The sequence below is a fragment of the Pyrgilauda ruficollis genome, unplaced genomic scaffold (genome assembly GCF_017590135.1).
Source record: "Pyrgilauda ruficollis isolate IOZ18807 unplaced genomic scaffold, ASM1759013v1 scaffold355, whole genome shotgun sequence".
Taxonomy (NCBI): Eukaryota; Metazoa; Chordata; class Aves; order Passeriformes; family Passeridae; genus Pyrgilauda; species Pyrgilauda ruficollis.
In genome coordinates, this window is record NW_024524990.1 from 52186 (window position 1) to 123496 (window position 71311).

Consider the following 71311-nt stretch of genomic DNA (forward strand, 5'->3'; position numbering starts at 1 on the left):
GGCTGGGCTGGAATTCCCAAAGAATCCCTGCATCCCTGGCAGTGTTCCAGGAAAGCTTGGAGCACCCTGGGATCGGAGAAGGTTTCAGGATTGGACTGGGACGGGATTTGAGGTCCCTTCCCACCCAAACCATTCCAGAATTCCATGGAAAATCAGGCCCCAGTAACCAGAGCAGTTGGAATGAGGAATTGTGACTCTTTCCTGTTCCAGAGGCTGGAACCGAGCAGGCATCCAGAGCCTGGATCCAATTCAACCTGGACTTTTCCAGAACCAATCTGCAAAGTGGAAGATCCTGGCTGGGAGCCGACATTCCCAATCCCTCTCCTGGACATTCCGGATGGGCTCCCACCACCTCCTCTGCCTGTTTTAAATTTGGATTATTTCACCTTCAGGGCACCTTCCCATTTTTCCACCCCAATCCCTGTTTTCCCCTCGTGTGGGATCCGGTGTCCCGAGTGTCCAGTGCCACCATCTGCTTCCCACAGATAAGGGACTGATAAGGAGTTTTTTCCCGGGAGATAACGGCATTAGGGAGCCTGCCGGGAATTAGGGAAGCATTCACAGGATTTATTACGGAGCTTAATCCAATTCCAGCCGCAGGAGAGTTTGAGCTCTGCATCCACAGCCCTTGGAGCAGAACAGGCAAATCCAATTCCAGTCCCCCTGGAAAACCTCGGCACGGGGTGAGGGCGGCGCCGCCGGGATGCTCCACAGCCGCGTTTCACCTGGAGCAGGAATCCTTGGAGCTGGAGCGGCAGGAAAATCCGCAGGGCTGGGATCCAAACTGGGAACGGGCTGCCCAGGGCAGCCAGCCTCAACATTCCCGATCCATGTCACCAACCTGAACATTCCCAATCCATGTCGCCCAGCCTCAACATTCCCGATCCATGTCACCAACCTGAACATTCCCAATCCATGTCGCCCAGCCTCAACATTCCCGATCCATGTCACCAACCTGAACATTCCCAATCCATGCCACCAACCCCAGCATTCCCAATCCATGCCGCCCAACCCAACATTCCCAATCCATGCCACCAACCCAAACATTCCCAATCCATGCCACCAACCCCAGCATTCCCAATCCATGCCACCAACCCCAGTATTCCCAATTCATGTCACCAACCCCAGCATTCCCAATTCATGTCACCAGCCTGGACGTTCCCAACCCATGTCACCCACAGGGGAAGAATTCCTTCCCAAGATCCCACCATCCCAAGCTCCCCTTTCCCACTGGAAGCCATTCCCTGGCTCCTGGCCCTCCAGCCCTTTCCCAAATTCCAGCTCTCCTGGAGCCCCCTGAGGTTCAGGAAGTGGCTCCAAGGATTCCCTGGATCCTGTTTTTTTGTGCTTTGATCCCTCAGAGCTGCATCCCATAGGATTTGTCCGCTGGGAAACAAAATTCCAGCCTGGAGCCATCCTGGCAGCTCCAGAGGATCCTGGAATGGTTTGGGTGGGGAGGGACCTTCAATCCCATCCCATTCCATGGACAGCTTCCACTATCCCGGGTTGCTCCGAGCCCTCTCCAATATTTCCTTGGATGCTTCCAAGGGCAGAGCAGCCCCAGCTTCTCTGGGAATTCCAGTTAGAATTTGCTTTCCCCAAATTTTTGGGGAACCCAGGAGAAATTCACTGGAATTTCCCCTCTTGTCTTGTCTCCAAATACAAACGGAACACCCGGAAAACTCAGCTGTTTTTAAAAATCTCCTTTTCCCTTTTTATTTATCCTCTTTCCTTATTTTTTTTCCCCCTTCTTTGTAGCTCTCCCCACTCCAGGAAAACTGCGGAGCAGGAAAACCAATCCCCTAAAAATCATCCGCTTGTTTTCCAGCTGCTCCAGGATTTTCCTGCCTTTTCCCAGGAAAAGGGAACTCCACGCTCACGGTTAAATCCCGACCTTGTCCTGCCCTCGTCCCTCAAGGCAAATCCATCCTTTCCAGCAGAGACTCCTCCAGAATTTTCCAGGAAAATCCTGGGAAGGAGCTGGGCTGGGGTTGTGTGGCAAAAATTCCAAGATTTGGGATGGGTCGGTCCCAAAACTCACCTGGAGACAAAAGGGGGAGGCTTAAAGGGAGAGTGTCCATGGGGAAAAGGGAAATTGTGGGGGAAAAGGTGGAAAAAGAGGGGGAAAAGAGGTGGGAAAAGAGGGAAAAGGGGTGAAAAATAAAGGAATAAGAGGTGGAAAAAGAGGGGGGGAAAAGGTGGGAAAAGAGGGGAAAAGAGGTGGAAAAGGAGGGGAAAAGAGGTGGAAAAATAAAGGAATAAGAGGTGGAAAAGGAGGGAAAAAGAGGTGGAAAAGAGGGGAAAAGAGGTAGAAAAAGAGGGAAAAGGTAAAAAAAATAAAGGAATAAGAGGTGGAAAAAGAGGGAAAAAGATGGAAAAAGAGGTAGAAAAAGAAAAATGAAGGGTAAAAAAATAAAGGAATAAGAGGTGGAAAAATAAAGGAATAAGAGGTGGAAAAAGAGGGAAAAAGATGGAAAAAGAGGTAGAAAAAGAGGGAAAAGAGGTGGAAAAAAGAGAGGAAAAGAGGTGGGGGAAAAAAGGGAAAAGAGGTGGGGAAAAAAAGGGAAAAGAGGTGGAAAAAGAAGGGAGCAGGGGGGAAAAGGGGTGGAAAAATTTGGGGAAAGGAGGTGGAAAAAGAAGGGAAAAGAGGTGGAAAAAGAGGGAAATAAGTGGAAAATGGGGGGTGATAAAGAAATAAAATGGTGATAAAATAAATATAAAAGGAGGGTGATAAGAGAGATAAAAAGATATAAAATTATGAAAAGAGAGGAGTAAAATCAGGATAAAAGGGATTTAAATGGAGGGTGATAAGAGGTTTAAAAGGGGATTGATAAGAGATGGAAAAGGAAATAAAATGAGGTGTAAACTGAGGGTAAAAGAGGTGTAAAAGGGGGGTAAAAAGTGTAAAAAGAGTAAAAGTGGTGTAAAAAGAGAAGAAAAAGAGGTAAATTGGTAAAAGGAGGTTAAAGGTGGGTAAATTGGTTCTAAAAGGGAGGTGATAAGAGATAGAAAAAGGAATTAAAATGATGATAAAAGAGGAGGAAAAGGAATGGAAAAGAGGCTTGAAAAGAGGAGTAAAAATGGTTGAAAAGAGGGGTGATAAGAGATATAAAAGGAGGGTGATGAGAGATAAAAAAGGAAATAAAATGATGATAAAAGAGGTGTGAACTGAGGGTAAAAGAGGTGTAAAAAGAGGAGTAAAAGAGAGGTAAAAAAGGTGTAAAAATAAGAGTAAAAGAGGTGCAAAAAGAGGAGTAAAAGAGGCGTAAGAGAGGTGTAAAAAGGGGGATAAAACCGTGTAAAAATAAAAATAAAATGGTGTAAAAAGAAGAGTAAAAGAGATGTAAAAGGGGGGAAAAGGTGTAAAAATAAGAGTAAAAGAAAAAAAGGTGTAAAAATAAGAGTAAAAGAGGTGCAAAAACAGGAGTAAAAGAGGCGTATGAGAGGAAGGTAAATGGGTTCTAAAAGGGAGGTGATGAGATAGGAAAAAATAATTTCCTTTTTAAAGGAAAAATTTCCTTTTTAAAAATGAAATAAAATGCTGATAAAATAGATAAACCGAAATGGTTTTAAGGGTTCCCAAAGGCTGGAAAACGTTGATAAAAGAGCGGGAACGTGACCCCAAAATTCCCTGCGCTCCCAGGGCTGGGCAAGCCTTGGAATTGTGCCATGGAATTGTGCCCGTCTCTGGATCCCATCCCGGGCAGGGATCTGCGGCATCAAGGACAAATTAATGAGCGGCTTTAATTAATTATTCCCCCCCGCCCCCCGGATACGCGGGGGAGGGGGGAGCACAGATGTTGTCCACAGCTGGATATTTTGGGAGATCCCAATGCCAGCCCCAGGAAGGGACTGGGACAGACTGGGAATGAGGATGTGCCCGGATCCCGCCGGGAATGAGCCTGGCCTGGAGTTGGGAATGGCCGGGAAGGGTCTGGAAGCTGCCATCGGCCCGAATGTGTAATTCCAGGGATTAGAGGGATTAGGGGAAAGCAGGACACGGCAATTCCCTTAATTCCACACATTTGCACTCCCGGGGAGCATCTGGGGACAGCCTGGAATGGTTTTCCAGGGGGATCCGCCGTCCTTGATCCCAGCCCGGCCGTGGGTCAACGCAAATCCCCCGGGACACGGAGCAGGGGGATGGCTGGAGAGGAGCTCGGGGTGGGATTTGGGGAAGGAATTCCCCAAATTGGCTGGGAGGGTGGGGAGGGGCTCGGATGGAATTCCCAGAGAATTCCTGGATCCCTGAGAGTGTCCAAGGAAACCTTGGGATAGTGGGAGGTGTCCATGGGATGGGATGGGATGGGATTGGAGGTCCCTTCCCACCCAAGCCATTCCAGGATCCTGTAGAGCTGCTCCAGGCTGGAATTCTGTCCCAGCAGAGAAATATTTTGGGATGAGGCTCCAAGGGGGGAAAAAAAAAAAATAGGATCCAGGGAATCCTTGGAGCTGCTTCCCGAGCCCAAAGGGGCTCCAGGAGAGCTGGAATTTGGGAAAGGGCTGGAGGGCCAGGAGCCAGGGAATGGCTTCTAGGGGGAAAGGGGAGCTTGGGATGGTGGGATCTTGGGAAGGAATTCCTGGCTGGGCTGGAATTCCCAGAGAATCCCTGGATTCCTGTGAGTGTGCAAAGAAAAGCTGGATGAGATTTTGGGATAGTGGGAATTGTCCCTGCACTTGGAATGGTTCGGGATTTGAGTTCCCTTCCCACCCAACCCAACCCATCCCTTCATTTTGGGATCCATCCCTCCTGCTCATCCCAGGAGCATCCAAGGCCTTTGCAGAATTCCTGCCGGGATTTGCAGATCCCACAGCTCATTCTTGGCTTATTTATGATCCCCAAAAAAACCCAAGAAAACCCAAGAAAACACAAAACCCAAAAAAACAACAAACCAAAAAAAACCAAAAAATGGAATTGTTCCTCTTGAAAGGCAAAAAAAAAATGGAGCGGCCTCGTCATCCCTGCAATCAAAGAGAGCTTTTCCTTTGGATTTTTCCAGGTTTTTCCTGCTGACGTCAGCGGCATCCATCACCTGCCTGGCACTTCAAAGGAGGATGGAGAGATCCGTGAAATGGGAAACGCCATCCCGTGTCCCAAAAAACGAGTCCAGAGGGGGAATTCTGAGCTGTGCCCAAGGAACCCGAGGGTTTCGTTAAAATTCGCGGATCTGAAGAGATTCCATCAGAGTTACCCGGGAAAACCCCATGGAATCATGGAATTGTTTAGGTGGGAGAAGAGCTCTGAGAGCACCGAGTCCACGGGGAGTTTGTTCCTCTCCCTTTTCCCGGGAATGTGGATCCTGGAGAGGACAATTCCATCCTGGAGGGCCAAAAACTGGGAACAGAGCTGGGATTTGAAAATTTCATGGAATCCTGGAATGATTTGGGTGGGAAGGGACCTTCAGCCCCATTCCATTGCGACCCCGACGCTTCCACCATCCCAGGGTGCTCCAGCTTTTCCTTGGACACTCCCAGGGATTCTCTGGGAATTCCAGCCCAGCCCCTCTCCACCCTCCCAGCCAGGAATTCCTTCCCAAAATCCCAAATTTCCCATTTAAACTTCCTTCCCACGATTTCCCCACAATCCCCGCTCCATCCCGACATTCCAGCCTCGCCCTTTTCCCGGGATCTCAAATCCCACCCGGGCAGGGAATCCTGGAATGCCGGGACACCGGGAATGGCCCCCCCGTGGCAGCGAGCGGGGCCGGCCGGGATTTTGGGCAGGAATTCCTCCCCCGGGAGCTCCCAGGGATGCAATTCCCGAGCTCTTGGTGCCCTCTAAAGGACTGGGCTGGGAGGAGCTGCCGAGCGATCCCGGGAGCGGGAAAAATCCATGGAAAAGGAGGAAAATTCCTCCCTCGGAGCCTCGGGATTGAGCTGGGAGCGGGTCCAGACCCAAAGGAGGATTTGGGATCGCCCATTCCAGGCGGGAACATCCCTGAAGCCGGAGAGGAACTTCGGGATCAGACCCTGCTCCGGGGGAGCCCTGAGATTCCGCCCTTCCCATTAAAGATCCCAAAGAATTCCCGGATCCATCCTGGGTTTTCCTTCATTTTCCTCCTTTTCCCTTATTTTCCCCCAAATTTTTCTTCCTTTTTTAATTTTAATCTTCAATTTATCCCATTTTTGCCTTTTTCCCCCCCCACCTTTCCCTTCTTTTCTCCCTCTTCTCCACTTCTCCCTCTCTCTTCCCCATTTTCCTGCTTTTCCCCCCATTTTCCCCCCACATTCCCTCAGTTTTCCCATTTTTCTTCATTTTTCCCTGGCACATCCGGGGGGCTTTGGCTGGACCCCAAATTGGGGGCGATTTTGGGGGGAATTACCCTGATTTTGGGGTTTCCTTTGGCATTTGTCTTCATTTTGGGGGGACTCATCCTGGTCCTTAAAATGATCCCAAAAAATCGCCGGAATTCGGGAGCCGACGAGGCTGAGAGCCAAAAATTCGGATTTTATGGAATGGGAATGGGGGAGAGAGGGAGGGAAAAGGAAAGGAAAGAACGGGAACGGGGTTGGGGAGCGGAAAATCCGAGGAAATTTTCTCACCCCATGGATCCTCCCTGGGCGGGGATTCCCAAAAAATCCCAGATCCCAGGGATCCACAGGTGGGAATAACCAGGTGTGTCATGGGATCAGAGGGATTCCCAAAAAAAAGCTCAAATCCCATGGATTCACAGGTAGGAATGCTCAGGTGTGTCACAGGATTCCCAAAAAAAATCTCAGATCCCAGAGATTCGCAGCTGGGAATTCGGGATGGGGCAGAATTCCCAAAAAAAAAAGCTCAAATCCCATGGATTCACAGGTGAGAACGTGGGATGGGGAGGAATTCCTGAAAAATCCCATGGACTCATGGGTGGGAATGCCCAGGGATTAAAAAAAAAACCCCAAATCCCATGGATTCACAGCTGGAAATGCCCGAGGTGTCCCGGGATTCCCAAAAAATTCAAAATCCCATGGATTCATGGGTGGGAATGCCCAGGGATTCCCAAAAGAGCCCAAATCCCATGGATTCCCAGCTGGAAATGCCCGAGGTGTCCCGGGATTCCCAAACAATTCAAAATCCCATGGATTCATGGGTGGGAATGCCCAGGGATTAAAAAAAAAATCCCAAATCCCAGGGATTCACAGGTGAGGATGCGGGATGGGGCAGAATTCCCCCCCCAAAAAAAGCTCAAATCCCATGGATTCACAGCTGGGAATGCCCAGGGATTCCCAAAAGAGCCCAAATCCCATGGATTCCGAGGTGGGAATGCCCATCCCGGGATGGGGCAGGATTCCCATAAAAGCTCATGAATATGCAATAATATCCAATTACCATAAATTATAATTTCCCAGGAAGTTTCCAAAGAAAGCCAGCCAGGACCGCATCAGGTCCCGGACACTGCACCTCGGTCGGCGCCGGGCTCCCCTCCGGGACCGCCCCGGGACCGCATCAGGCACCGGGACCACCCCAGGACCACCTCGAGCTCCGCCCCGGGACCGCATCAGGCACCGGGACCACCTCGGGACCACCTCGGGCTCTGCACCGAGCCCGCCCCGGGACTGCATCAGGCACCGGGACCACCCCGGGACCACCTCGAGCTCCGCCCCGGGACCGCATAGGGGACCGGGATCACCTCGGGCTCCCCTCCGGGACCGCCCCGGGACCACCTCGGGCTCCCCGGGACCGCATAGGGGACCGGGATCACCTCGGGCTCCCCTCCGGGACCGCCTCGGGCTCTGCACCGAGCCCGCCCCGGGATCGCATCAGGCACCGGGACCACCCCGGGACCACCTCGAGCTCCGCCCCGGGACCGCATAGGGGACCGGGATCACCTCGGGCTCCCCTCCGGGACCGCCCCGGGACCACCTCGGGCTCCGCCCCGGGATCGCATCAGGCACCGGGACCACCCCGGGACCACCTCGGGCTCCGCTCCGAGCCCGCCCCGGGACCAGACCGAGCTCCGCACCCAGCACCGGCACCGCACCGGGACCGCATCAGGCACCGGCACCGCACCGAGCGCACCGAACCGCCCCGGGCTCTGCTCCGAGACAGCCCCGGGACAGCCCCGGTGGCCCCGGCTCCATCCCGAGCCCCGCACGGTCCCGCCATGGCTCTGGTGCTGCAGCTCCGCTCCGTCTCCGGCCTCCGCGGCAAAGGCGACCGCATCGCCAAGGCGGCGTTCCGGGGTACCGGGAGAGGAGCGGGAACTGGGGAGCTGGAATTGGGGGGTCGGGATTTGGGGGAGAGGGACTGGGAGGCAGGAATTGGGGGGGCGGGGATTGGGGTGCAGGATTTGGGAGCGGGAATTGAGGGGCACGAATTGGGGGGGAAGGATTTGGGAGTGGGAATTGAAGGAGAAGGATTTGGGAAGCAGGAATTGAGGGGCACGAATTGGGGGGGAAGGATTTGGGAGCGGGAATTAAGGGACAGGAATTGGGGGGGAAGGATTTGGGAAGTGGGAATTGAGGGGCAGGAATGGGGGGAGAAGGATTTGGGAAGTGGGAATTGAGGAGCAGGAATTGGGGGAGAAGGATTTGGGAAGTGGGAATTGAGGGACAGGAATTGAGGGAGAAGGATTTGGGAAGTAGGAATTAAGGGACAGGAATTGGGGGAGAAGGATTTGGGAAGTAGGAATTAAGGGACAGGAATTGGGGGGGAAGGATTTGGGAGTGGGAATTGAAGGAGAAGGATTTGGGAAGCAGGAATTGAGGGGCACGAATTGGGGGGGAAGGATTTGGGAGCGGGAATTAAGGGACAGGAATTGGGGGAGAAGGATTTGGGAAGTGGGAATTGAGGGACAGGAATTGTGGGAGAAGGATTTGGGAACTGGGAATTGAACAGGAATTGAGGGAGAAGGATTTGGGAAGCGGGAATTGAGGAGCAGGAACTGGGGGAGAAGGATTTGGGAGCGGGAATTGAGGGACAGGAATTGTGGGAGAAGGATTTGGGGAGTGGGATTTGAGGGGCAGGGTTTGGGGTGCAGGGTTTGAGGGAAAGAATTGATGGGGCAGGATCTGGGAAGCAGAAATTGGGGGAGAGGGATTGGGGATCGGGATTGGAGATCAGGATTTTGAGGGCAGGGTTTGGAGGTACAGGATTTCGGGGAGCGGGAATTGGGGGAGTGGATTGGGGAAGAAGGATTTGGGGAGTGGGATTTGAGGGGCAGGAACTGGGGATAGGATTTTGAGGAGATGGGATTTGGGGTGCAGGAATTGGGGAGAAGGATTGGGGGGACAGGATTTGGAGGATCAGGATTTGGGGGACAGGATTGGTGGAGCAGGAATTGGGAAGCGGTAACTGCTGGAATAGGGGAGAAGGATTTGGGGAGTGGGATTTGAGGAGCAGGAACTGGGGATAGGATTTTGAGGAGATGGGATTTGGGGTGCAGGAATTGGGGAGAAGGATTGGGGGGACAGGATTTGGAGGATCAGGATTTGGGGGACAGGATTGGTGGAGCAGGAATTGGGAAGCGGTAATGCAGGGTTTGAGGGAAAGAATTGATGGGGCAGGATTTGGGAAGCAGAAATTGAGGGAAAGGAATTAGGGGAGAGGGATTGGGGATCGGGATTTTGAGGGCAGGGTTTGGAGGTACAGGATTTCGGGGAGCGGGAATTGGGGACAGGATTTGGGGGACAGGAATTGGGGGAGTGGATTGGGGAAGAAGGATTTGGGGAGTGGGATTTGAGGGGCAGGGTTTGGGGGACAGGATTTTGGGGGCAGGAACTGGGGAGACAGATTTGAGGGAAAGGATTTGGAGGATCGGGATTTGGGGAGTGGGATTTGGGGGGAGGGTGGATTTTGAGGGCAGGATTTTGGGGATGAGAATAAGATTTTGGGGACAGGGTTTGATGGACAGGATTGGTGGAGCAGGAATTGGGAAGCGGTAACTGGGGGAAAGGATTTGGGGGACAGGAATTGGGGAGATGGATTTGGGGAGTGGGATTTGAGGGGCAGGAATTGGGGGACAGGATTTTGGGGGCAGGAATTGGGGAGACGGATTTGGGGGACAGGATTTGGAGGATCAGGGTTTGGGGGTGGATTTTGGGGACAGGATTTGAGGGACAGGATTGGTGGAGCAGGATTTGAGGAGAGGGAATTGGGGGAGTGGATTGGGGAAGAAAGATTTCAGGGAACAGGATTTGAGGGGCAGGAATTTGGGACAGGATTTTTGGGAGGCAGGATTTGTGGTGCAGGAATTTGGGAGAAGGATTTGAGGGAAAGGATTTGGAGGTTCAGGATTTGGTGAGGAGGATTTGGGGATAGATTTTGGGGACAGGAATTTGGGAGCAGGATTTGAGGGACAGGATTGGCGGAGCAGGATTTGGGAAGTGGGAATTGAGGGGCAGAATTTGGGGGAGGAGGATTTGAGGAGTGAGAATTTGGGACAGGATTTTGGGAGGAGGATTGTGGAGCAGGATTTGGGCGTCAGAGTTTTGAGGAGGCAGGATTTGGGGAGCTGGGATTTGGGGTGCAGGAATTGGGGAGAAGGATTTGAGGGAAAGGGTTTGGAGGATCAGGATTTTGGGGGTGGAATTTGGGGACAGGATTTTGGAGATGGGAATTTGGAAGTGGGAAGATTTCAGGGAACAGGATTTGAGGGGCAGGAATTTGGGACAGGATTTTGGGGAGGCAGGATTTGTGGTGCAGGAATTGGGGAGAAGGATTGGGGGACAGGATTTGGAGGTTCAGGATTTGGGGGTTGGAATTTGGGGACAGGATTTTGGGGAGTGGGATTTGAGGGGCAGGGTTTGGGGGACAGGATTTTGGGGAGGCAGGATTTGTGGTGCAGGAATTCAGAGAAGGATTTGAGAGAAAGAATTTGGAGGTTCAGGATTTGGTGAGGAGGATTTGGGGGTAGATTTTGGGGACAGGAATTTGGGAGCAGGATTTGAGGGACAGGATTGGCGGAGCAGGATTTGGGAAGTGGGAATTGAGGGGCAGAATTTGGGGGAGGAGGATTTGAGGAGTGAGAATTTGGGACAGGATTTTGGGAGGAGGATTGTGGAGCAGGATTTGGGCGTCAGAGTTTTGAGGAGGCAGGATTTGGGGAGCTGGGATTTGGGGTGCAGGAATTGGGGAGAAGGATTTGAGGGAAAGGGTTTGGAGGATCAGGATTTTGGGGGTGGAATTTGGGGACAGGATTTTGGAGATGGGAATTTGGAAGTGGGATTTTGAGGACAGGATTGGCGGAGCAGGATTTGGGAAGCGGGAATTGAGGGGCAGGAATTGAGGGACAGGATTTTGGGGAGGCAGGATTTGTGGTGCAGGAATTTGGGAGAAGGATTTGAGGGAAAGGATTTGGAGGTTCAGGATTTGGTGAGGAGGATTTGGGGATAGATTTTGGGGACAGGAATTTGGGAGCAGGATTTGAGGGACAGGATTGGCGGAGCAGGATTTGGGAAGCGGGAATTGAGGGACAGGATTTTGGGGAGGCAGGATTTGGGGTGCAGAATTTGGGGAGAAGGATTTGAGGGAAAAGATTTGTAGATCAGGATTTGGGGGAGTGGGATTTGGGGACAGGATTTGGGGTGGGATTTGGGGACAGGATTTTGGGGGAGCAGGATTTGGGGGAGCAGGACTTGAGGCGCAGGATTTGGGGTCAAGATTTGGAGGAGCAGGGATTGGGGTCAGGATTTAGGGACAAGATTTGGGGGTGGAATTTGAGGGGACAGGATTTGGGAATCGGGAATTAGGGTCAGGATTTGGGGGTGGAATTTGAGGGACAGGATTTGGGGGAGTCCCTGCATCCATCCCTGCCTCAGTTTCCCCAAACACACAACCCCAAACCGGCTCTTTTTGGGATCCCCTCCCCTCGGGTTTATCCGGGGAAAAGGGGGGTGAATTCCCAGGGTGAAATTCCCGCCGGGAGCAGGGATCGTGTCCCAGCTGGAATCCGGCTGTGGGATCGAGGGTTTGTAGGATCGAGGCTCCCAAGGAATTCCCAAAGGAATCCTCGCTCATTCCGGGATCCGGGATCAGCCTGGACTTCTCCCGAGGATCCCGCAGCTTCCCATTCCCACCGGGATCCGCAGCAGCTCCAAAGATTTCCTTGGGAAGGAGGAAAAATTCCCCAGGAGCTGTGGAAGTTCCGGAGATTTTTCCAAGGTTTAGGAAAGGCTCGGGATGGGATCCCAGCTCTTCCAGAGGCCGGGAATGCAAGGAGGGAGAGTGGAATGGGGACGGGAACAGCGATCCCAGCTCAGCAGGGGAATTCCAGGAATTCCACCAGTGAGAAAAAGGCGGGAACAACGATCCCAGCTCAGCAGGGGAATTCCAGGAATTCCACCGGGGTGGAAAAGGCGGGAACAGCGATCCCAGCTCAGCAGGGGAATTCCAGGAATTCCACGGCCAGCCTGGATCAGCTTTCCCTGCTCTTAATGAGCTCGGGATCATTAACCAGGGATAATTAACCCTTAGCTCCCTGTCGTGCTTCCAGCTCCAAGAAAATCCCTGGGTACAGGCAGAATTCCCAGAAAAATCCACTGTGGAGTCTTGGGAGATCCCAAATTTCCAGTTCTGGACATTCCCACTGCTGAATTCCCAGTGGGACTTTGGGAATGTCGGGATCCATCCCTGCTTTGGGTCCGGACTGGAAAACAGGGAATGGCTTCCAGTGGGAAAGGAGAGCTTGGGATGGTGGGACCTTGGGAAGGAATTCCTGGCTGGGCTGGAATTCCCAGAGAATCCCTGGATCCCTGGCAGTGTCCCAGGAAAGGCTGGAGAGTTCCAGGATCATGGGATTGGAATGGGATGGGATTGAAGGTCCCTTCCCACCCAACCCATTCTGGGATGGAATTCCAAGGAAGGAATTTCCAGGACGGTTGGGTCAGGGTCCTGCGGTGTTTTCCTGGTCTTTTTCTTCCATGAATTCCCATGGAAAAGGAGATTTAGGGTCACACTGGGATGCAGCCAATGCCTGATGCTTCCAGGTGGGAATTCCTTTTCCCAGGCTCATCCAGGCCCTGGCCAGGAAAATCCAGCTGCTGAAAGGGGCTGGAGGCAGCTCGGGAAGCAATTCCAGGAGTGGTTGGATGGGGGAAGCGGATCCGGGTGGATCCATCCCTTGGATGCGCCTGGAGAGGGATTTGGGCTCATTCCCTCCTCCAAAATTCAGCAAATCTTGGATCCGCAGGGAAAACCTTTGGCTCCAAAGGTTCTCAGTGCCTTTCCCAAATTCCTGAGTGGGATTTGGGCTCATTCCCTGCTCTGAAGTTGCAGCAAACCTCGGATCCGCAGGGATAAAAATTCCCCTCCAGAAGCTCTCTGCATCTTTCCCAAATTCTTTGTATCCAACGGGAAACAGAGGGAGCAGCTCCGTGCGGACAGGGAATTCCCGGGATGATCGCTGGGAACCTCCTGGATGTGCAGCTGGAATGTTTTGGGATGTGGGAGAGCTCTGGGGCTGGAATCCAAGCTGGAATCTGGGCTGGAATATTCCATGGGATGCGGGAGCCGGCTCAGGGTGAGGGGATGGGAAAAATCCGTAAGGATAAATTAGCGGGATGATCCTTCAGGATCTTCCTGGCGTGCCATGGGTTCCAGAACAGAAAAACAGGAGTTTTCCATGATCTTGGAATCATGGAATGATTTGGGATGAAAGGGATCCTAAAGCTCATCCCAATCCACCCCCCTGAGAACTCCTCCCTCGTTCAGTTTTCCCAGGAATGCTCCGCTGCCCCCTCGCTCCATGAAAATTTGGGAACGCTGGGAAGTGTCCTGCTGGCTCCTGGTCCTTTCCCAGCGATTCCTTAAATCCCTGACGGAATTTTGGCTCTTGGATTGAGCCCCACCCTGGCGCCCACGGGAATTATTCCTTGGGAATAATTCCTGCCCAGGGCAGTGGGATCCCCATTCCCAGTGGGATTGAAATCCCTGTGGATGCGGCACTTGGGGACACGGAGCAGGGAATGCCGGACTTGGTCCAAGAGGGGTTTTCCAATGGAAATAATTGCATTTTTCCATGGTTCCTTCCCTCATCCGGGCCCTTTCCTGCCCTGGGGTGGGATAGGATGGATTCCAGGCACGCTGACCTGGAATTCCAGGCCTGGAATGCATTCGGTTGGAGCTCAGTCCCAAAATCCGTCGGGAAAAACTTTTCCAGCGCCTCTGGGAAAGTTTTGGACCCTTGAGCATGGAATGAGGAGCCCTCTCCCAGCTCCCAGCGGGATATTCCTCATTCCTCTGGTTTTCCTGGATCCCTGAGCCTGGCACAGGATTCCCTGCCCCATCCCGAGGGATCCTGGGTGGGAGAGGAAGGAGAGAAATCTGGGATAAAGCATTCCCAAGGCTGGCGTGGGAAGTGACTCTGCTCCTCCTCTCCTGGGAATCCCGGGAGCGGCAGCGTTTTCCAAACAGGGGAAACTGAGGCACGGATGGAATTCCGGATCCACGGGAGCAGCCAGGGAGGGCAGGCGGTGGATCCCGCTCTGGAAGTGGAGGGAAAAGACGGATTCTGTGGCCAAAACCCGCTCCCAAAATCCTGGAATATCAGGGATCCCTCTCCATCCGCAGCTTTGCACTTGGCTCCCACATTCCCAAGGGATCCTGTGAAGATCTGGAGCTTTGAGCTTGGCCTTTAGGATTCTCCCGGTTTTCCATCAGGGATTTGGGAATGGGATTGAATCCTGGCAGCTCCAAAGGGCTCCCAGATCCATCCTCACATGGAAAAAAACCAGGGATGACTGCAGGATTTTCCAGGAATTCTGGCTTTTCAGCCTGGCTTTGGGGAACAGGCAGGAAAACAGGGAATTTTCACCACCTGGCCCCTTTTTTTGGGAAGCTCCAGCAGGATCTGAACTCTGCTCCAGAGTTGCTTTCCCATGGGAATTCCCACTTCATCCCGGCTTAATTGCGTTTGTGTCCGGGGCTAACTGGGGAGCCGGGAGTTAATGGATCACAAAGAGCTGCCAGGAGAGGATTCCTCTCAGGAATGGGGCCGGGAAATGAGGGATATCACTCACGGATACCCCCTGGAGAACCGGCGGGTAATGATTCCGGTCAGGAAAAATCAGGATGCTCCTGGTTGGGAAGGGTTGGAGCAGGGAGGCGCCGCAGGATCAAGGGGTCTCTCCCAGGAGGTGGAATTCCATGGAGTTTTTCCATCTGGCTGTTCCCAGATCCCAAAATCCCAGGGTATCCCAGGATCTCCCAGCCCTTTATCCACCTCTTTTCCCTCTTTTTTCCTTTCCAGGACTTTCCTTCTACACCCGAGTGCTGGAAAACTGCGAGGACGAGGCCAAGTTTGACGAGGTAGGAGAAGTTTTCCATCCTTTTGATCCCATAAATCCCACTTGCTCTCCAAGGATTCCCTGTCCGGGTGAATACCCAGGATTCCCAGTCCTGATAAAATCCCTGTTCCCAAATTTTTCTTGGCATCTTCCGCGTCTGCTCCAAAGTTTCTCCTGGCCCAAACGGGATTTCTGGATGGACGCAGGTGGGAAAATCCCTGTGGAATTTTCCAAGGAGGGGGGATAAATTCAAACCATTAAGTTTTCCGTGTTTTCTGCACTGAATTTCAGGAAAAATCCCACTGGAAAAATCCCGCTGGGATTTTTGCTCCATTTTCCTTTGTCTCAGGAGGAAAAAATTGGGATTTTCCCCCCTTGAAATTTCTTCGTTTTCCTTCAGACACAGAATTCCCAGAGCAGCCCCTGGATCCCTGGAATTTTCCAAGGAAAAGCCTTGGAGCAAACTGGGATAGGGAAATTTCCCTGCCCATGGAACGGGATGGGATTTAAGTTCTGTTCCCACCCAAACCATCCCGTGAACACTTCCAGGGCTGGAACATCCCAAATTTTGGGGAATTTTTCCCCCTCCAAGCCCCATCCAACTCCATCTCCCACCAGCCCCTCCGTTGCTCCCTGTGGGATATTTTTCCCCCCCATTCACCACATTGGAAAACTGTACTTGGGAATGGTTGGGATCGTGTTTGGATCAGGAGCTGTGTCCAGCCTGGAATTCCAGAACTTTCAGGGAAGCGAATCCCTCCTGGAGCAGCCACAGGCTCTGCGATGCCATGGGGGCATTCCTGGACCAAATCCTTCCTGCCGAGGGAATATCCAGGGAATCTCCACCCTCTTGCTGGCACAGGGAATTCCTGGGAATATTTGGAGCTCAAACCACTTGGATTATCCATGGCAGATCCCAAATCCTGGAGCAGGAGCAGGGGGGATCCGGTTTTGCTTCCCGGGAACAGGGACAGGACAAGGGGAAACGGCCTCAGGCTGTGCCAGGGAATTTGAGGTTGGATTTTGGGAATAATTCCTCATGGAAATGGCGGCCAGGCCTTAGGAGGGGCTGCCCAGGGAAGTTTGGAGTCCCCATCCCTGGAGGTTTCCAAGGAATTCCTGGATGTGGCACTCCAGGAATTGTCCTATTCCCTCATCTTGGATTCCACGATCCCAGAGGGTTTTTCCCACCTCGATAATCCCTGGATTCTGTGATCGCAGAGCTGAGAAAATCCGCGGTAATTCCCTCTTTTCCTGCCCCCTCTTCCCGTGAATCGGGATCCGCCCCCAGGCAGGATTTGGATTTCAAACCCCGGCGGTTTCCATTTGTTCGGTTCTGCTCCGTTTCTTTTCCAATTATCTTTTCCCTTCATTCCTTAAAGAATTCTGCAAACCCTCTGCTGCTCCAGACCCTGGAATATTCCAGAGGCTACACACAGCTCCCCAGTCAATCAGGAATGCTTGCGTTCCGTGCGGCATCCCGAAGGATTTAATCTTGGAAACTCTTTTCCTGCAGATCCCCCACAGCCTGGGAGGGAAGGGAATCTCTGGGAATGAGGGAGCCCAAATCCCTGGCAGCTGAAGTTTCCTGGGATAATTTCAAACAGGCCCTGAGGCGGGAGTTGCTTCCACCAATTCCAGGAAACACAAACCGTGGAATTTTGGGTGGGAAGAGACCTTAAAACTCATCCCATTCCAGGGCCAGGGACACCTTTCCTGATCCCAGGGTATTCCAAGCCTGTCCAGCCTGGCCTTGGACACTTCCAGAAATCCAGGGGCAGCCACGGCTTCTCTGGGAATTCTGTGCCAGAACCTTCCCAGTTTTCCGTTATTTTTTTCCCCAGCACTTGGAAAACCCCTTGGATCAAGCTGTGGCTCCAGCCACGGCTTTTCCAGACTTATTTTCCCCTTTTTCCTTTGGCAAACACCATCCCAGCATCTAGTGACTCCCTGGATGTCGCCACCCACAATTCCTGCCACTTTCTCTGCCTTTCCTTGGATTTGGGGTGGATTTCCTGGGATTTGGTGGATCCCAAAGAGCATCCAGCACCTTTTGGATGGAGGTCGGACAGCGACAAGGGAACCTAGCTGGGAAAATTCCCATTTTTATGGGAAAATCCTCTGGGAAAAGGAGCCGAGGGCTGCTGGTGGAGAGCCCTGAAAAGTGGGAATAGGGAAATTCCTCGGGCCAGAGGGGTATTCCTGCAGAATTCCTTCCTGGAAAGGGCTGTCCAGTGGTGGAATTCCCAGAGGAATTTCAATCCAGTGGATGTGGGGAGATGGACCAAAGTCAGCCCCGGCAGCGCTGGGAATTCTTGGATTTGGTGGCCTCCAAGGATTTTTCCAATTCCTTGATTCCATAACCTTGGAATTGACGGGTGATTTGATCACTGGATCCAATCCCTGGAGCATCAAAACATTGGGAAAAAACCAAGGAGAAAGCAGGGGAGGGATTAAATTCCATCCCCACATGGAGAGCTCGGGATAAATCCTGCCCCAGGATCCGGAGCGGTGCCGGATCCGTTGGCGCCGTTTCCCATTTCCCTTTATATTCCAGTAATTTTTCCTTTGCTTCCTTGACTCTGCAGCCCAATTAAAACCGGGAATAAATAGCTCAGGAAGTGCTGAAGAGGCACCGGTTCCTCCCTGGGAATTTGCTGGATGAGCAAATTCTCTTCCCGTGGTTTTCAATCCCGCTCTGCTGCTCCTGGGAGGGATCCTGGATCCCGGATCTGCTGCCTCTGGAACATTCCCAACCCGGGGTGCACCAGGAGTGGCTTGGGAAGGGGGGATTTAGGGTGTCCTGGGGCTTGGAAAACCGGGAATCCAGGGGGTTGGGCTGACAGAGGGATTTGCCTTGGGAAGCAAAAAAAAAAAAAAATACGAAAGGGATCATATTTCATGGAATCATGGGAAGGTTTGGGAGGAGAGGGAAATTAAGGATCATCCTGTTCCAACTGTGACACCCCCTGCCATCCCAGGGCGCTCCAACCTTTCCTTGGACACTGCTAGGGATCCAGGGATTCTCTGGGAATTCCAGCCTAGCCGGGAATTCCTTACCAAGATCTCACAATCCCAAGCTCCCCTTTCCCACTGGAAGTCATTCCATGGCTCCTGGCCCTCCAGCCCGTTCCAACTGTGACACCTCCCGCCATCCCAGGGTGCTCCAACCTTTCCTTGGACACTGCCAGGGATCCAGGGATTCTCTGGGAATTCCAGCCTAGCCGGGAATTCCTTCCCAAGATCTCACAATCCCAAGCTCCCCTTTCCCACTGGAAGTCATTCCATGGCTCCTGGCCCTCCAGCCCTTTCCCAAATCCCAGCTCTCCTGGAGCCTCTGGAAAAGGCTCCAAGGATTCCCTGGATCCTTCTCTGATCCAGCTGCACATTCCCAGCTCCCCCAGCCTGGCTCCATATTCCCATCTGATCCAATGTCTGTATTCCTATTTTCCACTTGTGTATCCATGGAATAGTTGGCCCTGGGCACATCATTAGTGACATCCCTGCAAAACAGCCCTGTCATGTTTTTCCCAGGAAAAGCTGCCTTTTTCCTGGGAAAAGAGGCCTTTTTCCACCCCCTCCACTGCCGATCTCTGGAGCACTCCTTGCTCATCCCTCTCCTCCTTTTCCCAACCAATTTTTGCTCGTCCATCTTTTTCCCAAAATCCTTTTGCCTCATCCATCTCTTCCTTTCCCCAACTGATCCTGGCTCATCCCTGTCCTCCTTTTCCCAAAAAACTCCTGGATCATCCTTGTCGTTCTTTTCCTGAACTCTCCTGGTTCCTCTCTCACCTTTTCCCAAACAATCGTGGCTCTTCCCTCTTCTTTTCCCAACTAACCCTGCCTGGCTCGTCCCTGTCCTCCTTTTCCCCAAATCCTCCTTGCTCGTCCCTCTCCTCCTTTTCCCAACCAATCTTTACTCATCGATCTCCTCCTTTTCCCAAAACTCTCCTGGCTCTTTCCTCCCCTTTTCCCAAAACAATCCTGGCTCATCTCTCTCCTCCTTTTCCCAACCAATCCTGCCTCATCCCTCTCCTCCTTTCCCCAAAACCTTCCTGGCTCTTCCCTCTACTTTTCCCAACCAATCCTGGCTCATCCCTCTCCTCCTCTTCCCAGCTGATCCTGGCTTATCCCTCTCTTCCTTTTCCTGCAAGAATCCTGGCTCATCCAGCTCCTCCTTTTCCCAACCAATCTTGCTCATTCCTCTCCTCCTTTTCCAAAAATCCTCTTGGCTCTTCCCTCCTCTTTTCCCAAAATGCTTCCACTCATCCCTCTCCTCCTTTTCCCAGATAATCTTTGCTCATCCATCTCTTCTTTTTCCCAAAACTCTCCTGGCTCATCCTTCTCCTCCTTTTCCCAAAACCCTCCTGGCTCATCCCTCTACTTTTCCCAGCCAATCCTGGCTCATCCTTCTCCTCCTTTTCCCAACCAAGCTTTGCTCATCCATCTCTTCCTTTTCCCAAAATGATCCTGGCTCATCCATCTCTTCCTTTTCCCAAAACGCTCCCGGCTCATCCCTCTCCTTCTTTTCCCAGACTTTCCGCTGGCCGGTGGCGACCAACATCGACGGGAATGAGATCCTGGAGATCCAGGTGTTCAACTACAGCAAAGTCTTCACCAACAGGTGAGTCCCTCCTTCCCATGGCCCACAGTTTCCTGGGAATTTCCGGTGCCATGTGAGCAGCTCAGGGGGTGAGGAATCCACCCCAGGAATTCTGTGGTGCTCAGCTCCGAGTTTTCCCCAAGTTGTGCCAGTAGTTTCCATAAAATTTCCATGTTTTGAAGGAAATTGGAATTTTTTTTTGTGGATTATCTGGGAGGAAGTTGGTGCCGGAATGTGTTTTCTGGGATTTTCCAATTCCTGCGGGTGTTGCATTGATTGTGTCCAGGGAAATTGGGGCTGCCCCACCCCTGGAAGTGTCCAAAGAAAGGTTGGATGAGGCTTGGAGCCATCAGGGATAGTGGGAAGTGTTGGGCTTGGAATGAGATGGGATTTAAGGTCCCTTCCCACATGGATCCAGGAGTACAGCTGGAAAAGGGAAGGATCCAGGGAATCCTTGGAGCCACTTCCTGAGCCCAAAGGGGCTCCAGGAGAGCTGGGATTTGGGAAAGGGCTGGAGGGCCAGGAGCCAGGGAATGGCTTCCAGTGGGAAAGGGGGGCTTCGGATGGTGGGGTATTGGGAAGGAATTCCTAGATCCCTGGCAGTGTCCAAGGGAGAATCCCTGGGTATTGGGAAGGAATCCCTGGATCCCTGGCAGTGTCCAAGGGAGAATTTGGATCACCCTGGGATCATGGGAATCGTCCCTGGAATGGGATTGAAGGTCCATGGATCCCATCCCAAACCATTCCAGGATTCTGGGATCAAGGACACTCAGGATCCATCCCCAGGGATTTTGAAGGAGAAGGGAAGGGAGACCCTTCCTGGAGTCCTGAATTCCCAGTGAAACCCCTGGATCCTGAAATTCGTCCTCAAGGAAGAATCAGGATGGAGATGGATCCAATGCCAGGCTGGGGGAGCTGGGAATGTGCAGCTGGATCAGGGAAGGATCCAGGGAATCCTTAGAGCCTTTTCCAGAGGCTCCAGGAGAGCTGGGATTTGGGAAAGGGCTGGAGGGGCCAGGAGCCAGGGAATGGCTTCCAGTGAGAAAGGGGAGCTTGGGATGGTGGGATCTTGGGAAGGAATTCCTGGCTGGGAGGGTGAGGAGGAGAAGAGAGGAGCTGGTCCTGGGAACATCCCTCCAGGAAAGCTGGGAATATATGGAATAGGAATTCCCATTAAAATGAGGCAGTTCTGGAACTGCAGCAAATCCTCCTTTTCCAGGGATAAGTTGGAGAAGAAGGAAAGCGGAGAGGAGGGAGAGAGTTGGGAACGTCCCTTCAGGAATGCTGGGAATATTTGGAATAGGAAATCCCACTAAACTGAGCAAGTGTCAGAACCCCAGCCTGTTTTCCTTATTTGGGAATAAGTTGGATGAGGTCATGATATTTTTGGAAACATCCCTCCAGGAATGGAAGGAATAAATGGGAAAAGAAATTCCATTAAAACAGGGCAGTGCTGGAGCTCCAGCCTGTCCTCTGAATCAGCTGGAGGAGGGGAGGGAGAATTTTGGGAACATCCCTCCGGGAATGCCAGTAACAATGAGGGAAAAGAATTCCCGTGGTCTGTAATTCCAGCCCATCCTCCTTGTGCAGAAATGAATTGGAAGAGGGAGGAGGGAGAGGATTTGGAACATCCCTCCAGGAAGGCAGGGAATGTCAGGAATAGGAATTCCCATAAAACCGAGGCAGAGCTGGAGCTCCAGCCCATGCTCCAAATCCCCTGGAGGAGGAGGAGGAGGAGAGGAGGGAGAGGCTTGGGAAAGCTGATCCGGGCGCTCCGTGAATAATTCACGAGCAGCTGATGAAGGCCATTGATCAAAGGCCTGGAAAAAGGCGGGATACCTGATCCAGGACCTGATCCAGACCCTCCGGAATGACCAGGGAGTCACGTCCCGGCGGCTCCCTTTGTTCCCTTGTCCCTGTGGCTGTCACCAGCAGCCAGTTCCTGGGAATATGATCCCTGTTTGGCCTCATCCAGGTGCCTCTGGATCCTGGTGGGTTCATCCCAGCTCTGGAGGCTCCCCAGGAGCGTTCCCAGGGTGCTGAGTATCCAAGGAAAAGGGATGAGGGAGAAGCCTCCTAACCCCCTCAGACGGGCCACGGCATCCCAAAAATTCAGTCCCCAGCTCCTGGATTGGGAATTTCCGGTCTGGGAATCTCTCCAGGACATATCCAAAGCATCCAGGAGCCACATCCTGCCCTTGGGTCATTCCCAGGTGGAAATTCCTACTGGAAAAGCTCCACAAGAGGGAAGGATCAAAAGCTGTGGGGTCTCCACATCTTGAATAAAACTCCCATGGAACGGAATAATCCATCCAATCCCATCCTGGAATATCCTGGTGTGAAGAGGGATGACCTGGGTGGGAATACCGGGATCCTGCTGGAATTCAGGTGTTTTCCGTGGTGTCCTGGTCCCCTGGGAGACCTTCAGAGCCCCTTCAAAATCTCTGGGATGTTCTCCCACGGTTCCGTGCCCTGGAAGAGGTTGGATGGAGGAAATTCGAGATCCCAAATTTTTTGGGGATTTGAGCAGGAAAAGCCACCACGGGACACTCCTGAGGGATGTGGGAATGGGAATCACACCCAGGAGAGGGGAAGATCCAGGGAAAAAAAGCAGAGGCACACCCAGGGATGAATCCAAGAGACAGCCATGATCCAGCAGCTATAGAGCATCATCCCTGTGGTCCCATTCCCAAACTTTTGGGACAGCCCGGCCCAGCCTTTCCAAGCAGGTTTGCCTTCGGCAGAAAACAGGGATAACACCGGGCAGAGATCCCAATCCTTAAGGAATGTGCACAAAACCCAGCAGCTTTTGCTCTGGGGGGGTTCTGCCTCCTCCTTGTCCCTCTTTTCCTCCGGATCTGGCCAAAGGCCCAGAGCCACATTCCAAATCCAAAGCTGAGATAATTTTCCTATGGAAAACTGATCCCATGGAGAAGAGGCGGGAGCTGCTCCGTTACCTGACAGGGACAAAAAGATCCGGATTCCAAAGGGTTAAATCCTTCCCTGGAGTCTCTGAGATGGAAACGTAGCTTGGTCCCGGTCTTTGTTCTTCTCCAGCCATGGAGATCCTGGCACAGCTCGAGTCCTTTGTGTCTCCAGAGGGATCCTTGTTTCATCCGTGGAAAATTATCCGCGGAAAATTACCTGGAAAAATAATCCACATAAAATTATCCAGAAAATAATCTGCCGAAAATTATCTGGAAAAACAATCCTCATAAAATTATCTGGAAAATCATCTGCAGAATATGATCCGGAAAATTCATCTGCAGAAAATTATCTGGAAAAACCATCTGTGGAAAATTTTCTGGAAAAATAATCCATGGAAAATTATCCAGGAAAATAATCTGCAGAAAATTTTCTAGAAAATCATCTGCAGAAAATTATCTGGAATATCATACATGGAAAATTATCTACAAAATCATCTGTGGAAAATTACCTCCTGCTGGAGCAGGACAAGGAAAAAAATTAACTCTGGAGCTGGAGGGTTCCCTGTTGTCCGACTGCCCTCCCCACACGGAGCAGTTACGTGGGATTTTTGGGATGGAATTCCTGGCTGTGAGGGGCTGGGATGGAATTCCCAGGGGAGCTGCGTCTGCCCCATTCCTGGAAGTGCCCAAAAAATAATGTTGGATGGGGCTTGGAGCAATGCGGGATTGTAGAAGGTCAGGGTTGGAGTGGGATCAGCTTTCAGGTCCTTCCCACCTAAACCATTCCGGGATTCCGTGCTGGAATTCTCCGTGCCCAATCCCTGCCTGCAGCCCCTCTGGTGTGATCCTTTCAGCTCTGGCCATGTTGGATTTTGTGGAATTTTTAATTTCCGGATCCAAACACGGAGTGCGAGCCTCAGCACACCCAAAGTGCCACTCCAGAAATCTCATCCCGAATTAAATTCCTGGCCAGGATGTTTCCATACCCAGGGCTCACTTCACTCATTATCCACTCACCTTCCGAAGAAAAAATAATTTCTATTTATTGGGAATTTTTGCAAAAGTTTCCTGAAGAAAAAGGGGGAAGAAACTTGGCTGGAGCAACTTTTAGTACCTGGAGGCTGCTGAGCTGGAGTGTCCCACATTTCTCCAGGTATTCCTGGGGAAAACGAACCCGGAGTAATTACGGGATCCTTCAAGTGGCGGGAAGGGGATAATTAGGAGGGAAGTGATTTTGGAAGCTCTAATTCCACAGCGTGAGACAATTCCAGATGAAACTGCAATTTGGCTGGAGAAGGAAAAAAGGCTCCAGAGAAAGCTCCAGGCAGGAGTTGCAAGAGGAAGGAGCTGGAATTAATCAGGATTGCCCAAGAAGGGATTTGGAAATCCGTGGAAAAAGCTGCAGGTTCCAAATTGGAATGGGCAACTTCCACTGTCCCAGGGTGCTCCAAGCCCCATCCAACCTGGGCTTGGGCAATTCCGTGAGGGTTCAGCAGGATAATTCCCTGGAAAAGGGGCCAAAATGTGCGGAATCCCTCTGCTTTCCTTATCCCACCTTTCCAGGGGTTTCTGGAAGTGGGGAGGAAGCTGGTGTGGAGGTCCCAGGATGTGGCTGTTGTCAGTTCCAGGGGATGGATGGATGGATTCATGGATAGATGGATTCATGGATAGATCCATGGATCCATGGATGGATAGATGGATCCATAGATGGATGGATGTATGGATCCATGGATGGATGGATCCATGGCTGGATAGATGGATCCATGAATGGATGGATAGATGGATCCTTGGATGGATGGATGGATGGATGGATGGATGGATGGATGGATGGATTCATGGATCCATGGATCCATGGATGGAGGAAAGGTTTTCCCCTTCCATGTCCTGCGGGGCACCTTGGAGACAGAGCTGTGCCGGGATTGATCTGTGCTTGGAATGTGGAAAATGAGGGATGGAGGTGGAAATCCTGCAGGGACCTGGAGGGGCTGGGGCATTTCCAGGGAAGGGAACGGAGCTGGGAAGGGAATGGAGCCCCAGGAGAGGCTGAGGGAGCTGGGAAGGGGCTCAGTCTGGAGAAAAGGAGGCTCGGGGGGACCTTTTCCCTCTCCACAACTCCCTGGAAGTAACCAGAACGGATCGGGATCTGCTCCCAGGGAACAGGGACAGGATGAGAGGGAATGGCCACAGGGAGGTTCAGGTTGGATTTTGGGAATAATTCCTTCACATCATTGGAGCTTGCAGCTGCCTGATTGTGGAAAGAATCGGGATGAGCTCCAAGGTGCATTCCCACCCAAAGCATTCTGTGACTCCATGACGTGGGGCAACTGGATGAGGAGCAATCCCTGCTCCTTGTTTGAGTCACCAGCATGGAATATTAAGGATATAACAAAGTTAAAGGTGTCTATTCCATATGGAAAAGGCCACTTTGGGATCCCTCAGTGGCATTCCAGGAATTCGAGAGTGATGGTTCCCAAATCTCCTTCTTTCCTTATCCCAAACAGCATTCCCTTGGAACAGCTCCTCTCCCGGCTTCTCCTTTTTCCATCACCTCTGCTGAGCCCCGATCTGGGATCTCACCTCTCCCTCCTCTTTCTCCCTCGGGAAACAAATCCCTTTTCCCATGAAAACCCAGTGCTGGTGGGTGAGAACTCCCGGGATTTCCTGTCCTTTGCTCCGCAGGCTCATCGGGACATTCCGGATGGTCCTGCAGAAGGTGGTGGCGGAAGGGCAGCTGGAGGTGACGGACACGCTCATCGACGACAACAATTCCGCCATCCAGGTGGGTCACCGAGGACAACATTCCCATCATTCCTGGATCCGTGTGTCCGTGTCTCCACTGTAGGAACAGGGATGTCGGTGTTCCTTGCCTTGATCCCGTTATTCCTGCTCTGAAGGGATGAGGCAGCCGGGAATGTGCGGAGGGTGCACAGGGAAAGCCGGATTGGAAAAGGAAGTTTGGGATTGGGAAAAAGCAGGGATGGACCCGGTTTGATCCGAGCACGGAGAGGGAGAAGCAGAGCCCAGGATGGGATCACTGAATTCCAGGCTGGTTTGGGTTTGGGAAGGGACCTTAAATCCCATCCCATTCCAACCCTGACCTCCCACCATCCCTGGGTGATCCAGCCTTTCCTTGGGCACTGCTAGGGATCCAGGGATTCTCTGGGAATTCCAGCCCAGCCAGGAATTCCTTCCCAAGATCCCACCATCCCAAGCTCTCCTTTCCCACTGGAAGCCATTCCCTGGCTCCTGGCCCTCCAGCCCTTTCCCAAATTCCAGCTCTCCTGGAGCCCCTCTGGAAAAGGCTCCAAGGATTCCCTGGATCCTTCCCTGATCCAGCTGCACATTCCCAGCTCTCCCAGCCTGGCACTGGATCCATCCCCATCCCAACTCCCCTCTGGGAAGGAATTTCAGGAACAATGGGGTTCACTGGGAATCTCTGGACTCCTGGAAGGGTCTCCCTTCCTCCTTCCTCCCCTTTACATCCCCAAACTTCCACAAAAATCCCTCTGAATGGATTCCGAGTGTCGTGTATCATGGAATCATGGAATGGTTGGGGTTGAAAGGGACCTTAAAGCTCATCCAGTTCCACCCCTTTTCAGGAGACAGGGACAGGTAGGATATTGGGAAGGAATTCCTGGCTGGGATGGTGGGAAGGAGCTGGGCTGGAATTCCCAGAGGAGCTGTGGCCACCCCTGGATCCCTGGGAATGTCCAAGGCCATGGATGGGGCTTGGAGCAGCCTGGGACAGTGGGAAGTGTCAGGGGGGATTTAAGGTCCCTTCCCACCCAAACCAGCCTGGAATTCCAGGATTCCATCCCAAGCCCTGGCCAGGCTAGGAGGCCAACAGGAATTCCTTTGCCACCAGGAATTTGGGAGGATTCAACTTCCATCCACTGATTTCCCTCTCTGCCCTTTGTGACACCGAATGATCCTAAAAAATGCGGGATTTTCCTCCCTTGGAGGGCGATTTTCATCAGGAAAATTCCCAACAAACCAGCGAGCAGCTGGAATTATTTTTTCTCAAGCACATCTGCACTCCTTGCGTTTCCCCTCCCTCCTCAGGACTGCATTCCTGGTTTTTATTGGTTCCACTCCCTCTATCCCCCCCAGGAACAGCCACTTAATGAAATCCTGCTCGCTTCCCTGCGAATTCCAAGAATTCCCACCCCTGTCCTTGGTGCTGGATGAGGCAGCGGCTTCCCGGGAAAAAGGCGGGGGGCGGGCGGCTGATTTTTAATGGAGCCCCCGGGGTTGGATATCAGGATCAGAAATAGCTGCGTTTCCCAGCCACTTCCAAAACTCCGTTTCCATGGGAAACGGCTCCAGGGAGATGGGAGCTCAGCAAGGGAAGCGGCGGCTGCTCCGAACAGGGGGAGATTTTCCCTCAGGATGGGGAATCGGGATCAGGGGTGCGCTCCCGGACTGGGGGGGGATCTCATCCTTCTTTTCCCAGAGGGGAGTGGGAATGATGGGATTCCTGGTGAGGAGCTGCCTCGGGGATTTTCCGTGTGATCCAAGGGGTTGGGAAAACAGTCAGAAGCCAGAGGAGAGCACAGAGCTGCTCCAGGGCTGGGAGAGCTGGGAATGTAAAGCTGGAAAAGAGGAAGATCCAGGGAATCCTTGGAGCTGCTTCCCGATCCCAAAGGGAGAGCTGGAATTTGGGAAAGGGCTGGAGGGCCAGGAGCCAGGGAATGGCTTCCAGTGGGAAAGGGGAGCTTGGGATGGTGGGATCTTGGGAAGGAATTCCTGGCTGGGCTGGAATTCCCAGAGAATGCCTGGATCCCTGGCAGTGCCCAAGGAAAGGTTGGACGGGGCTTGGATCACCCTGGGATCGTGGGAAGTGTCTCCAGGAAGGGATTGAAGGTCCATGGATCCCATCCCAAACCATTCCAGGATTCTGGGATCAAGGGCACTCAGGATCTTCCCGAGGGATTTTGATGGAATTTGGGGGATGGAAAAGGGAAAGGAGACCCTTCCTGGAGTCCCCAATTTCCAGGGAAGCCCCTGGATCCCAAAATTCCTTCTTAATGAGGAATCAGGATGGGGATGGATCCAATGCATCCCACCTTGGGATGGTGGGAGGCATCGGGGTTGGAATGGGGTGGGATTTAAGGTCCTTTCCCACCCATCCCAAGGCAGTTTCTGGGAGCAGCCTCACTTTTCCATAATGGAACCCAAAGGAAAGGTTGGAAATCCTTTTCCTTTTTTTCTGGGCTGGCTGAGAACCTTCCCTGGCAGCTCCCGTTCTCCCTCCTGACTTTATTGACTTGGCCAGGAGATTAAAAACTCCGGGAATGCCAGGAGCAAAATTCCAGCCGTGTCCATTCTACAACAGCAAAGCCGGGATGGCTCTGAATTAATTTTTTTCTCAAGCAGCAGGGGGGAAAAAAAATCCGTAAAAAATGAATATAAAATCCCCAGGGAAAGATCAACCTCTCCCAGCTCTGCAGGGAATTTTCTCCTTCTTCATTTTCTTTCCCATTCCGTCGTTTCCAACAGGAATTTCTCCTAATTCCAACCCACACCTGCTAATTGCCCTTCCAATGCATGATCCCACTCATCCTACAGATCTTTCACTTTGTTATATCCTTAATTTTTCCTGCCTTGAAAGGATTTTTTAACTCCTAAATCCAGCTGGAAAAGGAGATTTTGAACCCCCAAATGTCTGAAAATGTGAAAAAAACAGAATATTCCAACTTTGATCCCTGTTTTTCCTCCTCATTTCCTGGTTTTTGTTTTTGTTTTTTTTTTTTCTTACATTCTCCAATAGCTTGGGGGAGGGGGGAAATTAGGTGTGATTGACTCAAATTTGGATTTTGCCAAAAAAAAAAAGAAGATAAATCAATCAAAACCTTCCCCCAGAGCTCCATTCCCAGCTGGGACTGAGTCACCCTTTGGCTGTCACGTGCGGGATGCACAGAATCCTTCTGGAATTGTTGCTCTCTTCCCAAATCTTGGATTTTCCAGCCTTTCAGCATCTCCCTTGTTTGGAGCGGGTGGAACCTCTTTTTAAGATAAACATGTTTTGTTTTTTTTTTTTTTTTGGTTTTTATCTAAAATCCGTTGGTTCTGAACCCAAAATAACAGATAATTTCTCCATGGAAGCAGAGTGGAGGTGGAAAAGTGCTTTTTCCTTGTACTTTAATCTTGTCAGCAGCTGATGGCTTTTCAAAAGAATCATTTTCTAGGAGAAGGAATTGGGAATTGCTTTTTTTTTTTTTTTCCCCAATTTACTTTGTCCAAACCTGAGCTTTGAGAAGGACTTTGGCCACGGAAGTGAAGGCAGCGGGATGAAATCCCATGGATTTGATTCCATTTGGAATGCAGGGAATGATTTTAGGGAGAAAAAAAAGAAAGATTTTAGGGAGAAAAAGGGAAAGATTTTAGGGAGAAAAAGGGAAAGATTTTAGGGAGAAAAAGGGTCCAACAAGAAATTGTGATTTAATCCCTTGGCAGAAGAAAAGAAGCAAAGAATCCGCATCCAGGAACAGAGAAACTTCGGGACCAGCAAGGCTAAAATATCCAATGGCCGATGCTCTTCCCGCTTTTTGGATTTCCTGGGATGTTCCACGGACGCTGATGGTGTCTCCCTGTCTTGCAGACCAGCATCTCCATAGAGATCCGCTACCAGGCTCTAGATGGGACCGTGGGCACCTGGAATGACAAGGAATTCCTGGAGACGCCCAGCGTGCACTCGGAGGGGGACGGGAGGTATTCCCTGGAGACCGACAGCCTCCTGTCCGGCCACCGGCACGGCTCCGACGTCTCTCCCGGGAAATCCAACCAGCAATCCATGGAGAGGAGCTTCAGGAGGTAACGGGACACGGAGCTCCTGGGTGTGGGATTGTGGGGGGATTGGGAGGGCTTGGATTGTTGGGAAAGGGCAGCGTCACCCCAGCGCTGCTCCAAGGGGCATCTCCTGCCCTCGGAGGATCCAGGGAACAGCTCCAGGTGAGGGTGGGATACAGGTGGCCTCCAGAAGGTCCTGGTGCTCCAGGAGAGAGGTAGACTTCCAGGATTGAAGCACTTGGAGGGAAAATGTCATTCCATCCTGATCCTGAGGAGACAAAAGGTCTGGATGGGGGTCAGGGCTCACTGGTGGATCCATGGAACATCTCCATGGAACCTGTGGATCCAACAGGTGAGGGTGGGATCCAAGTGACCTCCAGCAAGTCCTGGTGCTCCAGGACAGAGCTGGACTTCCAGGATTGCAGCACTTGGAGGGAAAGTGTCATTCCATCCTGATCCTGGGGGGACAAAAGGTCTGGATGGGGGTCAGGGCTCACTGGTGGATCCATGGAACAGCTCCAGGTGAACGTGGGATCCAGGTGAGCCACCAGCAGGTCCTGGTGCTCCACCACACCTGGAGAGAGCTGGACTTCCAGGACTGAAGAACTTGGAAAGAAAGTGTCATTCCATGCAGATCTTGAGGGGATGAAGGGTCTGGAAGGGGGTCAGGGCTCACTGGTGGATCCATGGAACAGCTCCAGGTGAACGTGGGATCCAGGTGAGCCACCAGCAGGTCCTGGTGCTCCAGGAGAGAGCTGAAATTCCAGGATGGTAGCACATGGACAGGAAGCAGCATTCCATCCTGATCCCGAGGGGATAAAATATCTGGATGGGTGTGGTTGTCAGGGCTCACTGGTGAATCCATGGAACAGCATCAGGTGACGATGGCCTCCAGCAGGTCCTCATGACACCTGGAGAGAGCCAAACTTCCAGGACTGAAGCACTTGGAGAGAAAGTGTCATTCCATACTGATCCCAAGGAGATAAAAGGTCTGGATGGGGTCAGGACTCACTGATGGATGGATGGAAAAGCACCAGGTGTCGATGGCCTCCAGTAGTTCCTCACAACACCTGGAGAGAGCTGAACTTCCAGGACTGAAGCACTTGGAGGAAAAGTGTCATTCCATCCTGATCCAGAGGGGATGGAGGGTCTGGCTCCTGGCCAGGCCTCACTGGTGGGATTTAGGGCACCTGGAATCTCAGGTGTCCATGGAGCACATGGTGCGCCCAGGACTGAGGTGGCTCCAAGGCTGCTGTTGGGGCCTCAGTCACTCCCCAGGACAAGTGGAATCTCACACCAGGAGATTCCTGACGGGAATTCCTGCGGATCCCCACGGTGGCAGGTGGGACACCTCCAGTTCTTCCATGGGAATTCCGGTTTTCCATTCATTTAGGGATCCGTAGCTTTCCTTGGGCGTCTTTGTGGGCTCCTGGGATTTGCTCCTGGATGGGAACAATCCCAGGGGCTGAATCCCGACATTCCTTGCCACAAAGCTGCTGGAACCAGTTGCAATCCCAGCCCAGTGACTGGGAATGCTGCAGGTGACTCCAATGGGATGGAGTCCGAGCTGGGATCAGTTCTCCACGAGCCTGTGGATACTCAGGGCACGATCCTTGGATGGTGATGGAGTGCCCATCCCTGGAGGTGTCCAGGGAATTCCTGGATGTGGCACTCAGTGCTCTGGGCTGGGAACAAGGTGGGGATCAGGCACAGCTCGGGCTCGATGATCCTGGAGGGTTTTCCCAGCTTCTGGGATTCTGTAAATCCAAGATTTGCAGCCACAAGGGGATTCATGGAATCCTAAGGTGGATTCTCAGTCAGCTTTCCACAGTTTTTGGAGTTGTGCTGTCCGGAGTGGCTTTGTCTGTGGGTCCCCACTCTGGGAGCTCACGAATCCATTGGAAAAGGGAACAGTTGGAATAAGGGAGACATCAAAGCCCAGAGTTTTCTGGAATTCTTCAGGAATGAGGTGGAGGTGGAAGGGAGACTCTGGAAGTGGGAGAGGGGGACAGCAAAGGCAGAGCTGGGTCCTGGTGTCACCCACAGCTCCCTCGGGAACACCACATTCCCTGTCTGCTCCTCATGGATCCACCACTTCCATGGTGATGGATAAAGGAGGGCAATCCCTGTATTCCCAAATCATGGAATACCAGAACACTTCCGGCTGGAAAATCCCTCTGAGAGCACCGAGTCCAAACATTCCCCCAGAACTGCCAAATCCCTAAATCCACAGGAGGATCCCAGCCTGGAGCTGTGAATCCAAACAGAGCCCTGGGAATCAGCTGATCTTTCCATCCCATTTCCCCCCCTCAGGATTATCCCATTTTGGACCACATTCCATCCGGGATTAGCGCTTTATTGTGGCCAAAAAGAGGGAAAAACAGGAGACAGAGGGAATATCCCTCTAATTGCTCGCATCTCTCCAAGACAGTTCATTAACTGTGGGAACTGGGCTGAATCCAGGGGATTTTAAAGCAAATTGGAAGCGCGGCATCGTTTTGTTCCCCGGCTCAGCGAGCCGGGACGAGGCTGAGCGGGAATGCTGCGATGGATTGAACAGGCGGATGCCGAGCAGGGAGCCGGGAATGGCACAGCTGGAAGAGGGGGTGTCTTAGTTTGCAAAGACTGCTGAGGAAGGCAGGAGCCTCCCCTGAAATGGAAAATGTAAACCCCCTCCCTCTGAATTATTATAATTTTTGAAATTAAGGGGCTGTCAGGCAAAGATATGGGAGCAGAAATAACAGTTATTTACTGGGAAAATTAAAAATACAAAAGCAATAGTACAAACAAATAAAAACAATACTGAGAGTGTCTGAATAGGAGCTAATTGAACACACGCAAATCTTACAACCCAGGACAGAGGTCAGGCTGGCTGGGATGGGATATCCCGGTCCTGCCTGTGCCGCTGGAATTTGGGGATGCAGGGAGCACGATGGATGCTCCATCCCTCAAGGAAGTGTACAAGGAAAGGTTGGATGAGGTTTGGAGCACCCTGGGACAGTGGGAGGTGTCCCTGCCCACGGCAGGGGTGGCACTGGATGGGATTTAAGCTCACTTCCCACCCAAGCCAGTCTGGGATTCGAGGATTCCAGGGAATTGGAGGATTCCAGGGATTTGGAGGATGCTGCTGGGATGGCTCCAGGATGGGTTTTCTGGTTTCTCATCAAATGAATCCTGTGGGATGCAGCTCTGTAGGATTAAAGCAGAAAATTAGGGATCCAGGGAGAGCTCAGGGCCCCTTCCCGAGCTTCAAGGAGCTCCAGGAGAGCTGGAATTTGGGAAAAGGATGGAGGGCCAGGAGCCAGGGAATGGCTTCCACTGGGGAAAGGGAGCTTGGGGTGGGATCTTGGGAAGGAATTCCCAGTTCGGAGGGTGGGGAGGGACTGGGCTGGAATTCCCAGAGGAGCTGTGGCTGCCCCATTTTAGGAAGAGTTATGGCGTTTGCCCAGCGTGGGATGTGCAGAGCCATGTCCTGGGTGGGGTCTCCAGGTTGGATTTTGGGAACAATTCCTTCATGGAAAGGGCTGCCCACCCCGGCACAGGGAAGGGCTGGAGCCCCCATCCCTGGTGGCATTTCAAATCCCTGTGGATGTGCCACGTGGGGACATGGATCAGGGGTGGCCTTGGCGCTGCTGGGGATGGTAGGACTCAGAGAGCTTTTCCAACCCAAAGGGCTCAGTGATTCCGTGATTTTGGAATCCTGAATCCCAGGAAGGACAGGGCTGATGCTTGCGGTGTTCCCACCAGGATGGAAGAGGACGAGCTGTATTTCCACAGCGAGGATGAGCTCCTGGGAGAGGGGGATTCCCTGAGCCAGGGGTCCATGGACACGAGGTAGGGAGAGGCTCCGCAGTGCTGTGCTGCTCCGTGCCTTTTCCCCATGGATCTCCCGCAGGAATTGTCCCTGAATTCCCATTCCTGGGCTGCTGGTGGGGAGGAGAAGCGATGGAACAGCCAGAAAAGCAGCCTTGGAATGGGATCCGGGATGGAGATCGGGATATGGGCTGGGACACTTCCGCGCCTTTGAGGTGCCCTTCTGTCCTGTCCCCAGATCCCGGGATCAGCCATTCCCATGGGAATGAGCTCCCTGCGTGTGCATGGAAGTTTGTTTGCTGTGGATTTTCTCGGAGTGACAAAAGAGTTTGGGAAGGAGCCAAAGAAGGGGAATTTCAGGTAAAATCCCAAGGATCGTCCCAAGAGGAGCTCAGCCAGAGGAAGGAGCGTTTTGGGAAAAGCTCCTGGATTCCTGTGGGATGAGGGATGGCAAGAAGGACATGGAGGGGCTCATAATAACAGGATTTAACAGTGGCTGTGCCTTGGAGAGGGCGGACTTGGACCAGGTGATCCCTGTGAGTCCCTTCCAATGGAAAGTATCCCACCCTAACCCATCCCATCCCATGGATCCCATCCCAGCCCATCCCATCCCATTGTCCCATCCCATCCCATTATCCCATCCCATTAGCCCATCCCATTATTCTATTACCCCATTATCCCATTATCCTATTATCCCATTATCCCATTATCCCATCCAGTGGGTCCCATCCAGTGGGTCCCATCCCGGCCCATCCCATCCAATCCCATCCCATCCCATGATCCCACCTCATCCCATCCCATCCCATGATCTCACCCCATCCCTATCCCATTATCCCATCCCATCCCACCCCATCCCCATCCCATTATCCCCATTCCATTATCCTATTATCCTGTCCTGTCCCATTATCCCACCCAATGGATCCCATCCCATCCTGTCCCATCCCATCCCATGGATCCCATCCCATGGATCCCACCCCATTATCCCATCCCATTATCCCATTATCCCATCCCACCTTTTCCCTGGCTGGGCCATGGATTCCGTTGGATCTCAGGGCAGGGTCCAGGATCCCCCTGGATCACCCATCCCAGCATTCCCGGTCAGCCTGGATCGATTCTGGCTGGGAGGGGCAGGAATTCCCCCAGCCCTTCCTCATGGAAGTCAGGGATGAGCGAGGATAAAATTGGGAGAGGGAGATTCCCAAAGCCAAGACGTTTAAATGAGGTTTTTGAGGATAAAACCCCCATTTTAGGAATAGAGGCATCCATACAAGCAGCAGGAAGGAGGTGATGCAGGGAATGCCGGAAATACAGGGAATTCCCTGGAATGGGAAAGGTTTATCCCCCATCCCAAACAACTCCCAGGTCTCAGCACCTCTGGGGATCGTTCATGATTTTTTTTATCCCTGTTTTCACTGAGAATTCCTGGAGGATTTTGCTCCAAGGAATGCCTGGCTCAGGCTGTGGCAAATAGCTGCTGGGATTTACCAGGAATCAAAAAAACTCCTGGGAATAAAAGAAAATAGAAATTCCATATTCCAGCTTTTGGGAAGGATCCAAAGGCGCTGGGATGTGAGCCATCCTTTGGAATCCAAGGAAGGGCTTTGGTTAAAATTCCTTTGGGAACAAAAATGTCCCGGCTCCTTTGGAAGGCCTTCCCTTCTCCATCACTTACAGATCCCAGATCTGGGAAAAATTTGGATTGGAAGAATAAAAAATAGGAATTCCAGTGTTTCCGGACCTGCATTGCTGAGAGGAAATTCAGTGGGATGGGGAGGGCTCCTGCTGGGCCCTGTCTCGGCCTTCCTCATCCTCATTCCCAATCCCATTCCCAATCCCAATCCCAATCCCATTGTCCTTCCTCCATCTTAGGAATCCCTCCGGATTCCCTGTTTTCCACATGGATGGAAGGTTTGTGGGCAGGGATAGGGAGGAAAAGGGGAGTGGGATACACAAGGAAAAGTGGGATACGCAGAGCATGGAACTCCCTGTCCCTGGAATGTCACAGGAGCAGCCTCAGGTACCACGGGCCACAGCCCTGGAGACAGGGAATTGTGGAGCCATGGAATATTCTGGGTGGGAAGGGACCTTAAAGCTCATCCCTTTCCAATCCCGACACTTCCCACTATCCCAGGCTGCCCCAAGCCCCATCCAGCCTGGCCTTGGAAATTCCCAGGGATCCAGGGGCAGCCGCAGCTGCTCTGGGAATGCCATCCCACCCCCTCCCCGCCCTTCCAGGGAAGAATTCCTTCCCAGAAATCCCATCTGAATCCACCCCTTTGCAGCTTAAAGCCTTCCCCCCTTTTCCTGGCATTCCATCCCTTATCCAAAATCTATTCCTGGGCACGGGGACCTGGTTTAACTCCCGTCTTTCCCAATTACTAATCCCGCGATCCCAGGCATTCCCTTCCCTCTTCTGCCTTTCTCCCACCCCACTCCCAGCTTGGAGCCCCTTTTCCCCCTGGAGAATCCCCTGGAATTTGGGGACAGACATCCTGGAGAGGGTTGAGCTTGGAGATCCTGGAATTTGGCAGCTCTGGAAGAAAAAATCCCTCTCCGGCAGATCCAGGACAGCCTTGTCCCCTTCCCATGGAGCAGAGCATCCACATCAAGGATTTTGGGAATTCTCCTGTGGAGCTGCCGATCCCAGGGAAAGCAGATCCACCTTTTCCTTGGCTGCTGCTGGATCCAGGCTGATCCCTTGGGAACACAGGGAATTTTCCACCTTCATTCCCTCTTTCCCAGGAAATGTACCACCCTCCTGTGTCTGCAGATCCACGTGGGCACCTCTGCTTGGAAATTGCCCAAAATTGGGGAATTTCCATGCAGTCAGGGCCCCCCATGAATTCCCTCCCTCTCCTTGGGAATTTCCCAAAATTGGGGAATTTTCCATGCAATCAGGACCCCCCATGAATTCCCTCCTTCTGTTTGGGAATTTCCCAAAATTGGGTAATTTCCATGTAATCAGGGCCCCCCATGAATTCCCTCCCTCTGTTTGGGAATTTCCCAAAATTGGAGAATTTCTGTGCAATCAGGACCCCTCATAAATTCCCTCCCTCTTCTTGGGAATTACCCAAAATTGGGGAATTTTCCATGCAATCAGGACCCCCCATGAATTCCCTCCTTCTGTTTGGGACCCATTATCCCATCCCATTATCCCATTATCCCATCCCACCTTTTCCCTGGCTGGGCCATGGATTCCGTTGGATCTCAGGGCAGGGTCCAGGATCCCCCTGGATCACCCATCCCAGCATTCCCGGTCAGCCTGGATCGATTCTGGCTGGGAGGGGCAGGAATTCCCCCAGCCCTTCCTCATGGAAGTCAGGGATGAGCGAGGATAAAATTGGGAGAGGGAGATTCCCAAAGCCAAGACGTTTAAATGAGGTTTTTGAGGATAAAACCCCCATTTTAGGAATAGAGGCATCCATACAAGCAGCAGGAAGGAGGTGATGCAGGGAATGCCGGAAATACAGGGAATTCCCTGGAATGGGAAAGGTTTATCCCCCATCCCCAACAGCTCCCAGGTCTCAGCACCTCTGGGGATCGTTCATGATTTTTTTTATCCCTGTTTTCACTGAGAATTCCTGGAGGATTTTGCTCCAAGGAATGCCTGGCTCAGGCTGTGGCAAATAGCTGCTGGGATTTACCAGGAATCAAAAAAACTCCTGGGAATAAAAGAAAATAGAAATTCCATATTCCAGCTTTTGGGAAGGATCCAAAGGCGCTGGGATGTGAGCCATCCTTTGGAATCCAAGGAAGGGCTTTGGTTAAAATTCCTTTGGGAACAAAAATGTCCCGGCTCCTTTGGAAGGCCTTCCCTTCTCCATCACTTACAGATCCCAGATCTGGGAAAAATTTGGATTGGAAGAATAAAAAATAGGAATTCCAGTGTTTCCGGACCTGCATTGCTGAGAGGAAATTCAGTGGGATGGGGAGGGCTCCTGCTGGGCCCTGTCTCGGCCTTCCTCATCCTCATTCCCAATCCCATTCCCAATCCCATTCCCATTCCCATTGTCCTTCCTCCATTTTAGGAATCCCTCCGGATTCCCTGTTTTCCACATGGATGGAAGGTTTGTGGGCAGGGATAGGGAGGAAAAGGGGAGTGGGATACACAAGGAAAAGTGGGATACGCAGAGCATGGAACTCCCTGTCCCTGGAATGTCACAGGAGCAGCCTCAGGTACCACGGGCCACAGCCCTGGAGACAGGGAATTGTGGAGCCATGGAATATTCTGGGTGGGAAGGGACCTTAAAGCTCATCCCTTTCCAATCCCGACACTTCCCACTATCCCAGGCTGCCCCAAGCCCCATCCAGCCTGGCCTTGGAAATTCCCAGGGATCCAGGGGCAGCCGCAGCTGCTCTGGGAATGCCATCCCACCCCCTCCCCGCCCTTTCAGGGAAGAATTCCTTCCCAGAAATCCCATCTGAATCCACCCCTTTGCAGCTTAAAGCCTTCCCCCCTTTTCCTGGCATTCCATCCCTTATCCAAAATCTATTCCTGGGCACGGGGACCTGGTTTAACTCCCGTCTTTCCCAATTACTAATCCCGCGATCCCAGGCATTCCCTTCCCTCTTCTGCCTTTCTCCCACCCCACTCCCAGCTTGGAGCCCCTTTTCCCCCTGGAGAATCCCCTGGAATTTGGGGACAGACATCCTGGAGAGGGTTGAGCTTGGAGATCCTGGAATTTGGCAGCTCTGGAAGCAAAAATCCCTCTCCGGCAGATCCAGGACAGCCTTGTCCCCTTCCCATGGAGCAGAGCATCCACATCAAGGATTTTGGGAATTCTCCTGTGGAGCTGCCGATCCCAGGGAAAGCAGATCCACCTTTTCCTTGGCTGCTGCTGGATCCAGGCTGATCCCTTGGGAACACAGGGAATTTTCCACCTTCATTCCCTCTTTCCCAGGAAATGTACCACCCTCCTGTGTCTGCAGATCCACGTGGGCACCTCTGCTTGGAAATTGCCCAAAATTGGGGAATTTCCATGCAGTCAGGGCCCCCCATGAATTCCCTCCCTCTCCTTGGGAATTTCCCAAAATTGGGGAATTTTCCATGCAATCAGGACCCCCCATGAATTCCCTCCTTCTGTTTGGGAATTTCCCAAAATTGGGTAATTTCCATGTAATCAGGGCCCCCCATGAATTCCCTCCCTCTGTTTGGGAATTTCCCAAAATTGGAGAATTTCTGTGCAATCAGGACCCCTCATAAATTCCCTCCCTCTTCTTGGGAATTGCCCAAAATTGGGGAATTTTCCATGCAATCAGGACCCTCCCATGAATTCCCTCCCCCTGCTTGGGAATTTCCCAAAATTGGGGAATTTCCGTGCAATCAGGACCCCCCAATGAAGCAATCCCGCAGCTTTCCAAGAGATGGGAAGGGCTTTCCATCACTGGGATGATGGCAGGGCTTCCCAAGGGTTTCCAAAGGCTGGGAATTCCCTTTTCCTCCTTCCAGGAATCCTGACATAGGGTACAGCACCCGCCCATTCCCGCTTTTCCTTTAGGATTTGAGCAAATCCATCCCAAAGAAAATGAGGGATTGGGAAAAGGAGGTCAGGCAAGAGGGAACCTTGAGTTGGAAAAGGTGGAATATTGGCCAAATATCCCCCAAAATCTGGTCTGGGACAAACCTGGACGCTGTGGACACAACGGGAAGTGGAATGGGGGGATCCCGGGATTCCAGCCATGCATGGAGTGGTTTGCTGTGCCGGAGTGTTCCCAAGTTTTTCCTGGCTTAGAAAACAATGGAAGAGCCCTTTGTCCTCACATCACAGCCAGAATTTTTCCTCTCTCCCTGTAAATTCCCAAGCCTTGGAGACGAAGCGGAAGAAGATCAGCATTCCAGGTAAATTCCCACAGCAGATCCTCCCCCTTCCAGGGCTGATCCACTTCCCAAGTTCTGCTTTCCAAAGAAAATTCCTTAAATCCAGGATCCCCATCAGGACTTGGATCTGTTAAATTCCCTTTTTGTGTTTCCCTGGGGATCCCAAATTTGGAATCTGCTCATCCCTGACAGAATCCAGGGATGAAGGAGCCAGGAATGGGAGGTGGAGCCTTCCCACGTGCCACATCCCTGGAATGGCTTTGGATCCTTGATCCCTGGGGAACTTAAACCTAACAAATCCATGAAAAAAAAATCACAGGGGAGGATCCAGAAAGGGGAAATAAAGAGCTAAAAAAATCCAACCTAGGTTAAAATAAGAGATAAAAATAAAAATCCAACCTGGATTAAAAAAAAAAAAAAATCCCAGGAGACAGGAGGACATTGGATCAGGATTTAGAAGGATCCTGAAGGACAGGATCCTTCCAAAAGCTGGACTTGCGTTCCAATGAGAAAAACAGAAAATAACAGGAAAAATTAAATACTGTGAAGGAATTCTTCCCTGTGAGGGTGAAGAGTGGCTGGGATGGAACTCCCAGAGAAGCTGTGGTGCCCCTGGATCCCTGGGAGTGTCCAAGGAATTGGAGAACCTGGGATAGTGGGAAGTGTCCCTGCCCATGGAATCGGATGAGCTTTAAAACCCTTTCCTACCCAAACCATTCCGAAATTTTACAATTCCAGGATTTATTCACCGACATAGACGCACCCTTAGATTCCCAGGAACGGGCACTTCCAGAGGCAGATCAGGAATTGCCAAAACCTGTCTGAGCCCAGCTCCCAACCCCCTGGAAAGTGAGATCCCGGGAAGCACCACCCGATAGGGGCTGTCCTTGAAATATTCATGGCCAGGACAGAGCTGGGAGCCGAAAGGAATCTGCTCCCGGTGAATTATTGATGGAAGCTTTTCTTCCATGTCCCCGGCGGATCCGAGCCTTGTCCAACTGCCTGTCGCTAATTATCCCTCGGGCACCTGCTCCAAAGTTGGGATCTGTGCCAGGCGTGGGAGAATTTGGGATGAAAATCCCGACAGGCTTCCCATTCCCATGTGGATGTGGCACTTGGGGACATGGATAAGTGCCGGGAATGCACAGGCTCCCCATTCCCATTCCCATGTGGATGTGGCACTTGGGGACATGGATAAGTGCTGGGAATGGCTGGAATTTGGGATAGTGGGGAATTCATCCTTGTCCAAAGAGGTAAGAGGGGTCCAAAATTCCCTAATCCATAAGAAATTTGGGCACGGATCTTTGGGATGTCACAGTGCCACCACCAGAAAGAACAGGAAGTTTGGGATCCTTTCCATACCGAGGGAAAAAAGTCCCAGTCAAGGTTTTCCATCTTTTTTTCCAACCCCTCCATTAAATTTAATTAAATTACGTTAATCATTTAACGTGCCATTAAATTCCTTGGGAAAAATATTGCATCCTGAGGATCCTGAAAATCAGGAAAATGTTCGAAACAACAGAGCAGGTTCTGCTGCGAGCCCAAGGGCAGAGCTTTCAGAACCTGGAGATTTTTCCTGGATTCTGGGAATGTAAATTGCCCCCAGCCTGTCTCGGTGGAGGAGATTCCCAGATGGAGCAGGAGCAATGGATAATGCTGGAAGTGCTGGACACAGCTCCCGTTCCTCACGCCGGACATGCAGATCCGGCCTCCAGCCGGGTTTTTCCTGGGAATAGGGGAACTGGAACACCCTGGGCTGGATGCACAGCTGGAATTCCCTCCCTGGAGCACCCAGAGCTTGGACACAGCCCCATCCCCCTGGGAAGGGCTGTCCCTCCTCCCTCAGGAATTCTGACGTTGGGATTTGATTGGATTTTTTCCCCTCTCTTTCTCTCCGGTGCCTCGCCCAGGATTAAGTTTAACGATGGATACAAGGCAGTGGCAAGGTACCGAAATGTCCTGGTGGGAGGGATCCCAGATTTTGGGATTTTGGGGGATTGCTTCCATTCCAGCCCATCCCAGGCATCCAAATCCTACAAAGAGGTGCTGGTCCCAGCATAAAACCAGGATTTGGGATCCAGGTCAGCCTCATCCTGTGCTCCCTCTGCACTTTATCCTAGAAGGTGATACCAGGAATTATAGTGCCAGGACACAGGGAAAGGCTTCCCATTGGGAAAGGGAGGCTTGGGGTGGGATACTGGGAAGGAATTCCTAGCTGGGAGGGTGGGGAGGGGCTGGGCTGGAATTTCCAGAGAAGTTGTGGCTGCCCCATGATCCCTGGGAGTGTCCAAAGCCAGGTTGGAGTGCCTTGGGATAGTGGAAGGTGTTAGGATTGGAATGGGATGATCCTTAAGGTCTCTTCCCATCCAAACCATTCCTGGGATTTGAGGATCAGCCCCTCCCCCTGTCCTGCTCCCATGGGCTGTGTCCATTTGGGAATGTTCGTTAATTCCTCACCTTCCTCCTCCTGGCTCTGTCTGCTCCCAACAGCGAAGACCCGGAAGATCCCAGGTATGGGACGTGGTGTCCTTGCTTCCCTTTGGGAATGGTGTGTGCATGGATGGGAACAGGCCCTGCATGGTGTTTGGATCCAGGGAAAGGGCCTTTTCTGGGATCACTCACACCTGGGATTCCCTCTGTCCTTCCTAATCCCAGCAGGGACAAACCTCCTTCCAGTCAGGCACTTCCGCAGGGGCTCCCAGAGTCGTGTTTGTCCATGTTCTAAGCAATCCATGGATCCATCCTTCCTTCCATCCATCCATGGATCCCTCCATCCACACATTCATCATCCATCCATTCATCATTCATCCATCATCCATCCATCCATGGATCCCTCTATCAATCCATCCATCCATCTATCCATCCATCCATGGATCACTCCTGCATCCATCCATCCATCATCCTTCCCTCCATCCATCCATCATCCATCCATCCATCCATCATCCATCCACCTATTCCATCAATCCATCCATGGATCCCTCCCTCCCTCCCTCTACCCATTCCATCCATCCATCCACAGATCCATCCATCCATGGATCCATCCATGATCCCTCCATCCATCCCTGATCCCATCCCCACCAGTGCTGTCCTACCCCTGTTCCCATTCCCTGGGATCCTTGGGAATCTCGGGCACAGGGATCTCTCCCTCTGGGACCCTCCTGGATTGGCTTTGTTGGATTGCTCCGTGCATGTGGATGAGTTTGGGGGCAGAAGGTGGATCAGAGCCCATCCCTGGATCACAACTCATGGAATCGCTCCTTTGGATTGCAGAGCCAAGGCCAAAGGGAAAGAGAAAAAGCACCTGGTGTTGCCGTTCAGGTATCCCGATTCCCTGATCCCTGATTCCCAGGGGCACCCTCCGCCTCTAGGCTCCAGCCCCCAGCAGCAGAATCCCCTGGGAACAGCAGCAGGGCCGGATGAGTCCATTTTCCTAAGGAAAGTGCTCCAAGCCGAGCTGTTTGAGGGATAAAATGGGAATTCTCCATCTGTGCCCAGGCCGGGACTGTCCGTGGTCGCCTTTGGCAGGAGAGTTGGACTGGAAGGGCCCCGGGAAAAGGAAAGGAGGGAGAAAGAGGAATTTGGCATTGGCTGCTCCACCAGGACCTTGGGAAAGGATCCTGGATCCCTCAGGAAGCGCTGGTCCGAGTGCCAGGAATGCAGTGGATGCAGGAATCAGGAGAGGAAAGAGAGGCAGGAAACGCTTGGAGAAGGAGGAGGGGAACAGAGGAAAAAGAGGGACACGCTTGGAATGTGCTGTGTTCCTGTATCCCTCACCCAGGGCATGATTTCCTGCCAGGAAGAGGGAAAGGACACAGGATCTGCACTTCCCTGGCCCCTCTCCCAAGGATGGATCCCAGGGATGGGACATTCCAGCCCTTCTTCCCACTCAGGGATGGATCCTAGGGATGGGACATTCCAGCCCTTCTTCCCACTCAGGGATGGATCCTAGGGATGGGACATTCCAGCCCTTCTTCCCACTCAGGGATGGATCCTAGGGATGGGACATTCCAGACCCTCTGTCCACCCAGGGATGGGACATTCCCGACCTCTTTCCACCCAGGGATAGGACATCCCAGCCTCTCTTCCCACCCAGGGATGGATCCTCAGGGATGGAATATCCCAAACCCCCTGCCCACCCAAGGATGGGGCATTCCAGCCCCTCTGCCCACCCAGAGATGGGACATTCCTGACCCTCTGCCCACCCAGGTATAGGACATCCCACACCTTCTTCCCATCCAGGGATGGATCCTCAGGGGTGGGATATCCCAGCACTTCTTCCCACCCAGGGACGGGATATCCCAGACCCTCTGCCCACCCCAGGATGGATCCCATCCTGACTCCAGGGAACATTCCAGCCCCTCTGCCCACCCTGGGACAGGACATTCCAGCTCCTCTTTCCACCCAGGGGTGGATCCCAGGGTTGGGACATTCCCAACACTCTTTCCACCTCAGGTTGGATCCCATCCTGACTCTAGGGAACATTCCAGCCCCTCTTTCCACCCAGGGATGGATCCCATCTTGACTCCAGAGAACATTCCAGCCCCTCTTTCCACCCCAGGATGGATCCCATCCTGACTCCAGGGAACATTCCAGCCCCTCTGCCCACCCAGGGCAGTTTGGATGGGGAAGGGAAGGAGGGAAGGATCCCGCCCAGTGAGATCAGCGGGATGTGATCCCTGCCTTGAATCCCGGCCAGTCCATCTCCAGTGTGTCCAGCAGGACCTGGAACAGATCCCTGAGCTCCAGGAGAAAGCCTGGAATGATTTAATTCCTCTCCTGGCAGCTTTTCCAACGCCGAGCTGGGGTTTGGTGCTCCCAGGAGGAGCTCAGCTGGCAGGGGAATAATTTTTCCTGTTTTATGCTGGAGCTCCTTTGGAATTACCCCGAAGCCCAAAACCCAATATTTAATTTTTTCCCGGATGGTTTTCCAGCAGCACAGGCACAAGGAGCTGGAATTTCAGGCTCTGAAATCCGTCCCATGTCCCCAGCCCGGCGGAGGAGCCGATGTAATTAACTCCAGGCTCCTTAATTACATCCCGAGATGCTTAATTGCTTTCTCCTCCCTAATTGCCGCAGGACAACGAGGGCGATTAACGGGGGAGAGAGAGGGAGGGGAGGGAAACGGGGAGAAAAGCAGGAGCGGGGAGGAAAACAGGGAATGAGGAGAGGAGAGGAAATCAGGGAGGAAAATAAATAAGGAAGAAGGACCGGGGAGAAAAATAGAAAGGAAAACAGGGAAGAAAACGGGGAGAAAAATAGGGAAGAAGGACAGGGGAGGAAATTAGGGAGGAAAACTGGGAGGAAAACAGGAAGGAAAGTAAGGAGAAAAATAGGGAAGGAGGACAGGGGAGGAAAACAGGGACGAAAACAAGGAAGGAGAATCCGGGAGGAAAACTGGGAGGAAATCAGGGAGGAAAATAAATAGGGAAGAAGGACTGAGGAGGAAGACAGGGAGGAAAGTAGGGAGAAAAATAATGAAGGAGGATCGAGGAGGAAAATAGGGAGGAAAGCAGGGAAGAAGAACTGGGGAGGAAATCAGGGAGGAAAGTAGGGAAGAAAATAAATAGGGAAGCAAGACCTGGGAGGAAAACTGGGAGGGAAACAGAAAGGAAAACAGGGAGAAAAAGAGAGAAGCAGGAGTGGGTGGAAAACAGAGAGGAAAATAGGGAGGCAGGTCCAGAGAGGAAAATAGGGAGGAAAATGGAGAGAAGCAGGATCCAAGAGGAAAACGGGGAACAGGATCAAGGAGGAAACTTGTGAGGAAAAATGAATAGGGAAGAAGGCAGGGCCAGAGAGGAAAATAGGGAGGAAAATGGAGAGAAGCAGGATCCAAGAGGAAAACGGGGAACAGGATCAAGGAGGAAACTTGTGAGGAAAAATGAATAGGGAAGAAAGACTGGGGAGGAAAACAGGGAAGCGGGACCTGGGAGGAAAACAGAAAGGAAAACAGGGAGGAAAGGAAAACAGAAAGGAAATCAGGGAAGAAGGACTGGGGAGGAAAATGAAGAGAAAAACAGGGAAGAAAACAGAGAAGCAGAACCTGGGAGGAAAACAGGGAAGAAAAGAGGGAAGCAGGACTGGGGTGGAAAACAGAGAGGAAAACGGAGAGAAGCGGGATCTGAGAGAAAAACAGGGAACAGGACTGGGGAGAAAAAAAGAGGAGGAAAACAGGGAAAAGGACTGGGGAGGAAAAAGAGGAGGAAAATAGGGAAGAAAGACCGGGGAGGAAATCAGAGAGGAAAATAGGGAGGAAAACTGAGAGAAGCAGGATCTGAGAGGAAAACAGGGAACAGGACTGAGGAGGGCAAAGAGGAGGAAAACAGGGAAGAAGGGCCCAGGGAGGAAAACAGGGAGGCAGAACCTGCAGAGAGAAATATGGGAGAGAAGCAAACCAGAAGCCAGGGAGCAGAGCAGGATCTCAGAGGGAAAAGGGAAGGGAAAGATTGATGTTTCCTATGTGGAGTCTGGGCAGGAATGAGGAATTCCACATCCAGTCTATTCCCTGCAGCACAGGCCTCTCTGGTGTGGGGATATGGATGTGTTAGGATAAGGAAAACCATCCCCCTCTCCAGAAAGGAGAAGCCTTATCCCCTGCCTAGGAGCTTCCCAAAGCCGGGAATGGAATCCGGGAATCCCGCATGTCCTGCATTAACGGCCCCAAACACAAATCCTGGGAATTTCCCTCGCTTCCAGCTCCAGTGCTGGGAGTCGGGGTGTCCTAAGCCATGCAGGGATGTTTTCCACCTAAATTTTAAGCTGAGAGAGAGGAAGTTTGGACGGGATATTGGGAAGGGATTCTTCCCTGTGAGGGTGGGGAAGGGCTGGGATGGAATTCCCAGAGCAGCTGTGGAAGTGTCTAAGGCCAGGCTGGACATTGGGGTTTGGAGCACCATGGGATAGTGGAAGGTGTCCCCGCCATGGCGGGGGAGGGGGGGGATTATGGATCTCAAAGGTCCCTTCCCACCCAAAGCATTCCATGATTCCCTGATTCCCCAGTGCACTGAAGGTTTGTTTGCCTTTTATTCCCTCGATATTCCACCACCGGCTCCAGCAAAGGCAAGGAGAAGACCAAGGAGCACAAGTAGGTTTGACCTCCCTGATCCTCCTTCTCCTCTTCATTCCCACTTTTCCCAGCTGATCTGGTTGGTTTGCTCTCCCTTCCTCCTCCTCTTTATTCCCACTTTTCCCAGCTGATCCAGTCAGTTTGATCTCCCTGATCCTCCTCTTCATTCCCACTTTTCCCATCAGATTCATCTACCTGCTCCTCCTCCTCCTCATTCCCACTTTTCCAGCTGATCCGATTGTTTTGCTCTACCTTCTCCTCCTCCTTCTCTTCATTCCCACTTTTCCCATCAGATCCAGTCAGTTTGCTCTTCCTGCTCCTCTTTTTCCTCCTCCTTTTCATTCCCACTTTTCCCAGCTGATCTGGTTGCTGTGCTCTCCCTTCCTCTAAAGCCAGACCTGTCCACCCTGGAAAAACTTGGTTCTCTTGGATGTGTGGCCTCAGGTCTTGGAGCCTGCAGGGAATATTTATCCGGAGGGTTTGCGGAACTGATTTCCAGCAGCAGGAGGGTTTGTGGAAGTGGAGATGATCCATGCTCAATCCCATGATTTTCCCAGAAAATTCACGGGAATAGGCTGGCTGGAGTCTCTGGCGTCTAACACGGATTTAAACTTCCTTGGAAGTTCTTCCAACTCCCAGTTTGGAGCAGTGATTAAAATGTCCTTTCATCCATGGATAATTCACCAGTAACGGGATCTTTAACTGGAAGCTGGCCAGGAGAGGGGCTGCTCCCACATCCCTGCTGTGGCTCCAGAATCCACAGGGACCCAACAAGGCAAAATCCTGAAGGACAAAGCCAAGAGGAGCAGCAGGAGGGTGTGTGGAAGTGGAGATGATCCATGCTCAATCCCATATTAGACCCCAGAAAATCCACGGGAAGAGGCTGGCTGGAGTCTCTGGCGTCTAACACGGATTTAAACTTCCTTGGAAGTTCTTCCCGCTCCAAACTTGCCGGAACCCAGGTGGGATGTGGTGGCGCAGCAGAGGCTTCTCCAGAGCCTGGGATCTTCAGGAAAGCGGGAGAAGGGCGGGCAATGGCCCAGGAGGGCTCTCGGTGCAACAGTGGCGGCTCAGGTTCCGCCGGTGCGCGGATCCTCATGGAATATTCATGTGGAGACGGTGTCAGCTCTCCGCCAGCCCCGGCGTCCCACCGGCGCCGTCGGGAGCGTGGCGGGAGCATCGGGAAGATCCCACAAAAACCCCGCTGTGCCCACGGAGGATCCCCCATCCCTGCTCCGTCCCCTCCGGCACTGGGATGGATGTCCCACCGTAGAGGCTCCGCCATTCCCGCCTCGGATCTTCCAGAACCTTCTCCTGCAGGGCTGGGTGAAGGTAGAAGCTGGGATGGGAAGGGGGAGGTGTTTGGGATTGGGCAGGACTCACCCAGCTTGGGAAAGGGACGGGACGGGATCGGGAAGGGGTTGGGAATCAGGATGAGCCACCGGGAAGCTGCTCCGGAACTTTTGGGATGGCTCCGTCTTCATCCTCATCCTGCTCCTTCCCTTCTTCCCAGCACCTCAGCACCTGCCAAGTGCTGCCAAAATCCACCAAAATCCGCTGCTTCAGAATTTACTTCTTTGTATATTTTTTTCCTCTTATTCCTTTTTCCATCCATTTTTTCCTGTTGGTTTTTTGTCTTGTTTTGGGGTTTTTTTTCCATTTTTCCTCCCTTTTTTTTTCCTTGGTGCTTTCTCCTGTTTGTTTGGAATTTTTTCCTGCTTTATCCTCAGCAGGTTTTTTTATCCCAACAGTTTTCTTTCCCAAACGTTTTTCTTTCCTCTGTTTTTTCCCCATTTTTTTCCCCTGCTGATTCCTCCTGGGGTTTATTTCCCAAATTTTTCTGAGTATTTTTCCTTTTCTTTTTTTCTACTTTCTCCCTGTTCTTCCCTCAGGTTTTCCCCTTCTCCCCCCGCCCCATTTTATTTTCCCTCTATATTTTTTCCCATTTTTTCCTTTTTCCCCCATGCTTATTCCTCCTAGGGTTTTTTCCTTTTTTCTCTTTCCTCCCTTCATTCCCTTACCCCTATTTCCCCCCATTTTTCCCCTCAATTTTTCCCTCCCCATTTTTCATTCACATTCCCTCCCCCATTTTTCCCCCATTTATTTTCTTCCCTATTTCCCCCTCCAGTTGTTCATCTTCTTTCTTTTTCCTTTTCTCATTTCACCTTTTTGCCTTTTTTTCCTTCTCCCCTTTTTTCTTTATTCCCCCTTTTCCCCTTTTTTCTTTTTTGTTACTTTTCCCAATTTTCTTTATTTTACCTTTTCTCCTTTTATCCTTTCCCCACCTCTTCTTTTTCCCTTTTTTTCCTCTTTCCCCCTTTTTCCTTTCCTTTTTCCCCTGTCCCCAGCACCCTCCAAACCCCATTATTCCCTTCCCATTCCCCTTCCCAAGTCCCCATTCCCTCCTGGGCATGGACAGAGCACCTGGACCTCTGTTCCATATTTTTATTTTCTGGATTTTTTCCTCCAATCCACCTCATCCTGTGGATGTCCCAGAGGTTTTTCCCCATTCCCAAGAGTGATTTTTCCACACCTTGGATCAGGTGATTAATCCCATTTTTTTTTTCCACACATGACCCCAAACCTACCATCTTCATTTTACTGATAGGAACATCTGAGAGGTCCGAATCCTTGTTGTCCATGGATTTGGCAGCTGGGAGAGGACCCTGATGGGGTTTTCCATGCAAAATCTATCACCAGCTGCTCCTCACTTTCGTTTTCCTTCCCAAGGAACCTCAGAAATTCCCGGGGCAGGGATTTTATCAAATCCATTTAACAAATGGATTTGATAAAAATTTGATTAATTTTATCAAATCCATTTAACAAATGGCACCTCTGGGACTGGAGGGATTTTTTTTTCCTTTTTTTTTTCTTTTTTTTTTTTCTCTCCATTTTTTGAGAATTTCATGGAAAATAATGGAATGTAATCCAGCCAACCGGGAGGTGTGGCTGGAAGGAATCTCCATGGCAGAGAACGGTCTGGGAGCAGAATTCCAGAGCCTGAGCCGTGATTCCAACATTTCCTCATTAAATAAATAAGTGTGAAAACAGATCCAAAGGGTCCCATGCCCTGGGTGTTCCCTGGTGGGATTACAGATATGGAATCCTCATCCTTAATTTTTCTCCTCCAATCCATGAAAAAAATGGAGCATCCTGGGAATAAATCACAGCTCCCAGAGGCCAGAGTGTTGCTTAATCCCAGGTTTAAATAGTTGCTGGATCTTATCCCAATCTTATCCCCTCCCTCAGGATCCGTTATTTTCCCATTCTCCTTAATTTTCTTCCCACTTGCTCTGGCTCTCTCTGTGTCCTGGGGACTTCTGGGGGGCATTTCTGCATGCGATTTCCAACCAGGACCCAATTCCAGGGTTTTTGGCCTTGGAAAAAAATTCCCAAGGGTAAAACTTGACCCTTTGGCCCCATCCAGAGGTGGGACTGGGAAATCCCACAGGGTCAGTGTGGTTTCCTTGTGGAATGATATCCTAATCCTGTAGAATCCAGGAGCTCTGGATCCCCTGGTCTGGCAGCCAGGTGAGGTCCTGGCTGGAGGTGAGGTCGTGGCTGGAGATTAGATTTGGGTTGGAGGTGAGGAAAAGTCCAGGTTGGAGGTGAGGAAAATTCCAGGTTGGAGGTGACTTTTTGTCTTGGCTGAAAGTGGATGCCAGTTTGGAGGTGAGGTCCTGGCTGGAGGTGAGGTCCAGGCTGGAAGTTAGATCCAGGCCGAGGTGAGGTTCTGGCTGGAGGTGAGGTTCATCTTGGAGGTGAAGTCCAGTTTGCAGGTGAGGTCCAGCCTGGAGGTGAGTTCCCAGTTTGGAAGACAAATCTGGTTTGGAGGCGAGGTCCCGGCTGGAGGCGAGATCCTGGTAGAAGTTAAATCCAGGCTGGAGCTGAGATCCAGGCGGGAAGTTAGATCCAGGCTGGAGATGAGGTCCTGGTTGAAGGCGAGGTCCTGGCCGGAGGCGAGGTCCAGGCTGGAAGTTAGATCCAGGCCATAGGTGAGGTCCAGCCTGGAGGACCAGCCTGGTTCATCTTGGAGGTGAGGTCCCGGCTGGAGGCGAGGTCCCAGTTTGGAGGCAAGGTCCCGGCTGGAGGCGAGGTCCTGGTGGAAGATGAGGTCCTGGTAGAAGTTAAATCCAGGCTGGAGGTGAGATACAGGCTGGAAGTTCGATCCAGGCCAGAGGTGAGTTCCTGGCCCAAGGTGAGGTCATGGCTGAAAATGTTCATTTTGGGTTCATTTTGGAGGTGAGGTCCAAGCAGGAGGTGATGAAAGGTTTGGTTTGAAGGCGGGGTCCTGGCTGGAGGCAAGGTCCTGGCTGGAGGTGAGGTCCAGGCTGGAAGTTAGATCCAGGCTGGAGGTGAGATACAGGCTGGAAGTTAGATCCTGGCCAGAGGTGAGGTCATGGCTGAAAATGGGGTTCATTTTGGAGGTGAGGTCCAAGCAGGAGGTGACGAAAGGTCCAGCCTGGAGGTGCAGTCCCAGTTTGGAAGTGACATCTGGTTTTGAGGTGAGATCAAGACAGGAGCTGAGGTCTAGACTGGTGGTGAGAAGGTTCATCTTGGAGGTGAAGCCCAGTTTGGGGGTGGGGTCCTGGCTAGAGGTCCCCCGTTACTTCCAAGAACATCTCCAGCAAATCTGCAAAGGTTCCTCCACTTCCAATGATGGGAATGCTCCAATTAAAAATGTTCCCCTTTCACGGGAACATTCACGGGTGGGGGAAGTGTTGGGGTGTCGAAATTTTTGGGGTGTCTGAATTTTGGAGTGTCTGAATTTTTGGACTGTTTGAATTTTTGGGCTGTTTGAATTTTGGGGTGTCTGAATTTTTGGGCTGTTTGCATTTTGGGGTGTCTGAATTTTTGGGGTGTCTGAATTTTTGGGTGTCTGAATTTTGGGCGTTTGAATTTTTGGGTGTCTGAATTTTGGGCGTTTGAATTTTTGGGGTGTCTGAATTTTGGGGTGTCTGAATTTTGGGGCGTTTGAATTTTTGGGCTCTTTGAATTTTGGGATGTTGGAATTTTTTGTTGTCTGAATTTTTGGGGTGCCTGAATTTTAGGGTACTTGAATTTGGGCGTGTTTGAATTTTTGGGGTGTCTGAATTTTGGGGTGCTGGAAATTTTGGGGGTGTCTGAATTTTTGGGGTGTCTGAATTTTAGGGTACTTGAATTTTTGGGGTGTCTGAATTTTTGGGTGTCTGAATTTTGGGCGTTTGAATTTTTGGGGTGTCTGAATTTTGGGGTGTCTGAATTTTGGGGCGTTTGAATTTTTGGGCTCTTTGAATTTTGGGATGTTGGAATTTTTTGTTGTCTGAATTTTTGGGGTGCCTGAATTTTAGGGTACTTGAATTTGGGCGTGTTTGAATTTTTGGGGCATCTGAATTTTTGGGCTGTTTGAATTTTGGGGTGTCTGAATTTTTGGGCTGTTTGCATTTTGGGGTGTCTGAATTTTTGGGGTGTATGAATTTTAAGGGTACTTGAATTTTGGGGTGTTTGAATTTTTGGGGCATCTGAATTTTTGGGCTGTTTGAATTTTGGGATGTCTGAATTTTCGGGGTGTCTGAATTTTTGGGGTGTTTGAATTTTGGGGTATATTTATTTTTGGGGTGTCCAAATTTTGGGGTGTCTGAATTTTTGGGATGTCTGAATTTTTGGGGTGTTTGAATTTTGGGGTATTTGACTTTTGGGGTGTCTGAATTTTTGGGGTGTCTGAATTTTTGGGTGTTTCACTTTTAGTAGTTTCATTTTCCGGTGTCTTGGAAAGAAATTCCATGCACTGGTCAGGAGAGATGAGGAGTGGGAACACAGCTGGGACCCCCAGGCAGGACTCTGCTCATGGGGAGGCAGAGCTATCCCAAGCTCCCAGGATGAGGCATTCCCAGATAAAAAATGGGATCCAAGATTCCAGGGCTTTGAATTCCGCTCTCTATTCTGACTCTCTGGAATATTTCCTGCTCTGTTTTTCAGCTGACATTTCCTCTTTTCCTATTGGAAAAAAAACTCCTCCTGTTCCCATGTCCTAGAAAACACCAAAAAACGCAGCAATTAATGGGGATTTTTATTCTCCCTCTCTTCATCCAGAGCTGGAAAAGGAGTTTTTTCAGCCATGAAGCTTGGAAAGACACGTCCTTCCAAGGATGAGCATCGCAAACAAGGTACGGCCATGGAATGATGGTGGATTCCTGGAATTGCAGCGGTGGGAGAGGAAGGGCTGCCCGTTCCCTGGGCTCTGCATGAGGTGGGGCTGGAATTGGACACCTCTGGAAAGGCAGGAGAGGGCAGCGACTGGAAATTCATGGTTGTTTCCATTCAGAGCCGAGGATCAGTTTTCCACAGCAAAGAAAAGCGGGAATGTGCATTTACAGGGAAAAGCCTCAGTTTGGGTCGTTGTTCTGGGAAAACTTCCCCTGTTTTCCAGCCAGGTTTGAGGATAGGAAAAGGGAATTTTGCCTGGGATGCTGGCATGGAAACCTGGGTGCTCCTCACAGAACCTGGCTGTTCCCCTCGTGGTTAAAGCTCCCAGCAGGACCATGGGAAAACACCCAGGATGCACAGAAACGGAGCAGTTGGTCCCATGGAAGCGTCTCCACTGGATTTATCCATGGTCATGGAATGCTGTGTGGTGTGGGCAGTGCTGCAGGGCCAGGAGGCTCCTGATCCCGCCTTTCCCAGGAACCTCCCTGAGCTGGGATGGTGATTCCGACCCTCAGCCACTGGATAAGGGATGGGTGGATGTCCTGCACCCGCTGCCTGCGGGCCAAGCCGGCATTCCCAACCTTCCGTGGGTGCTTCCCTCCCATCCAGACTCTTCTCTGGCTTAGATCAGCTCCAACCTGCCCTTGGACACTTCCAGGGATGGAGCAGCCGCAGCTTCCCTGGGAATTCCAGCCTGGCCCCTCCTCACCCTCCCAGCCAGGAATTCCTTCCCAAGATCCCACCCCAAGCTCCCCATTCCCATTGGGAAGCCATTCCCTGGGTCCTGTCCCTGCAGGCCTTGTCCCCAGTCCCTCTGCAGCTCTCCTGGAGCCCCTCCAGGCCCTGCCAGGGGCTCTGAGCTTTCCCTGGATCCTTCCCTTCTCCAGCTGGACATTCCCAGCTCTGCCAGCCTGGCTCCATGGCAGAGGGGCTCCAGCCCTGGAGCAGCTCCGTGGTCTCCTCTGGAGCAATTCCAGCAGCTCCAAGACCATCCCATGCCAAGGATCCCAGAGCTGGAGACTGCAATTCCCAGCTCCTGTGACTCTGGCTCAGTCTTAATCTCCTGGCTGAGTCCAGAACTCCCTTTCCCTCAGGAAAGGAACATTCCAGCAACTTTTTCCAATACAAACCCAGGCATGGGGATGTGCTAGTGGGATCTGCAGCAGTTTTTCCTCTCGACAATGACCCATTTCTCCCATTTTTTTCACCCCTCTCTCCTCAAAACCAGGGAACTGGTTGTCTTTGCAACATCTCTTGTGCTCCTCAGATCTCCAGCTCTTCCTCAAATGCTCTTTCACCCCCTAAATTTGGGATGTTGTCGTTATTCCTTATTTATCCTCCCCAAAACCCTCCACAGGAATTCTGCCCAGATAGAATTCCATGTCATCTCTTTGATAACCCCTTTTCCGAGCGGGTTGTCCGAGACCCGACCTGGTTCCCATTGTTTTTGTGCTCCCAGCCGAGGGGATGGATTGGTTTCCCTTCTCCCAGCCTTTAATTATTCAGCGATGGAAATTAAAACCGGAGCCATTCCTTTGTCCCCTTCCCGCAGATGATCCGGCTGTTCTGGAAACAGAAGACCTGGATAGAAAGGCCATGAGATACGGAGCAGGCCTGGAGCCAGACACCATCTCCCTGGCCTCTGTCACCGCTGTCACCACCAATGTCTCCAACAAAAGGTGAGATCCGGGGCTGGGATTGTGCCGGCGGGAAGTGAGGACAGACATCCCAAAAATGAGTGATCCCTGACACAGGGAATGTTGGGAATCACTGTCCCAAGGAGCCAGTGGGATGTTTTTTTGGAATATCTCACCTGCAGCAGCGATCACCAAAATTCTGTGGAGCCTCCGAGGGTTGAAGGAGCATTGAGGGTGACCCTGCTCTTGTAGTGAGAGGGAGTGGGGACAACAGATGGAGGGACAGGACACAGGGAATGGCTTCCCACTGCCAGAGGGCAGGGATGGATGGGATACTGGGAGTTAGGAAGGGGCTGGGATGGAATTCCCAGAGAAGCTGTGGCTGCCCTATCTCTGGAAGTGTCCCAGGCCAGGTTGGATGGGGCTTGGAGCAAGCTGGGGTGGTGGGAGATGTCAGGCTCTGGATGATCTTCGAGTGCCTTCCTACCCAAACCATTCCATGATTCCATGAATTCCACCCGTGGTTTGACCCAGGGTTTCTTCTGCCTCTCCCAAGGTCCAAGCCCGACATCAGGATGGAGCCGAGTGCCGGGAGGCCCATGGATTACCAGGCAGGTGACACCAAACTGTGCCCTCAGGGTCACAACCTGGGCTTGGGGACACCGTTTGCAGGGACCGAGTCCCTGGTGGGTCTCAACTCACTGGACTTGGAACCAGGACATCCCAAGAGCTGGAATTTCACTGGTGGAGCCATAAACTCAGGATTAAGTCTTTGACTGGGTTTGTTGTCAAGCATGTGAAACCCAGAGCCCAAATTAAGCCCAAATTAAGCTCTCTTTGAGGTTGTCTCCATGGAATTCCTCCTTGGGGAAATCTGGGATAGCAGAATGTGTCTCTGCCCCTGGCAGGGAGTGGAATGGAATGAGATTTAAGGTCCCTCCCAATTCCAGTCACTCCGTGATCCTGTTGTGTTTTCCAGCAGAAGTGAAGCCAACGGGATCAGTCTCTGATCCCACAGGTCAGGTTGAATCCATTGGATGTTCCAGCAGAAGTGAAGCCAATGGGATCAGTCTCTTGATCCCACAGCTCGGGTTAAATCCCATTAGATTTTCCAGCAGAAGTGAAGCCAATGGGATCAGTATCTCTGATCCCACAGCTTGGTTGAATCCACTGGATTTTTCCCGTTGTGTGGAGTGCCTACATCCTAGGGCTGGAACAACCGGGATTCCTGGGATCTCCTGCATCCCACACCCTGCCAGCCCCTCCTCAGCCGTGTCCCAGTGGGACCAGTAGACCCCGTTGCACTGGGAATTCTCCTCGGCCAGAGGTGGGAGGGTGGGTGAAGGCAGCCTGGAGCTGCTCCCGGGATGTGGAATTTTGGGAATTCCTCTCCCCAGGTCAGCATCACCATCATTGAGGCCCGGCAGCTCGTGGGGCTCAACATGGACCCCGTGGTGTGCGTGGAGGTGGGGGAGGAGAAGAAATACACGTCCATGAAGGAATCCACCAACTGTCCTTACTACAATGAGGTGGGTCCGGCCCCGGTGCTGCTCCAACCCCTCCAGGCTACTCCACCCTCGATTTGGTGATTTCTTTCTTATCTGCAGGGGTTTTTTTGGGTTAAATTCCTGCCAGAATAAGGTGAAATCTCAAACCACACAGGAGAAACAAAGCCTTTGCCCTCTGGAATTTTGTGATCAATGATTCCCAGGTTTTCTGAGAAATCTGTTCTTCTGTTGGCTCTCCACGCTCACTGGGGGGTCAATGATCCATGAGGTCCCATGCTGAGTGTTGGGATCACATGGATCCATCCCTGCTGGGCCATGGGCACCCCACAGGCAGCCACAGCTTCCCCGGGGGTTCTCAATCCCTCTGGGCTACTCCACCCTTGATCCCATGATTTTCTTCTTATCTGTGGTTTTTTTTGGGTTAAATTTCTGCCAGAACAAGGTGAAATCTCAAACCACAGAGGAGAAACAAAGCCTTGACCCTCTGGAATTTTGTGGTCGATGATCTCCAGTTTTTCCGAGAAACCTGCTCCTCCATTGGCTCCCCACACTCACTGGGGGGTCAGTGATCCATGTGGTGCCACGCTCAGTGTTGGGATCACATGGATCCATCCCTGCTGGGCCATGGGCACCCCCCAGGCAGCCACAGCATCTCCGGGGGGTTCTCAATCCCGATGGATCCCACCCCTCACCATTCCTCACCATTCCTCTTTCCCTTCCAGTATTTCGTCTTTGATTTCCACGTCCCACCCGATGTCATGTTCGACAAAATCATCAAGCTCTCCGTAAGTGACCCCGATATCCGTGTCCTTTTCCTTTTATGGGGGGCTTTGGAAGCGAGCAACCCATTTTTGGGATGGAGTTAAGGTCCTTGATTTGAGATTCCCAACAGGAATTCTCTTCTGCAGACCCCCAGTCCATTTTTTTGTTCCAACCCTCATTCCTGGCCCCGCACAGCTCCTGCATTCCCTGTGTCCCTTCACGAGTTATCTCTGGTATTCCAGAGATCCAAACCTCGGAATTTATTTATTAGAACCAAACCTTGGCATTCATTTATTTATTCTTGTGGAGCAGAAAGTCCTTCCTGAGCCTGCCAGGGAAATTCCTGGGGCATCAGAGCTGTTGTGGAAATCCAGGATCGGGAATGCTGAGAGCCAAGCTGAGATTTCAGTCCACCCAAAACCAGGAAGGTGATTGACAAGACTTCCAGATTCCCTGCCCAATTAGGGCACATGAATTAGGATCATCCATATCCATCCCAGTGCACAGACCGGCTGTACAATTTATCCCAGTTTTCCTCAGATTCTGAGCATTCTAAAGGCTCTTCCCTCAGGTAAATATCCCAGAGTTTGCTGCTGCAGTGGCTGGAAAATGGATCTTGCTCCAAAGATTAATTTCTTTGCATTTTTTGTTCATTCCAAATACAAACTTCCTGGCAATTCCACTAATCAGGACCTGCCAACCCCACTGGGCTTTTTGGCGTCCTTGAATCCTCCCCAGACCAAGCAAAACTCCTCAGCTCCTTTCCCATCCCATCCTGGAGACCTCTGGAATGGCTTTGTGACTCCTAGGTCCTGGGGGAAATTCCTGAGTGGTTTTCCCCTCTTGATTTCCAGGTGATTCACTCCAAAAACCTCCTGAGGAGCGGGACGTTGGTGGGGTCCTTCAAGATGGATGTTGGGACTGTTTATACCCAGCCTGGTACGTGAATGTGATTTGTAACAATTCCTGGGCACCTGCACCTGCTCAGAGGAGTAAAATTCCCGGCAAAGGAGTCAGGCAGGGGCTGAATTCCTTGGAAAACGCTTTCCCAATTTAGTGTAAATATCCAAGATATAAAAAAAAGTCACCTGGAGCGGCTCCTAGGTCAGGGAAGAGCACTTGGCACCTCTGGAGAAGGGTTTATATCCCGTCCTGGAATCGTGGAATCACGGAATGGTTTGGGTGTGATGGGACTTTAAAGGTAATTGGGCAGGGACACCTTTCATTGTCCCAGGGTGCTCCAAGCCCCAATGTTGAGCTGGCCTCGGGACCCAGGGATTCTCTGGGAATTCCAGCCCAGCCGGGAATTCCTTCCCAAGATCCCACCATCCCAAGCTCCCCTTTCCCACTGGAAGCCATTCCCTGGCTCCTGGCCCTCCAGCCCTTTCCCAAATTCCAGCTCTCCTGGAGCCCCTTGAGGCCCTGGAAGAGATCCCACCATCCCAAGCTCCCCTTTCCCACTGGAAGCCATTCCCTGGCTCCTGGCCCTCCAGCCCTTTCCCAAATCCCAGCTCTCCTGGAGCCTCTGGAAAAGGCTCCAAGGATTCCCTGGATCCTTCCCTGATCCAGCTGCACATTCCCAGCTCTCCCAGCCTGGCATTGGATCCATCCCCATCCCAACTCCTCTCCGGGAAGGAATTTCAGGAACAAGGGGGTTCACTCAGAATCTCTGGACTCCAGGAATGGTCTCCCTTCCCTTTTCCATCTCCGACTTCCATAAAAATCCCTCAGGATGGATCCTAAGTGTCCTTGATCCCAGAATCCCAGAATGGCTTGGGATGGGATCCATGGACCTTCAATACCATCCCAGGGACACTTCTCACCATCCCAGGGTGATCCAAATCCTCCCTTGGACACTGCCAGGGATGCAGGGATTCTCTGGGAATTCCAGCCCAGCCAGGAATTCCTTCCCAAGATCCCACATCCCAAGCTCCCCTTTCCCACTGGAAGCCATTCCCTGACTCCTGGCCCTCCAGCCCTTTCCAAATTCCAGCTCTCCTGGAGCCCCTTGAGGCCCTGGAAGGTGCTCTGACCTCTCCCTGGATCCTTCCCTCCTCCAGCTCTGCCAGGTATCCCTGAGATCTCTCCTGGTTGTGCTGGTGTCCGTCCCTGCCCTGCCCAGGAAGAAGCCCCAGGTGACATTCCCAGGCAGGACGTGAACATTCCAAATAGGAATGTCCAGGGCTGGATCCTGCCCCGCATTTCATCCCAGCCTGGAAAAGAGGGAGAGGCTGATCAGAGCTGCTGACCATCGAGTCCAACCATCCCCAGCACCGCCAGGGCCACCACCACTGCCCCATGTCCCCAAGTGCCACATCCACAAGGCTTTAAACCCCTCCAGGGTGGGGACCTGGGACTTCACCCCCCTCCAGCTTATCCCATGGTTTCTCCATCTTCAACACCTTCCCAATGGATTTTCCAGGGGTTTGTTGGGATCCCTCACGCACAGGGCTGCTCCCACTCCATGGAACGCCATGTCCTGGTGGCACTGGCCGTGTCCGGTGGTGACAAAGTTCTCTCTTGTCCCCTGGCTTGCAGAGCACCAGTTCTACCACAAATGGGCCATCCTGTCTGACCCCGAGGACCTCACGGCTGGCCTCAAGGGCTACCTCAAGTGTGACATCGCCGTGGTGGGCAAAGGGGACAACATCAAGACCCCGCACAAGGCCAACGAGACGGAGGAGGATGACATCGAAGGGTAGGGATCTGCTGGGATCCGCTTCTTCTCGGCTCCCTCGGGAATCCTTTCCACCTCTCTGTCCCTTGGGTGGGATCACAGGATCCAAACCTGGTGGCAAACCCTGAGCCATGAAAGCAGAGGGACCCATCCGGCGGTTTTCTGGGAGGGAATGCGTGGTCCTGGTGCAATTCCAGGTGATCTCCAGCACGGAGTTGTCCTTCCTGTGGGGTCAGACCATCCGCTGGTGGTTGAACTCTCCAGCAGCACCCAGCCTGGTGTCACCCAGCCTGGTGTCACCCAGCCTGATGTCCCCTGACGTTCCTGATGGGCCCTGGGTGGGAAGATGGGATGGGATGATGGGATAATGGGATAATGGCATGGGATCTCACACCCCAAGGCAGAGCAGGGAAGTCTGGATGAGGTTTCCCAGGCTGTGTGTGTGGACAGGGTTCTTGGACTGCCCAGAACATCTCAAAGGTCACGGAACCAAAATCAGGAGCTTTAAGGCTTTATTCCAGCCCCAAAACTTTTCCAGTTAAATTAATATCTCCATTTCGAATCTGTCTCTGAGGGTCTCCCCACATGGAATCATGGGATGGTTTAGGTTGGGAAAGACCTCTGGGATTGAGTGCAGCCATTAAGAGTCAGAAAGCACCAGCACAGCTCTCCTGACTTGATGGGGTTTGAGGAACCACCTCCAGTACTTTGGGCTTCATCCTATGCTGTAGTTATAACAGTTATAACCCTGTGAATGCTGTAGTGGTGATGTTCTCCTACTTATTCCTAAAATCCTGGAATGGTTTGTTTTGGAAGGGATCTTCCAACCCTCCTGCCATGGGCAGAAACACCTTCAAGCAGTCATGGACAACTCCAGCAATTCCTAGATTTCCCCTAGAAATATTTTATTCACAGCATTCCCATCTATCCCTGCAGAGGAGGAAAGGCACATATCCAAAAAAAACCCCCAATGGATGGAGTTAATTTCATCCCCAATATAATCCTCCGAGCTCCTCTTGGTAAGGGAAAAGCAACTCTTCCAAAATCCCATCCATTCCATTTCCATGGAATGGAGCGGAAGCGGAAGGAGTCAGTGCTCGGAAAATGGAGCAGCTTCTCTCTGGTCATTTATGGAACCACAAAGGTTGGATGGAGATCATCCCACCCAACCTCGGTCTTCCCTTGTTGAAAGGGTGACACGTGCCCCTGGCAGGGGGCTCAGGAGTCCTGACAGGAAGCCAAAGACACTTGGGATCTCAATCTTAACCCACGGAGCAAATTACCAACCTTGTATGAAGAATCACAAGTCACAAAAGTTTAAGTAGAGTAATAATGAATTAATCACTGGGTGAAAAACGGAGTTTTGGGGATTTTATTATTGGGGGTCTAGGAGGAAAGATGGAAGGACTTGGGCGTTGTCCTATTATTCTTCCTTCTTCTTCCTAGCCTCCATCTTCTGGGTGACGGTGGCACATTTGGATTGGTCTAAAGTAGAAGTAGACAGTCTAACATAGGCGATCGGTATTGGAAAATAATGATAAATAAAGTATACGTAATTTGTAGTATAAAATGTAGACACCAGCCCAGGGGCGGGCAGTGTGCCCTTGACAGACCTGCAGAGCAGACCTCTGCAGGTCTGAGAGAAAATATTTTAGATAATAGATAATAAACAACCTTGTGAACATGAGCTGAAGAATCCCGACTTTCTTTGGCCAGCGGCCTGGAAAAAAGGGACTCTCGAGTCACCCCAACAGCAGACAACCCGAGATTCCCTGACCACCCCACCCCAGCAGCTATTCCCAACTCCATCCACTGGCATTCCAGGAACCTGCTGCTCCCCGACGGGGTGCCCCCGGAGCGGCAGTGGGCTCGGTTCTACATCAAGATCTACCGCGCCGAGGGGCTGCCGCGCATGAACACCAGCATCATGGCCAATGTCAAGAAGGCCCTCATCGGGGAGAACAAGGACCTGGTGGACCCCTACGTGCAGGTGGCCTTCGCGGGGCAGAAGGTGAGCGGGGAGCTCCCAGGGTGACCACAAAAAATGGTGCCAACAGGTGGCCATAGATGGTCTTGGTCATCCTTGCATGTCGAGATGGGTGTGGTGTCACCTGGCATGATGGGTGTGGTGTCACCTGGCATGATGGGTGTCATGTAATCTCCCAGGGTGACCACAGGAGGTGACACCAGCAGGTGGCCATAGATGGTCTCGGTCATCCTTGCACATCGAGATGGTTGTGGTGTCACCTGGCATGTTGAGATGGGAGTGGTGTCACCTGACATGTTGAGATGGGCGTGGTGTCACCTGATATGTCAAGATGGGTGTGGTGTCACCTGGCATGTCAAGATGGGCGTGATATCTCTTGGCACATTGAGATGGGCGTGGTGTCACTTGGCATGTCAAGATGGGCCTGGTCACGTGGCACATTGAGATGGGCATGGTGTCACCTGGCACATTGACATGGGCGTGGTGTCACTTGGCACATCGAGATGGGCATGGTGTCACCTGGCACATTGAGATGGGCGTGGTGTCACCTTGGTTAAGATGGGCATGGTGTCACTTGGCATGTTCAGATGAGCATGGTGTCACCTGGCACGTCGAGATGGGCGTGGTGTCACCTTGTTTTCTCCCTCCGGGATGGGTTTGAGCCCTCTCCAGTTGAGGAGGAGAATTCTTCGCTCAGGAGAGGGCGGAGTGAGTGGAAAGGAGCAGCAGGGTGGTGAGAGATGGTTTGGGAGATCCAACCTGTTGGGAAGGCTGAAAATTTGGCAAGAAACTTGGCAGAAAGCTCTCTAAATGCAGAACCTGAGAACGAAATAGAGATGGAAACAAGTTTTGATATAGAATAACAGATGTGCAAATTGACATTTGCTGAGCCAGTCTTGCTGGACAACTAAGAAAGCAAAGGTTAAGTCGAGTTGGAAAGCAGATATGCAAATTGACATTTGCTGAGCCAGTCTTGCTGGACAACTAAGAAAGCAAAGGTTAAGTCGAGTTGGAAAGAGATGTTATGACTTAGAGCAAAGGACAAGCTGACCACAAACAAATAGATGTTTTTACCAAGCAGAAAGATACCACAGGCAAACAAACATGCGGATGTGGCAAGTAGAAAAATGGTCTAAGAATTTTCCACTGCAAGAAAACTGAAAAACAACTTTAAGCTTAAACTGTAACATTTTCATTCATGTGATTGGACAGTATTGACCATAATATGGTAATTATAGTAGTTGTGATAGGCTGTAGGTAATAGTAAAGTTATTGATTGGTTGATTTTGTATTAAGATGCACAGCAAAGACAAATATATAATGCAATGTAACCAAAACTAAAAGGTTTTCAGGTTTGTCTGCAGCCGGAGCTGACAGATGTAGCCATGACTCTGTCACCCACTGTTGGAAAAATACATAATGCAATGTAACCAAAACTAAAAGGTTTTCAGGTTTGTCTGCAGCCGGAGCTGACAGATGTAGCCATGACTCTGTCACCCACTGTTGGAAATCCAGGCTCTTTCTTGCTCCAAGGTCAGGGCGAATAAAACTCAGGAGATGTTGTTTTTGAAGTCTCACTCTGAAGTTTATCATCCTTATCTATTACGAACTCACAAGATGCGAGCTCCCCCTTAAAACTGAGCTAAAATGGAGTCTGTCCAAGGCCATTTAAGTCCTAAACAGTTGACATAATAAACAATAAACAGTTGACAGCTATATTGTTTATGCTTCTAACCCAATTATGATCACCCAAAACCCGCAATGTGGACATCTTTCATCCAATTAGAGAAAACCACCCAGATCTGTGAAGAAAAAGGTGCAAAAAAGACATCTAACTCACGCCCAAAATTCTCCATCTTGGCTCCCATGTATCACCATATACTAAAACCCCAAATCTGAGTTTTTTCACACTGTGAGATGACAAACTTCTAACCAGCTCCACACCCGTAATCTCAGTGCATCAATCAATTTTGGAAGCCTTCTCCACAGCCCCAGGCCAAAAGCAGTGCTCTCCTGCGGGTCTGTGCCTTTCAGCACAGAAAGTTTAAAATTTTCAGTATCTGGGGTTCCAAAATCCCACGACCCCAGACTGCTGTAACATCTTGGATAAAATAAACTGCATTTTGAAGAGGAGCCTGGAGTCCCACATCTCTCGTCTCAGGCTCTTACTCAACCCTTGTCTGATATCCGTCTCCTCTCGATTCCCAGGGAAAGACATCCATACAGAAGAGCAGCTACGAGCCCCTCTGGAACGAGCAAATCATCTTCACAGAGATGTTCCCCCCGCTGTGCAAGCGGATCAAGATCCAGATCCGGGACTCGGACAAGGTCAACGACGTGGCCATCGGGACCCATTTCATCGACCTGAGGAAGATCTCCAACGAAGGGGACAAAGGTAAAGTTGAAAGCGGACATAAAAGCTACAGAGGCATTCCTTTGGCAGGGTTCCCGAAGTTTTCCAGGTTCCTTCCCACCCCTGGAATTCCCTGGTGCTCATCTGGAGAGACCTTGCTGTCCTGAAATGGGAGAGGTTCCTGGGCCAATGCCCTGAAAACCAAGATTTGTCACAAACCTTCAGCCAATACCTGAAAGCAAAGACACCCCAGAACAATTTGCTCTTCCAAAAATTCCGTGGATGCATAAGCATTTGTGGGCAAAGATGGGAAACCAGACGTGGGACTGGAAAGGGACTAACGGGGAGTTCTCCGTTCTCGACCCTCAAAATGGGGAATTGCCAAAGACCATTCCAGTTCCCACCACTGCCCTCCCTGAAAATTTCTCCGAAAAAAAATCCTGGAGACTCGGGGGGGACCTTGTGGCTCTGCACAACTCCCTGACAGGAGGGGACAGCCAGGGGGGGTCGGGCTCTGCTCCCAGGGAACAGGGACAGGACAAGGGGAAATGGCCTCAGGCCGGGCCAGGACAGGCTCAGGGTGGATATCTGGAAAATTCCTTCCTGGAAATAGCTGTTGATCCCTGGCACGGGTGGAGTTTCCATCCCTGGAGGGATTTAAAAGCTGTTTGGATGTGGCACCTGGGGACATGGGTTAGTGGAGGCCTTGGCAGTGCTGGGATCCGATGGAAAAGCTGCTGGAAAAATCTCCTGCAAATCCATTAGGAAGGAGACTAAGATAAAAGATTTAAATCCTTCCGCTCACCCTGGCTGTGCCAGGTTGGACACCAGGAGGAATTTCCCCACGGAAAGGGTGGTTAGGCCTTGGCAGGGGCTGCCCAGGGAGGTTCGGGTTCCCAATCCCTGGGGGTGTCCAAGGAATTCCTGGATGTGGCACTCAGTGCTCTGGGCTGGGGACAAGGCAGAGATCAGTCACAGGCTGGACTCGATGGTCTGGGAGCTCTTTCCCAACCCAGATTATCCCAGCATTCCCTGAAAACCATCTCCATGGATGGCGCCAACCACACTTCCACGGACACACAAGAACACAATCCCAGCCTGTGTCACCGCACAGAGACCAGGAAAGTGGCGCCAACCACGGCTGCCAAGACATTCCCTTTTCCCTCTCCACCCCCTTCCCACCTGCCCCTTCCACCCCGCCAGGCTTCCTGCCCACCTTCGGCCCCGCCTGGGTGAACATGTACGGCTCCACGCGGAACTACACCCTGATGGACGAGCACCAGGAGCTCAACGAGGGCCTGGGCGAGGGCGTCTCCTTCCGCGCCCGGCTCCTGCTGGGCCTGGCCGTGGAGATCCTGGACACCACCAACCCCGAGATCAACAGCTCCACTGAGGTGCAGGTGGAGCAGGCCACGGCGGTGGCTGACGTAAGTCCCCCGTGACGTAGGAGCGTGTCCCCTAGTGACAGAGTGGCAAAACTGTCCTTTGTCCCCCAAAAAAGGAAAGAAGCCCAGAAGTTTCTCTCAATGATTAGATGAAAAGCCACCTCACAGGACCTCAGGGACTTCACCAAAAACTAGAGAACGAGAACTGGCCCAAGGAAAAGAAACATAATACCGTGATGCCTCAGGTGTCCCCGTGACCCCACAACATCTGGGGGCAGTTTGGGGTCTCGGGAATATTGGATTGTTACCTTTAGTCTCATAAATTGGGGATTGTCCTGTGTCAGGAATGGTGTGGCCAGCAGGAGCAGGGAGGTCACTCTGCTCCTGTCCCTGGCTCTGGTGGGGTCACACCTCCAGTGCTGTGTCCAGCTCTGGCCCCTGAGTTTGGGAAGGACCTTGAGGACCTGGGGAGTGTCCAGAGGAGGCAGCGAGGCTGGAGAGGGGCTGGGAACACAAACCCTGAGAGGAACCCCTGAGGGAGCTGGGGGTGCTCACCTGGAGAAAAGGATTGGTCTCTTCCAAGCCAATGATTCTGAGAATTCTGGGAATTTGGGGAATTTTGGGAATTCCCGGGGACCAGGGAGGTGGTGGAGCCACCATGCCTGGATGTATTTAGGAGAAGCCTGGATGTGGCACTGGGTGCCAGGGTTGAGTTGAGCTGTTTGGGCTGGGTTGAACTCCATGGTCTTGGAGGTCTCTTCCAACCCAGTGATTCTGTGTATTCTGGGAATTCTGTGAACTCTGTGATTTCAAGTGCTGTCCCAGCTGTTCTGGATCTCACAGAGTAACGGAAGTATTGGGTTTTAGGATCACTCCAGGGCTCACTTCCCTTAGGAGCGCTGGGAATGTCAGAGTGACATTGTTTGTCACTGGCACAGCATTCCCAGAGGAGCTGTGGCTGATCCACCCCTGGAAGTGTCCATGGCCAGTTTGGACAGGTCTTGGAGCACCCTGGGATAGAGCAAGGTGACCCTGCCCATGAAACTGGATGATCTTTAAGGTCCCTTCCCACCCAAACCATCCACAATTTCTATAATCTCCTGAACCTAGGGATGTTTCTCCATGGGGGAAATACACACGGGCAGTGACTCATCCCCTAATTCCAGTTATCCCACTCTTATCCCGATGGGTTTCTGTCAGAAACCAAGAATCTCATTTATTTCCCAGCCAGGGGGAATGAAACCACCTGGAAAAACAGAACCACCCAAATTCCACGGGAGCACCCAGGCACCTGGATTTGTCTGGTTTGATCAGTTCAGGGAACTCAGGATTGTATTCCTGAATGCCCCTGATCACAGCTCAAGCTTATCTTTAATTAAACGATATTAAAATTAAATCTTTAATTATACACTCTCTACAACGAGCCAGGAGATGGGAGACAAAACCCTCCCGGTCCCTTTGGAAAAGGCATCCCGAGGGATGGACCTGGCTCTCCCTCTGGCCCCGACCCTCAGCCCTGGGACCTCTTTTTTCCTGCAGAACTGCAGCGGGAAGATGGAGGAATTCTTCCTTTTCGGAGCCTTCCTGGAGGCCACCATGATCGACAGGAAGATTGGGGACAAACCCATTAACTTTGAGGTCACCATAGGTTGGTTGGTTTTTTTGGGGGGGAGTGTGATGGTGGTGAAAATCAGAATCCAAACCTGGGGGTGGGGTTTATTCCCGATTTTTCATTCCAACTCCTGCTAGAGCGGGTTTGGGGAGCAGGGAATGGCTCATTCGTGGGCGTGAGGGATGTGGGATCCCATTTTGTGCCTGCTGGGGTGTGGCCAGTGGAGCTGATCCCTCTCTCCCATCCTGGTTTCATGCTCCGGGGATTCCCAGGGGATCGAGAGGGGACAGGAGCAGGGCACAGACACCTCTGCCTAATTTCCACCTCCTGGATGTGATTCCAGGAAGCCAGACTCCAACATTCTCTGCGATTCCAGCAGAGAAAACTTTTGCCAATTTTTTGCAAGACTCGCAAAATTCGCAAACTTTTGCAAATTCAATCCCAGAGCTGGGAGTTATAAACCTGTGAATTGATTCCATCTCTTTTTTATTTTTTTTCCTTCCTCTCCTCGAGGTAACTATGGCAACCAGGTGGATGGCTCCAGCAAACCCCTCCTGAGAAGGAAGAAAGAGGGAGGGGATGGCGACGAGGAGGAGTCGGAGCTGCTCCAGAACTCCAGTGATGATGAAGGTGGCGAGGACGGAGAGCTGGTTTCTGTTTCTTCATCCCAGCCCATGAAGCCCCTGGTCACGGACAGGTCAGTGTGTCCCCCTGGGCACTGGTCAGTGTGTCCATTTGGTCACAGATTGGTCAGTGTGTCCCCCTGGGCACGGGTCAGTGTGTCCACCTGGTCATGGACTGGTCAGTGTGTCCTCCTGGGTGCTGGTCAGTGTGTCCACCTGGGCACTGGTCAGTGTGTCCACCTGGTCACAGATTGATCAGTGTGTCCACCTGGGCACTGGTCAGTGTGTCCATTTGGTCACAGACTGGTCAGTGTGTCCCCCTGGGCACAGGTCAGTGTGTCCATTTGGTCACAGACTGGTCAGTGTGTCCCACTGGTCACAGACTGGTCAGTGTGTCCACCTGGGCACTGGTCAGTGTGTCCATCTGGGCATGGACAGGTCAGTGTGTCCACCTGGGCACCAGTCAGTGTATCCCACTAGTCACAGACTGGTCACTGTGTCCTCCTGGATTTGTGTGGTCAGTGTGTCCATTTGGTCACAGACAGGTCAGTGTGTCCCCCTGGGCACTGGTCAGGGTGGCCTGGATTTGTGTGGTCAGTGTGTCCACCTGGGCACTGGTCAGTGTGTCCATCTGGGCATGGACAGGTCAGTGTGTCCACCTGGGCACCGGTCAGTGTATCCCACTAGTCACAGACTGGTCACTGTGTCCTCCTGGATTTGTGTGGTCAGTGTGTCCACCTGGGCACCGGTCAGTGTGTCCACCTGGTCATGGACAGGTCAGTGTGTCCCCCTGGGCTCTGGGTCAGTGTGTCCCCCTGGGCACTGGTCAGTGTGTCCATTTGGTCACAGACTTGTCAGTGTGTCCCCCTGGGCACTGGGTCAGTGTGTCCATCTGGGCATGGACAGGTCAGTGTGTCCACCTGGGCACCGGTCAGTGTGTCCACCTGGTCATGGACAGGTCAGTGTGTCCACCTGGATTTATGTGGTCAGTGTGTCCACCCAGGCACTGGTCACTGTGTCCCACTGAACACGGACAGGTCAGTGTGTCCATTTGGTCACAGACTGGTCAGTGTGTCCCCCTGGGCACTGGTCAGGGTGTCCACCTGGATTTGCGTGGTCAGTGTGTCCACCTGGGCACTGGTCAGTGTGTCCATTTGGTCACAGACTGGTCAGTGTGTCCCCCTGGGCACTGGTCAGGGTGTCCACCTGGATTTGCGTGGTCAGTGTGTCCACCTGGGCACTGGTCAGTGTGTCCATTTGGTCACAGACTGGTCAGTGTGTCCCCCTGGGCACTGGTCAGGGTGTCCACCTGGATTTGCGTGGTCAGTGTGTCCACCTGGGCACTGGTCAGTGTGTCCACCTGGATTTGCACGGTCACTGTGTCCACCTGGGCACAGACTGGTCATCATGTCCACCTTTTGTGGCACTTGAGGACCGTCCTGGTTTGGGGACATGGGTCAGTGGTGGCCCGGGCAGTGTTGAAATCCCAGATGGAAAAACTGCTGGAAAAATCTGCAAATGCACCAGGCAGGAGATTGGGATAAAAAGGCTCAAATCCTCTTCCTGGTGAGATGTGCCCGGGGAGGTCTGGATTTGCATTGTAAGAAAGATAATGGAATTTAAGACGATGAGATTCACTTAAAGTGGATTTTTATCGAGTTTCAGCACTAGATTGGTGCTAATTGAATTCACTGCCTGATTAAATCAATTGGGAAAATTATATCCGGTGAAGATAGGTGCCTCCCCGGAATTCCCTCCCTGTTTCCATCAATATCCAGCACAGAAAAATCTCGCTGGAATTCCCTCCCTTGCTTTAATCAATATCCAGCACAGATAGATCCCCCTGGAATTCCCTCCTCTGTCCCTCACCTCTTTCTCCAATTGAATCCCAAGGGGAGATGAGAAATTCCAATGTTTTGGTCCTTTCCCACCCTGTTTATCCAAAAATCTCCATCCTCTGGCAGCTGGGAAACTCAGCCACGTGGTTCTGCTGACATCTCCTGGTGGGAATACCTGGGAAGGGCTGGAGCTCGATTTGAATCCTGGTGATTCTAGGAGCAGCAGGATTCCCCTTTCCAGGCTCAGCAGGATTCCCTTTCCAGGCTCAGCAGGATTCCCTTTCCAGGTGCAGCAGGATTCCCTTTCCAGGCGCTGGATCCTAGCTCACAGCAGCACTCCAAAAGCGTGGATCACCCTTCCTTCGGCTGTTCCAAGGACAGCTTGGGCAGGGCTTGGAGCTGCTGGGAAGTTCCAGAATCCCAGAATTTTTAAGGTGGAAAGGGATCTTAAAGATCCTCCAGTTCTGAACCCGACACACCCCACTGTACATTATTACCCGGCTGGGTAATAATTAGCATAGACTCCACGATTACAGATTAATCTTTATTAAGAAACTCATTGCTTTTATAGACAGTTACAATACAGCTGGTCTTGATTGGTCCTTTAATTAAAACACTATCACCACTGGCTAATTAAGAAACCGCCCTTCGGGAAACAAATCTCCATAACACATTCCTCATGTTCACAACACTACATGCAGCAGGTTAAGATAAGAATTGTTTCTCATTCTTTTCTCTTTATTTGCTTCTCATTATTTTCTCCCCCAGCCTTTCTTCATGTTTCCTCACAGAACAATTCCTGGGAAAGTTGTCTGCTTCTCTCAGTGGCCAGAGAGCTGCTGCCACATCCCAGATTGCTCCAAACCCCGTCCAACCCAGCCTTGGACACTCCCAGGATGGATGGGGCAGCCCCTGGGCACTGCACCCATCCATCCTGGGCCTGGCTTTGGGAATGGCCTCGGGAAAAACGGATCCTCCATTCCATTAATTTTTATTATGAAACTCATTTTTTTATAGACAGTTACAATATGCCCAGGTGATTCCTAGTCCGAAGCTGGACCTGATTGGTCCTTTAATTAAAACACCATCACCATGGGCTAATTAATAAATCACCTTTTGGTAAACAAATCTCCATGATGTATTCCACATGTTCACAAACACCAGGTGCAACAGGTTAAGATAAGAATTGTTTCTCATTCTTTTCTCTGATCTTCCCACAGCCTTTCTTCATGTTTCCTCAGAACAATTCCTGGGAAAGTTGTCTGCTTCTCTCAGTGGCCAGAGAGCTGCTGCCACATCCCAGATTGCTCCAAACCCCGTCCAACCCAGCCTTGGACACTCCCAGGATGGATGGGGCAGCCCCTGGGCACTGCACCCATCCATCCTGGTTTTGGGAATGGCCTCGGGAAAAACGGAGCCTCTGCTCTCCAGGATGCAGCTGAGGCCGCCTCCCTCCCACTCCGAGTCCCCGTATCACCCTTCCCACCACGGCATTGCCTCCCGGGAGAGGGGTGGGATGGGGGCTGCCCCAGGCCAGGACTGCCACCCTCACGGAGCGCCTCTCCTGCCTCCTCTTGCAGGAATTACTTCCACCTGCCCTACCTGGAGAAGAAGCCCTGCATCTACATCCGGAGCTGGTGGCAGGACCAGCGGCGCCGGCTCTACAACGCCAACATCATGGACAAGATCGCGGACAAGCTGGTCAGGGGTGGACAGGGATGGGCAGGGAGGGGTGGGGGGACAGGGGGACACAGCTGGGACACGGGGCTGGCACCAGGCACAGCCACAGCCAGGCTCCCTGAAAAGCAGGGACGGACAGTGCCTGAAAAGGGGAGCATTCCCAGTGAGGAATCACCAAATTCTAGCAGCTCCTTGAGAATTCTGAGGGTCAGATCCAGATAATTCTGAGGGTCAGATCCTGATAATTCTGAGGGTCAGATCCTGATGTCCCCACAAAAGGGGACAGGGTGGGGAGGCTGTGTCACCTGGGCTGGAGGGGTGAGCACTTGTGGCAGAGCCAGGGAAGGGAAAGCTCCAGGGAGAGCTCAGAGCCTCCTCCAGAGCCTAAGGGAGCTCCAGGGGAGCTGGGGAGGGACTGGAGACAAGGCATGGAGGGACAGCACATAGGGAATGGGTACAAACTGGGAAAGGGGAGATTTGGGCAGGACACTGGGACGGAATTCTTCCCTGTGAGGGTGGGGAGGCCAAGCGGTTCCCAGCCCACCCAGGTGATTCCCAGCTGATCCCAGGTGGTTCCCAGCCCAGGTGATTTCCAGGTGATCCTGGGTGATTCCCAGCCCACCCAGGTTATCCCAGGTGATCCAAGATGGTCCCTAGCCCAGCCCAGGTGATTCCCAGGTGATCCCGGGTGATTCCGAGGTGATCCAGGTAGTTCCCAGCCCACCCAGGTCATCCCTGGTGATCCAAGGTGGTCCCTAGCCCAGCCCAGGTGATCCCTGGGTGATTCCCAGCCCAGGTAATCCCAGGTGATCTCAGGTGGTTCCCAGCCCAGGTGATCCCAGG